The 71,050-nt window shown below is 38.3% G+C and overlaps 5 protein-coding genes and 1 non-coding gene across 9 annotated transcripts; 3 read left to right on the forward strand and 3 right to left on the reverse strand.

The window, feature by feature from the left end:
• Positions 1-26,231: 26,231 nt before the first annotated feature.
• Positions 26,232-31,699, forward strand: LOC131306304 (uncharacterized). 4 transcript variants are annotated; one of them, XM_058332458.1, is made up of 4 exons: positions 26,232-26,476; positions 27,143-28,939; positions 29,172-30,279; positions 31,183-31,699. In XM_058332458.1, the coding sequence occupies exons 2-4, from the start codon at positions 27,200-27,202 to the stop codon at positions 31,416-31,418; spliced, it is 3,084 nt and encodes a 1,027-aa protein (XP_058188441.1). In that variant the 5' UTR covers positions 26,232-26,476; positions 27,143-27,199; the 3' UTR covers positions 31,419-31,699. The 4 variants fall into 4 exon arrangements, with proteins under 4 accessions (XP_058188441.1, XP_058188444.1, XP_058188442.1 ...); XM_058332461.1 differs by having other exon boundaries at positions 29,172-30,194; XM_058332459.1 differs by having other exon boundaries at positions 26,241-26,582.
• A 2,371-nt stretch (positions 31,700-34,070) lies between these two features.
• On the reverse strand, positions 34,071-40,091 carry LOC131308058 (protein DEHYDRATION-INDUCED 19 homolog 3-like). Its single transcript, XM_058334869.1, has 5 exons — positions 39,761-40,091; positions 38,807-38,949; positions 38,047-38,126; positions 37,506-37,754; positions 34,071-34,611 (listed from the first exon to the last, which is right to left on the reverse strand). Exons 1-5 carry the CDS (start codon positions 39,834-39,836, stop codon positions 34,503-34,505), a joined length of 657 nt encoding a protein of 218 aa, XP_058190852.1. The 5' UTR covers positions 39,837-40,091; the 3' UTR covers positions 34,071-34,502.
• Positions 40,092-48,154: 8,063 nt separating this feature from the next.
• LOC131308391 (syntaxin-43-like) lies at positions 48,155-53,011 on the forward strand. Its single transcript, XM_058335317.1, has 8 exons — positions 48,155-48,715; positions 49,657-49,933; positions 50,177-50,266; positions 50,607-50,684; positions 51,881-51,958; positions 52,077-52,142; positions 52,224-52,304; positions 52,465-53,011. The coding sequence occupies exons 1-8, from the start codon at positions 48,528-48,530 to the stop codon at positions 52,570-52,572; spliced, it is 966 nt and encodes a 321-aa protein (XP_058191300.1). The 5' UTR covers positions 48,155-48,527; the 3' UTR covers positions 52,573-53,011.
• An 881-nt stretch (positions 53,012-53,892) lies between these two features.
• TRNAT-AGU (transfer RNA threonine (anticodon AGU)) lies at positions 53,893-53,966 on the forward strand. Its single transcript has one exon. It is a non-coding gene; the product is annotated as a tRNA-Thr (tRNA).
• A 1,834-nt stretch (positions 53,967-55,800) lies between these two features.
• Positions 55,801-60,233, reverse strand: LOC131308659 (exonuclease DPD1, chloroplastic/mitochondrial). The gene is made up of 4 exons (XM_058335613.1): positions 59,964-60,233; positions 58,161-58,795; positions 56,243-56,448; positions 55,801-56,161 (listed from the first exon to the last, which is right to left on the reverse strand). Exons 2-4 carry the CDS (start codon positions 58,730-58,732, stop codon positions 55,941-55,943), a joined length of 999 nt encoding a protein of 332 aa, XP_058191596.1. The 5' UTR covers positions 58,733-58,795; positions 59,964-60,233; the 3' UTR covers positions 55,801-55,940.
• Positions 60,234-65,612: 5,379 nt separating this feature from the next.
• LOC131308658 (importin subunit alpha-1-like) lies at positions 65,613-70,895 on the reverse strand. The gene is made up of 10 exons (XM_058335612.1): positions 70,543-70,895; positions 69,091-69,187; positions 68,903-68,994; positions 68,680-68,811; positions 68,312-68,497; positions 67,510-67,673; positions 67,316-67,394; positions 66,760-66,888; positions 66,407-66,534; positions 65,613-66,311 (listed from the first exon to the last, which is right to left on the reverse strand). Exons 1-10 carry the CDS (start codon positions 70,735-70,737, stop codon positions 65,936-65,938), a joined length of 1,578 nt encoding a protein of 525 aa, XP_058191595.1. The 5' UTR covers positions 70,738-70,895; the 3' UTR covers positions 65,613-65,935.
• Positions 70,896-71,050: the final 155 nt, after the last annotated feature.

A 71,050-nucleotide genomic window follows, 5' to 3' on the forward strand; every position in this document is an offset into this window, starting at 1 on the left:
TGGGCTTGTTTCGCTCCAAATAACCAACCGAAAAAACCGGAAGAAAAGCGGCTTGGGGTGGGACCCATTTCCGCGGCTGAAAAGTCCCGCCAAATACTATATGGTGCTAGCATTTCATACTAAACAAATAAACAATTTTTGTATCATACTCTTTCAAAAATAAAATAAAAAAATTACATATAATAGTTGTACAATTAAAAAAAATTATTATTTTTCATAGGTACTTAATTAGAAAATTTAATGTGCAGCCGAACCAAAGAAAAAAAAGTTAATGGGCTCGTAAAATTACTTACTGCAATTTGGACGAATCCAAAGTTTTAGTTCAACGGTGACAAATCATATATAAACAACAAATCAATTCTTTTTTTAAATTCAGGAAATTCATTTGACCCATCTCACATGGTAGTATGTACAAGTGTCCCTGATTATATAACTCGATTTTTTTTTTTACGACATTTGAAAAATTCAAAGTTCAATAACTAGACTTTTGGAATTATGTACTCCATTTTTCGACACTAGTTCAGCCGTCGTGAATCCTATGCACATGCTAGTAATTTACCAAATTCTCGCTCAAAATATCATACGTATAAAATATTATTGAACATCAAAATTCACCTAATTTGTCACACCCCATCCCATTTGGAAAATATTCCGGGATGGGGCGTGACATAATTAGTCACATTTCTGCCAATGACTAGACCTTTGGAATTATGTATTCTAGTTTTTCAACACTAGTTCCGCCATCGTGAACCTTACGCTCAATATAGCAATTTAGTATATGCTCACTCAAAATATCATATGCCTAAAATAATAAACTGATTAAAAATTGAAATTCGCCTGTTTAGATCACATTTGTTTTTAGAAAATAGGCAGTCTATCTTAAATTTATACTGTCTCCCATTTTGTAATGGTGTTATTTGATTGTATTGTTATTGATGCTGAATCAACTTAATTTATTTACATATGTAATCTTCAGTGAGTCCGCATAAATAAACTATTCAAATCACGTGAGGGAATACGAAGTGGGCCCACAATGTTTCAACAAAACCCATCCAAAATCCTGAATAAGGTGGAAAACAAAATACTTTAGGCTTTTTAACATCCCATATGGCACGCCAGAGAATGCAAAATACTTTTTAAGATTGGAGCTAGTTAGGTTTCGTTCACAGCTTAGGATTCCGAGGGATAAATTCGTAAGGTTTGCTGTAAAGTTAATTTAAAGCAGACAAAAGGAGATCATGGCTACAATTCTTTGACGGTTGCTAGGTATGAAGAGGATTTCACTCTAGTAAATAAAACGGTGGAGGAGGGGTTGACTAGGCGTAGCAGCTTGATCTCTCTTGGGCGTGACCATAGGCACTTTAAATCCGTGGCAGGCCAGCTCGTAAGAGGGCAAAGTTGGAAAAGACTTGCAGAGGATCTGATCCTTTTTGGATCCAATTAATTAACGTCTAAACGCTGGCTTGGCTGTCCTTTTGCTGAACTATTATTGTTGCATTTTTCCATAACTGGTTTGAGGAACACATCTCTCTTTTTGGTAGAGGTTTTCACAAGCAAAATGATGGATTAAATTACTTTACCATACACTTCACACTGACTTTGATTGAGATGTGTGGCCACAAACACCTTGCCCCCAAAAATCCACTTTCCTGTCATGATTAGTCTGGTCAACAACTGACAAAACATATACTCCTATTTAGAACAGAGATGGAAAAGGAAATTAATTTAGAGGCCTGTAAAGCGTGAGGAGTGATCTCAATGTGGGAAAACAAACACTTTGTTTGAGCTTTTGCCACATCCAAAATTATTTCGGAATATTATCAGCTTAAAAAATCTCTTCATTTATTGTAAATTAGTTTGGCTTTAAATGCCTTAAAGTATGATACGCCAACCGCTGAATTCACTCATCCTAAACCTAATTAAATTTCGATCGTTTCAGTGCTCTCCATCCATCATAACCCTTGGCCGGGTAACTAAAATACCAAGCATATATATATACTGACCGCTACTCTAAGAAACGGAATATATCTTTATATATAACAAATCAGAGGAGGACATGCCCTGATAGCTTCAGCCTGCACTTTCGTAGGCTGGTTCTCATCGCCGGTCTCTACATCTGGGAGACGCCGGCTCGGCTTAACGGCGAGGCTGGGCTCCGATGGTTTGTACGGCTGTGGTTGCCGGTGTAGTTAGAGTTTTGTGGGATGGTTTAGGTGGACCGGCCCGTGTTTGGGCTTTTCTTTGTTTAATTTGTGTTGGGTTGAGCTTTAGGCCCCGTTTGATAACAGTAATAGATGGATGAGATTCGTAAGGAGATGGAATTAGGATTGGGATTCGTAATGAGAAGGAATTCGTAATGAGAAAAGATTGGTAATGGGTATGTTTGTTTGGGATGAGATTAGATGATGGGATTATTAAAATCATGTTTGTTTGAGATGAGATTAGATGATGAGATTAGATTGATAGAAGAAATTGGTAATGAGAAGGGATTGGATTCGGACTATGAATACCAAGTCCCACGGAGTATTGCTAATACCCCCTAAAGTCCAACTTCCTCATCCCAACGGACTACGAATCCGAACCAATTTTGGAAACCAAACGCAGAATTGTTAATGCCTTCGGCTTAGTAATCCAATCTCATCTCCTAAGAGCTTTATCAAACGGGGCCTTAGTGTCTTATCTGTTGTGGACCCTGGTAGACTCTTGGGTGGTTTAGGCTATGCCCTTGTAATGTATTATCTAACTTTTTGTTGAATCCTCTTTCCCTTTTCCCGTTTTTAATAAAATTTCATCTTTTGCCGATAAAAAGAAACAAATCAGAGGAGGACGCGACAACTTGTTTCAAGAGATCCCAACCAAAAAACTGCACACTATTTCTTTGCTTGGATGTCCCATATGGAGATGAACTCTGTTCATTCATTTGACTTCTAAAAACCATTTCCCGAATGAGTTTCACTCATTGACTGAAAACTGATTACTCTTAAAAGGGTTATGTTGTTAGAGAAAGGGACTTCTTCCAAACATGCTGAATTTTTTTGTGACCCCTTGATAAAGAAATAGGAGCAACCAACCCCTTGATAAAGTTTCACTTGCTATTTTTCTACTTATAATAGCATTTTAATTCTAAGGGCAAAAGCATTGTGGTCTTAGTTGGCTTGATGGGTATGTTTGAAGCTTGCTTTTAAAGTAAAATAATTAATTAGTTGTAGATTGGGACTTTTTAGCTGGGGTGATGCCGCTTCATCATGGCACATAATTAACCTTTTTTTTCTTGACAATTCATTTAAAATCACTGTGGAAACCCTTAAACTCCATTAACCCCTTAAAATCCAGTGGTTTACCACAGGCAAAAAGCAGAAAAGTAAATATATATATATATATATATATATATATATACACACACAGTAAGCTTCTAATAAGGGCTTTCCCTTTTCTTCTCTTTCCCGACCAAATTTTGATGATCCGTAAGCTTCTAATAAGGGTGCCCTTATCGTATTACTGTAAGGGCTTCCCCTTTTCTTCTCTTTTCCGACCAAATTTTGATAATCCGAGCCACTCAATGTGTTCAGAACGTGATTTTAAGGGTATCCGCGAGAAATCTGCAAAAAAAATGACCGGAAAGGGCTTGATTTGAGCAGTTTTTATTTGAACCGTTCAATAAAATACAAACAAAAACTGCTCGGATCAAGCCCTTTTGGTCTTTTTTTTTTCTAATTTCCTCTGGGTACCCTCAAAATCACGTTCTGAACACATTGAGCGGCTCAGATCGTCGCAAGTTGGTCGGGAAAGGAACGTCCTTACCGTAATACGATAAGGGCGCCTTTATTAGAAGTTTTGTGTGTGTATATATATATATATATATATATATATATATATATATATTTTTTTTTTTTTTTTTTGTGATATAAAAAAAAAAAAAAAGGAGTGCATCAAGAGAAACTCTTATTATTTTTTTATGTAAATAAAAGAGGTAGGCTAGGTACGATCAAGGCAGGGCGACCCATCTTGATGTCATATTTTTGTGGCAAAGAGTGTAGAAACTTTAGAACAAATAAAAAAGCTTAAACTATTGAGTGGAGAGATCACAACCTTATAGTAACTTACTATCAATAATTTTTTCCCCAAACATTGTGAGACTTTTATTATTTATTTTATTCTCCTTCACTTGCAGCTGCTTTTGAGGTCCGTTACTTTGTATTTCTTTCTTCTTCTTTTTTGGCTCTATTATTGTAAAACCTTCTTGTTAAATTTGTCATCATGAGTGTTGATCATTTATTTCTACAAAGAATGGGATAGAATAGGCCACGTCTGGTATCAAGGAGAAACTTGAAGAACATGCATGACAGGTCCTATTCCATTAAAGCTTTTATTTTTTAAGGAAAATAAATTATATACACTGCTGGTGTAAATATTCTTTTCCTTCCAATCAATTAGATTGAACCACATCATCATGTTCTAGTAATTGAGACCATTGTTTTGACATGCGACACACTCTAATTAATTTGGAGGAAAAGAATGTTTACACCGCCAGTGTATATAATTTAATCTCTTTTTTAAGTGCTTATTTTCTGCTTTACGAGACATGTCATTCTCTCACAATACATTACCTTTAATTATTAAATAAATACTTATTAAAAAATAAATATACTTATTTTAGTTATTTTGTCTAATTGACCCTACAGTCTATCTTGAACCATTCTATCTTAGTATTATTTTTGTGGAGCTCTTTTAAAGCATTCTATGTTCTTCTCTTCCTGAAAAAACTTTGTTTCAAGGACATATTATTGTTTTCAATATTCCTAAATACAACCCCGTTTTGAATAAACACTAAAAAAGATGTCTTGGAATGTCTAAAACTGTTTTCCCGAAAAAATAAAACAGGATGAGCATTTTTGAACTATTTATTTTTCCTTTTCAAAAACGTAAAAACATAGATTTGGAAAATGAGAACCATGTCATACATAGAATAATCAACAATAAATATCATGATTTTCAATCCAAATCTTTGTTATCTTTTTTTTTCTTTTTCCCACAGCGATATATATCAGTGGGGGTTAGTGAGAGTATTAGAGTTAGCACAAAGAGATCAGAAGCTATCCATAGCCCTGGTCCCTTAAAGGGCCTGCCCCCTGTGGGGCTCGAACCCAAGACCTTCCACAAAGGGGAGGCAATGACTGACCAACTGCACTAAGCAGTGGTTGTCAAAATCTTTGTTATCTCACAAGTACACTTTTGAGGCATACCATGTGTGGAAGCTGCCCCAGGAATCGATCTATGTCGAAAATGCCTTTCCATGACTTGGATATATCATTAATTATCCACATGGCCGGGTGCCATTTTTCTTTATATCCAAATGCAGAAATCCAAGTACTGTTGGATTACGAAAAATTCTTTCAAAAAGTACCATAATGCATGCATACTCTTTCTTTCTTGATCTATATACGAACCCTTGGGTGGGAAATTCGTCTCAACGAGAAGATTGGAAAACAGGAAGAAATAGATGGACCATACTTGGAAAATGTTCAAAAAATGCAAAAATTGGGTGGGAAATTCGCAATTTTGGTCATAATTTTTACTCATTGAATCTCTCTCGTGAAGAAGAATCGAAAGGGAAAATAATGAAGAACATGCAACTAGGAAAAGTTCAAAAAAAACACAAATAATTAACTTATAGTGCCTGGCATACTAAACCATACAGAGAGAGAGAGAGAGAGAGAGAGAGAGAGAGAGAGAGAGAGAGAGAGAGAGAGATTAACAAATAACAGGGACTTGGTCCTAATTAAAGATTGTGAATGGGAGGGGTGTTTTCCTTTTTAGGGACAAAGTGTTCATTTTGATGATGTGTTGGCCCCTAATTAATTCGGCTTGAAGTGAACCTGGACTGCCAAAAAATGAAAGGCTAAAACATTGCAAATGGTAGTTATAATCAACACTTTATTAAGTCAGTGAATTCGACAACTCAACCCCCCCTGCAAAAGGTCTAGAAAGAGAAAAAAGTGAGCAAATCAATTAGATACCACTCACACTTCAGTATTAATTAGTATATGAGTATTAATTCTATTTATAATATAATAACCATTGGTTTTAAAAGCCTAAAATTAATTATACCACTGCCAGTCCACAAGTTGATCTAAACTTAGCAATTAATCATGAGTTTTTTGAACTGTGTGTACAGAAAAAATTTCAATATCTTCTTTGTACAAGGAAGAAGAAAGGCAAAATAAATGAAAAGAAAATAATTTGGAGAGAGGTTCTAAGGAAAACGAAACGGAAAAGTAGTTAGAGAGAAGTGAGCCGATAGGGTGCTTGAAGCCGCGCGTCCGATGTTTGTACTGCAGATAGGGTGTTTAGTTGGTGTAAACCATAAATTTCATGTCTAATGCTTTTACACCTTGTTTGATTGTCGGTTTTGAAATAAATTTTTGAGATAACGACCTCGTAAATGAGCTCAGACTTTGCTAGAAAAATGTGGTTATGCCTTGATCCTGTTGGATCTTAACCCAATGAGTGAAAGCACATTATTAGGCCCATCCTGGTTCTACTGCACTAAATAGGGTCCAAGGCCGGCCTTTATCCACTTTGGAAACAAACAGAGCCCAGCTTGATCGGCTTATATAATGGATACATGAGGATCACTACTTCTGAGATTTTATAAAATACATATGGCAGAACCAGCGCCTTTCCTACCTTAGCTTCCTCTCAAATTCAAAACCCCTCCATCTTTAATTCTTCGTCAGTTTCAGCTTCGATCGCCTTGCTAGCTCCTCCAACTTAATCACTACTTCTAAGATTAAGCCCACTCGTTCCGCTCTGCTCCGGCATCTGGTCTCTTTCTAGAACTTCTTAGTATCTCTTCATATTAATATATGAGCCACAAGTTCTAACAGCATGTTTTTGGGATATTTTGAGAACCTTTTGGTCTTTCGGATGGCTGATTTTCCAGCCATGTAAATGGGGTTGTATGCTATATATGGCCATAATCTTACTTTTTACTTTTTATCTCTCTCCCTCCTCTCTAGGATTAAAATGCCATTGTTGTTCTAGCTTATTTTCCTTCAACAATTCTTCAAGGTAATTCTAATTTGTTGATTTCTTGTTTGTTAAAGTTGTTTGCACGGACGAAATCTTTCGTAATATCAAGTTTATTTCGTTTTCGTCGGTTAATCATGTTCTCTATTTCTACCTTTATGTTTAAGTTTTCAAATATGTGTGAGCAGTCTTATTGGCTAAGTCTTGGGGTGATTTTTTTCCCATGGTTTAGGTTGTTTATTATCGTTATCGGTTGGATTCGAAGTAGACTAAACTCGTGATTTTCAGTCTAAAACTAGAGTTGTTAACTTCTTTAATGCCCTGTCAACATGGAAACTTGGCACATGGCATGCTTGGAACTCTGTCACTCTAAGTGTTTGATAAATGTATTTAGTATGAGTTTATCTCTATTCTGGAAACCATATCATTTGTTAAAACATAGTTCAAAGCTATATCTTCCGGGTGAGAGCACACCGTTGTGACTCTCACTTGAGTTATCTTTGAGAATTGATAAACAGCCTAAGCCACTGGAAGGATGATCCCTAGACCTCTTTAATCTAGTTCAAATATGTTTCTAGTCTTTTTCAAGAGAGATAATCATATTCCACCCTTTAAAACAAAATCAAGAGTTGGCCGTCTAAACGCCGCAAACCCTACATAAAACCTACTTCCAAATAAGCTATTTTCGAAGTATATTGGATATTATGCTCCAACCGACCTAGTCCTACGTTTGGAATTTTCAATCTTTTCAATGGTTAGGTTGTGACAAAGCATTGGTTTATGTATTTGGGTATGGGTAAGAAAATATCAAGCTCAGTTAATCTGGTATGAGTCACACTAGAAGGAACAAGGGTTCTCTTGCTTAGTATACACGGGTTTAGGGTTAAATATTTCGGGGTTTAGCGTTGTTTCTTCATTTTCACTCAAAATGAGCTCTCTATTGCGAGTTACTCCTAAGCTCAGTTATTGTCTCTCATCCTCGTTTTTAAAAACATATCTTTCTCTATTCCTTGTTGATTCCCCTCTCTAATCAAACTTTTGACTTTCTTTTGTACGTTTTCTTTTGATCCAGGAGATCTGAGTTTGGAATTTCTCCGATGATGAGTATAGTCTAATCTCTTTCCTCATGTTTTTTTCTACAATCCTGTATGTTTATTCTAATTACATTCTACACTAACCATGCTTAATTGTATTTTCCATGATTTTTGTTTTTCCAATTGTGTAAAGAGCTATTATTCTACCATTAGCCCTTGATCATCAGAGGTCAGAGCTCCTAAAAATCCTCTCAAGTGGGATCTTGAAAATACAATTAAACAAGGTTAGTGCATAATGTAATTAGAACAAATATGCAAGATTGTAGAAAAGAAACATTAGAAAAGACATATACCTTATCATTGGAGAAATTGTGAACTCAACTCTCCTAGATAACCTGGATCAAAAAGAAACATACAAAAGAAAGTCAAAAATTTGAGTAGAGAGCAAAATCAACAAAAAATAGAGAAGATATGGTGATTAAAAATGAAGAGAGACAATTTTTTAGCCTAAATGCGGCTCGCAACAGAGAGCTTATTTTGAGTGAAAATGAAGAAACAACCGTAAGCCCCGAAATATTCTAACCCTAAGCCCATGTATACACAGCAGGCGAACCCTTATTTCTCCTAGTGTGACTCATACTAGATTAATTGAGCCTGATATTTTCTTACCCACACCCAAATACACAAACCAACCCACATAAAAAACACATCGAGAGAAAAATCAACAAGAAATAGAGAAGATATGGTGATTAAAAACGAGGAAGAGAGACAAATGAGCCTAGAAGTAGTTCACAACGGAGAGCACATTTTGAGTGAAAAAGGAGAAACAACCCTAAACCCCGAAAAATTCTAACCCTAAACCTCTATGTATACTCGGCAAGAGAACCCTTATTTCTTCTAGTGTGACTCTTACCGTATTAACTGAGCCTAATATTTTCTTACCCATGCCCAAATACAAAACACAACCCAAGTACAAAACACACATAGAGAGGGAAATCAACAAGAAATAGAGGAGACATTGTGATTAAAAATGAGGAAGAGAGACAATACCTGAGCCTAGACGCAACTTGCAACAGAGAGCTCATTTTGAGAGAAAATGAAGAAACAACCCTAAACCCGAAAATATTCTAACCTTATACCCCTGTGTATACTACTCAGCAGGAGAATCTTAGCGTGACTTGTACCAGATTAACAAAGCCTGATATTTTCTTATCTACACCCAAGTACATAACCTAACCCACATACAAAACACACACCACTTTTGACTAGAATACGCGCTGTTTCTTTTTCCGCTACGGTTTTAAACGAAATGAGTCATCCCAAAGCATAGTCCCTGATGAAGCAGTTTCGAGTACCTGCAGAGATGAGGTCCTTCGTTTACCCACCAAGTCTTCCAGCTGGTGAAGCGGTCCTCCGACGTGTTCGACCAATGACCTGCAAAATGGAAACGGTAAACTATGGGCACCGGCGTGGCTGTCGCATCGCCCCTCCGATACCTAAGCCAGTCGATTTACCTTAGCTAAATAGAATTGATTGTGTATTGTTTGTACCTTTGTGATATTATATAGTCATCTTGGGAGGAGTCCCAGTGGGATTGGAACTCTTGGGTCTTATCCGTACGAAACAGGAATAAATGGGTGTTGGAGTGTCCTCTTCACCCAAGACTCCTTTGATCCTTATTAGGTTTAAGAGTCTTCTTGGTGCATGGGTCTTCTGTAGATATCCCTTAGGATTCGCAGCCTCATCCCTTGGGATGAGATAAAGCCTTGGCTATTCTAGAAGGGAATAACAGTCTGGCTGCTCTATGAGTCCCTGGGACTGTACGAACTTCTGCCACACTAGTATAATTGGCTTCTGATTGTCACGTTTGCGAAGCTCACCTGGTGAGCTGAGCTGGGTATTCTTCATGAGCTGAGCTGACCCCTTCCTTCGGCTAATCTGTCGAGGCTAGGCTTGGTTAGGCCTAACCCCTAAGTGTTAGATGTTCATTGGGCCTTTGGTCTATGCCCATTGGGCTGTGCTGGGTTGACTTTGGGAGGTCATTTTATACTTATCATTCACCCATCTTCCCGGAAGGCCACTTCATAGTCACATCCATTAATGCCCACTATACGTGCACATGGATCGAATTGGTTCAAACTACTACTAAACCCTAAACTGAAACAATCAGCCATTGAGCAAATCCAATCCTTGTGATCTTAGGTGGGTTAGGATAAAACACATACACAAGTAGCATATATTAAAGATAGCATAAAGTTTCTCACTTGTACAAGTCTTTGGTAGGCATAGTTTGACATTTAAAGAGCTATTAGACCTCAAGTCATCCAAGATATTGATCACGAATTTCCCTAAGAATACCTTGGAAGCCTTAGGACACCCTGGTAGGGACCCCGTTACAATCCTTGTCAAATAATTGCATTCTATATATCAATAGCACATCCTTTAAGCTCTTTCTGGGTACTCGAGGCACTTTAACCAAATAATCACCGTCTAACTCGTAAAACCCAATAACTCAAGTGTAGAATTGAGCAGCCCGCTGAGCGTCATCTGGCAAATTTTCCTGAGAATACCCCTGAAGCCTTGGGACACCCTGGTAGGGACCCCGTTACAATCCCAATCAAATAATTGCATCCTATACATCAATAGCACCTCCTTCAAGCTCCTTCTAGGTACTCGAGGCACTATAACCAAATAATCACTGTCTGACTTATAAAACCCAATAACTCAAGTGTGGAATTGAGCAGCCTGCTGAGCGTATCTTCTCCCCCAAATAGTAGAAACAAAACCTCTTTGTTGGTAAATCCCGAGACATTGGAGGTGGTCAACTCTCCATCAAACCAATCTTTGGATTGGGATTGGACAATATAACAACAATTTAATTTCAATTTACACAGAATATTCTCAATTTCCTCCATAGCCAAAATCAATGGAAAATTATCAAAGAAGAAAAGTGGAGGGTTTTAGGTTCGAATCTCAAAATGAAAACCCCTGTTAACCCTAATTCTGAGATGGTTAAGTTAGGGATGAACTCTTCTAGGTTGTTATGACTAAGATTGAAGGTTCTTGAGGTACCTACCACTCAAGTCCAAGAGTTACGTACTAAGATTAAGGCTTTAAAGAAGAATCTTGACAGTAACTCTATGGAGAAATTGAAGTAGAATATAATGGTTGCCCAGCCACTTGATGACTCTGTTGTATCATTCTCTTCAGGTGAGTGGTTTGAAAGTGGTGGTTTGCCCTCTGTCTGAAGTGGAGGTGATGACTTTGAACAATGGAGTGAGTTTATTGGCTACTTCTTGACAAGAAATTGCCTTCCCTTGTCGTTGCCTAGTCGTTTGAATCTCATATGACTCTACCTACGATTTGAAGTTAGGTTTAGTTAGATGAATCCAACATACTACGAACAGAAGAATCCCAAATACTAGCTGGAAACTACACGCTAGAAGAATCCTCTTTGCGGTGATGTACTGTCCCTGAACGCCCTCAGCTCAAGTTGATTATGGTGGTGGGTAAAGTATTGAAGTGGATAGTAGCTAGGTTTTGGGGTTTCCATAGTAATCCCCCAAGTTGAGTGGAAGACGATGAACAATAGTAAGCTGAGGTCGTTCAGAGACAGTACAACACCGCAAATAGGATTCTTCTAGCGTGTAGTTTCTGGCCAGTATTTGGGATTCTTTTACTCGTAGTATTTGGGATTCTTCTAACTAAACCCTACTTCAAATCGTAGGTAGAGTCATATGAGATTCAAGTGACTGGGCAACGACAAGAGAGGGCAATTTATTGTCCAGAAGTAGCCAACAAACTCACTCCATTGTTCAAAGCCATCACATCCACTTCAAACGGAAGGCAAACCACCACTTTCATACCACGCACCTAAAGAGAATGATACGACAGACTCATCAAGTGACTGGACAACCACTAGATTCTACTTCGGTTTCTCCACAAAGTTACTGTCAAGATCCTTCTTCAAAGCCCTAATCTCAGTATGTTTCAAAGCCCTAATCTCAGTATGTAACTCCTGGACCTGAGTGGTAGGTACCTCCAGAACCTTCAATCCCAGTCATAACAACCTAGAAGAGTTCATCCCTGACTTAACCGTCTCAGAATTAGGGTTAACAAGGATTTTCATTTTGAGATTCGAACCTAAAATCCTCCACCTTTCTTCTTTGATAATTTTCCATTGATTTTGGCTATGGAAGAAATTGAGAATATTTTGTGTAGATTGAAATTAAATTGTTGTTATAGTGTCCAATCCCAATCCAGCGATTAGTTTGACGGAGAGTTGACCACCTTTAATGTGTCGGGATTTGCCAACAAAGAGGTTTTGTTTCTACTATTTGGAGGAGAAGATGACACTCAGCGGGCTGCTCAATTCTACACTTGAGTTATTGGGTTTTACGAGCCATATAGTGATTATTTGGTTATAGTGCCTCGAGCACCCAGAAAGAGCTTGAAGGAGGTGCTATCGATGTATAGGATGCAATTATTTGACCAGGATTGTAACGGGATCCTTACTAGGGTGTACCAAGGCTTCCAGGGTATTCTCAGGAACATTTGCGATCTGCTACATGTCATGTACGGGAGGACGACTGTGTACTACCATGGGAATATCTTGGATGGCTTGAGGTCTAACAGCTCTTTAAATGTCAAACTATGCCTACCGAAGACTTGTACAAGTGAGAAACTTTATGCTATCTTTAATATTTGCTACTTATGTATGTGTTTTACCCTAACCCACATGAGATCACAAGGATTGGGTTTGTTCAATGGATGATTGCTTGTGGCTATGACTGTGACATGGCCTTCCGGGAAGATGGGTGAATGATAAGTATAAAATGACCTCCCAAATCAGCCCAAACCAAAGAGCCCAGCTCAGCCCAATGGGCATAGACCAGAGGCCCAATAAACATCTAGCACCTAGGGGTTAGGCCCAACCAATCCTAGCCTCGACAAACTAGCCCAAGGAAGGGGTCAGCTCAACTCATGAAGAATATCGAGCTCAGCTCACCAGGTGAGCTCCGCAAACGTGACAACCAGGAGCCAATTATACTATTGTGGCAGGAGTTCGTATTGTCTCAGGAACTCAGAGAGCAGTCGGACTCTTATCCCCTTCTAGAATAGCCAAGGCTTTATCTCATCCCAATAGATGATGCTATGAATCCTAAGGGATAGCTACGGAAGACCCATGCACCAAGAGGACTCTTAAACCTTATAAGGATCAAAAAAATCTTGGGTGAGGAGGACACTCCAACACGCATCTATTCCCATTTCGTACAGATGAGACCCAAGAGTCCCAATCCCACTGGGAACTCTTCCCAAGATGCCACCTCCATATCACAAAGGTATGCAAACAATACACAATTAATTCTATTTATCTAAGTCAAATCGACTAACTTAGGCATCGTAAGGGTGATAGCGACAGCCTTGCTAGTGCCCATAGTTTACCGTTTCCATTTTGTAGGTCGTTGGTCGAACACGCCGGAGGACCGCTTCACCAGCTGGAGATTGGTGGGCAGACGAAGGACCTCATCTCCGCAGGTGCTCGAAACTGCTTCATAGTCCCTAAAAAAATTTCTTTATCTATCTCTCTCTGTCACACCCCGATCTCGCACGGCCCGAGCACGTGAGTTCTAAGAAGAAAAAAAACTCCATATAACAATAGAAGAATATCTTTATGGAAAGGTCCAACTCAAATGCCATAATACCAAATCAGATCGCGCTTAAAGGCGACATGATTTTTATTAAAAAAAAATTTTTGAAAGGGTATGCTTGTTTTAAGGGCTTTTCAGAATTGTCAACACCAATAAATAAATAAATAAAACTTGGAAATTTTACCATAAAGACCAATGAGGCTTCCTATCTCTCCAACAATAGAAAAATTACCTATAAGCGCATTCACGTTTCAAGTTTTTGAGAGATTCAAAATATGTGATTAAATTTATTACAAACCCAAAAGAATACCAAGTCACTGGACTTCCAAAATCTTACTATCAAATTAATGAAATACAAGTATATCAACTAAGCTCTAAAAAAATATAACAAATCCAACACTATCATGTCTTCGGATCCATCGGCTTACCTGAAAAAGGTTGGATTATACAACGTGAGTCGATACTCAATAGGAAACGTGCTAAAGGCGAAGATAAAAGAACATAAGCAAAATGCACAATACACAGAATAATTTGTTCTTGTCTACTTCTTTTTGAATACATCAATTACTAAGTATATGCAATATTGTAAGAAAACTTGCATTTTATTAAGCCTCAAAAGATAACCATTAGATATATCGTAACTTAGACCAAATGAATACATAATAACTTTTACTTCTCAAGCATCCAACCAAAATAATGATAAAAATAACCCGATTAGATAATAATCGAAATCTCCAAATACCAAGTTATAACCAAACCACGTAAGCTCAAGTCATCTCATACATCTAAAATCCTTCAAACATATAACACGTCAAATTATAAGTCAAGTAGGAGAAAATAAGAGCACATAAGACCGATGGTCCAAATTAACAAGTTGTGTACCAATCCTAGGCGACTGATCAGGTCCTTAATCATCCAAATTTATGGGCTACTAACCCAAAGGCCTATGGAACACCTTATCCCGCACGCGTTTACGGATTATACACCGACAGATAAACTTATTATCCATGTGCTTCCGGCCACACAACAAGTATAAAATGGCCTCGTCAACCACCAATACATGGCTCACTAGTCCAAATATCAAGTATCAATTCCAAATCATCCTTTATTTCCTCCTCATCTATAAGAAGAGGGAGTTCGGCCCAATTTTTCGCTTGCCAACTTTTCTAATTTGGACAATTTTCACCTTTGATTTGGAGAACTGTGTTCTGGGGATGTTGGGGTAATTGGTCATTTTACTTGTGCCATTTAGTGGATTACGTGGCAGTAGGAGTTGGACAGGTGAATTTGTGGCGGTACGGGTTGGACATGTGGATTTGTGGAGTGGTTTAGAAAAACAGAGAGAGGCTTTACTCCCTCACTGCTCACGTAATACAGTACTATATCTCTCTCTTGCAATCTCACGACTCCATGGCCACTCTCTCTCTCTCTCTCTCTCTCTCTCTCTCTCTCTCTCTCTCTCTCTCTCTCTCTCCTGCAATTCTTGTTAACGACTCCATGGCAGCTCTGCTCAATCTTCTAACATGTTATAAGCATGTACACTATGGGTCTTAAAGCTACCAATAAAAAAATACGGAGTAATAAACTTAAAGGTTTAAAGCAATCCCGATACGGCGATACCTGGCCCAAGGCACACAAACTCAATCCCGATCAACCAAACACACGTACACATAAAAAATAAAAGTTCTTTCTCACAACATAATTAATTATAATAACATGTAATCGCATTACTAGAAAAAAAAATAGAAATTTGGCACGAGTCTCTACACTCTCTCCATTCATTACTCTTAAAAATCTCCCTCAGAACCCAAACCAAACAAGGCCTAAGGCCACCGACGGTCAGTGCTCAGAGAACGACGGACATACAGAACTCATTCCGGATCTCGCACGGATGATCTGAGCCCTTTTTACGAGACAAGTTATTTTTCGCATAATACATCACCTTTCATTTAAAAATTAATTATGTATTTGAAAAATATGTACTTATTTTAGTGAGCAAAACGGGGCCTGAAAAGAAGATAATTTGGAGAGAAATTGTAAGGAAAACTAAATGGAAAAGAAGTTAGAGAGAAGTGAGCAAATTTATGGCTTCCCTTTTCTTTCCATCACCTCCAAACATGCCACTGTGAAAGAGGAAGAATAAGGGGAAAATTAGCTTGTAGAAAAAGTAAACAAATAGGGTGCTCGATCAGAGCTGTTCGATGTTTGTATTGCAGATAGGGTGCTTTAGTGGGTGTAAACTGTAAATCTCATGCCTAACGCTTTTACACCTTGTTTGATTGTCAGTTTTGAAATAAATTTCTGAGACGACAACGTCGCAGATGAGTTCAGACTTGCTAGAAAAATGCGGGTATGCCTTGGTCCAATTGGTGTAATACAGTAATAGCCCAGACTTGCTAGACAAGCCATGCCTTATCTTGACCCAATAAGCTCAAGTGAGTTCCAGTTGCTCCCTTTGTAATGAAAGCCCATTATTAGGGCCTTTATCTACTTTGAAAACAAACAGAGCTTGATAAGCTTATATTATTAGAGATGCCAAATTACTTGATAAGCTTTTATCTTTTCAAGCTCGTTAAGTTTTTCGAACAAGCTTGAATAACTTTTACCTCAGCTATGGTCAGCCGTAAATTTACGGCCTAAGGTAAACTCGTGAGGGCCAAGATGGAGCGCTTTATACATTTTGCAAATGACAATTCAACAAGCTAGATAATACGACCACTCAGATACTGCTCTATATTTCTAAAGTTACTGACTTACCAGAGTTTTTTTTTTTTTCACACAGTAGGATGTTAGCATGTTAGTTAAGTTAGATGACTACGAGGGGTATCGACGTTGTTCCGTCAGCCCAAACCTAGAACCTCTCAGCACCTAAGTATTGGTACACGACCAACTGAGCAAGAAGCCGTGGTCGATTTACGAGAGTTCAAAGAGTATACTCATATATTACCCTTCGAGCAATTTTGTTTATTACTTATACATCCTTCAACTTTTATAAGCTTGACTGGGATTGAGCTTTTCATGTTAGTGAGCTCTATGAAAATAATTTTTTTTATGCCGAAACCCAAGAATATATCGCAGACCAATTTTGAGTGTAAATTCAGAAATCTAAGGGTTTTTTTTTTTTTTGATAAACAAGTTTAAGGTGATTGAGTCTAAGAAAACTTGATAGTTGACCCAATAACCGTGTGCTGGTATTTTAAGCTATGAGGTTTCAAGTACGAGCAAACGAAAAACATCGGCATACTTAGTAGTAAAGTAGTAATTCAACTCTCAAACCTACTAGTACACTCTAAAAAGCGGAAATAATTAGTGTTGTGATAGAGAGTGAAGAGGTGGTGATTTGTTGACTGTTGTTAGGAAAAGGATACCAAGATTGAGCCATAGGTGATAATCATATTGCATTATGAGGAGAATCCAATTATTATGGCTGTATATATTTATATAGTAAGAAAGAAAACTTCGAAACACCAGTTATGGTGGTCAAGGCTCGAGACTTACGAGCTAGTTTGCTTTCTCCTAAAGTCTCAGTTTTAAAACCTTCTACGTACATGTTATCAACTCTGTTGGGGCCACTAGAGAGTTTTGTCGGTTTTTAACTTCAGAGTCCGGGATTGGTCAAGATGGCAGGCTGGCCTGAACACCTGATTATAAAAGAAAGAAAGAAAAAAAAAGGAAAGAAAGAAAGACAAGTTGGAAAATATTGGCAGAATTGGAGTTGCACAAACACATCTAAATGCACTTGTAAACTTCCTAGTACTTTTGTACACCACCATCTTACACTCTATTTAATGAGCTTAATTAGGTTGGGTAAGGTGCAAATTATAGCCAGCTAATTACACCGGCCACCAATCTTCTTTCTCCCTAATAACTTGGATATCTTTTCTATGGTTTTTTTTTTTGAATTTGACTTTCCGTTAAAATATAGCAGGAAAATATTCACCTAAAATAACATCCCTAAGGCATATCAACGATCTTGTGGCGGGTGGAGTGCAGGCCTCCTTTGTACTCCAACACATTTGGACGTATGATTCCTTTATTCTCCGAACAAAACCTCCTCCGATTCAAACTATGACTCGCCAAGGATATGATCATGTTGATAATTCGAACTCTTCGTTTTGCAGTAATAAAATCTAATATCGGTAGTCATCTTTATCGAATTATTCAAATTACATTTGTCTCAAGGAAAGCTTTTTTGAACTGGTCTCAAGGAAAGTTGACCGTCTACTAGTTGGAAAACAGAGATACTTTTTTCATACGTTTATTTATTTATTACATATGATTAGGGCTGTAAATGAATCGAGTCATTCGCAAACTGTTCGAGGCTCGGTTCGGTAAGAGCTCGTTCGAGTTCGATTCGTCTGCTAAACGAACTGAACCTGAACCTCAATTCTAGGCTCGTTCCGTAAATGAGCCGAACCTGAGCCTAACGGTATTCGGCTCGGTTAGGTTCGCGAACCTATACTTAAATTTAATTAATAATTCAATAGGGGTCTATTTGTAAATGTAAAAAATTTTAAGGTTGTATATATAATTCAATACTTATTTTTCTCCCAAATTCTATACGATCAATGAGAGAGTTTGGGTTCGCTTGAGTTTAATAAACCGAGCCGAATCAAACCTGAGTCTTGACGAGCTCAATTCGAGCTTAGATTCGGCTCGGCTCGATTCATTTGAGTTTAACAAGCCAAACTCGAGCCAAGATGTTCAAGGTCGAATCAAACTCGAGCCGAACTCGAGCCAAACTAGTATCTTAATGAACCCAACCGAGCCGAACTCGAGCCTTGAAAAATTTTAACGAGCCGAACTCGAGCCAAGTTGTTCAGACTCAAATCGAACCCGAGCCGAACTCATACCTTAACGAACCCGAGCCGAACTTAACAGGATTCGGCTCGATTCGGTTCGTTTACAGCCCTACATATGATCACTATGCAATTGGTTTAAATAAATGATTTACATATAAGAGAAAAAGAATTAAGGGTCATCAACATTGGACCAATGATTGGCCCAATTTGTACTGGATGTCAATTGACTTAACTCATTAATCATGCTCATACTTATTTTTTTTCTATACTTTTTTTTTTTGGCACAGATTAATCATGCTTATATGCCAACGAACGGCCAATATCCTCTGTACAGACTTTCAATGACGAACGTCCAAGGTTCGGAAATGAGCCACCGCGACAAAACTATTTAAATTTCGAAAGGACCGTGGTAGATCATTTAGAGTTCGAAGGTCTTTAAAAAAAAAAAAAAAAGCTCCTGGAGGGGCTAAGATTTTAAAATATTTTCAAAACATAGAACGGTAAAAAGACAAATAATAGCACTAATGTGAAGAGGAAAAAAAAAAACAAAACAAAAGTTTGGAGGGAAACTCCAGAAACTTTTATGAGTCAATAGATTATTCTTTCAAGCTACTGTGTTTTTTTCTTTTTTTGGAGAGAAATTAGAAAGTTAAAGAGGGCACGATCGGCCTCCGTCCTGAAAATCTTTGTGCCTCTGTGACGAGAAGTTTTTCGGCCGTTGGATTGTGTGATTTTTCCAACGGCCGAAAAACTTCTCGGCAAAGGAGTTTTCGGCACAGAGGACCTTGCCTCAGTAGTCGTTACGGGGACCATAATAGTTTACCAAAAATATGTACTACAAGTAAATAAAAAATGAGGTGAAGACAAACGGACTGTTTGATTGTCCAACTCATGTCCCGTACTAAGGGGAATCATTAAGCAATATTCCCCACAGTATATAATATCTCCCTTGTCTTATGGCATGATTAAGGGTTTAAAATTGTTACATTTAAATTCAAAAAAATAAAAAAAAAACTGATTCGATAGAGTTTTGAAGTGCGTTCGATTTGAGGCCCGGAATTCATTGGGTCGAACTAGCTAACCATGCTAGGACGGATGGAGAACGACCCGAACAGATTGGTGTCCAGTCGAGATGGATGGACCGTCTCATTTGGCCGTAATAAATCCAATCGGCATAAGGAATATTTCTAAAAGGTGAATAAGGACGGTACAAGAGATCTAGTCAAGATAACATCTCTGGTTAGGACGGCCTTCCATCTTGGATAGATCTCTCTTGTACTGTTCTTAATCACCATCTAGACTATTTCTTACGCCGACCATCAAATAGACTTTAAATAGACTTACAACTGATATACCCATCGAATCATCCAAATTATTTTCTTAAAACTAATTGAAAAATCAGGGTTTCCTAATAATTCGTAAAAAACCCTAACAGTATGAAATGGAATCACTAAGTAAAATTATCGGCAAAAACTACGCAAAGCAATCAATCGCACAACGTAGAGATATACGTGGAAAACCCAAGAATGGGTAAAAACTATGAGAATGAATCAAATCACTATAACCATTTTGCAGTTACAGATATACCTATCCAAACGGTGTAAATCCTTACGAATAGCTCTCAGAAAAATAGCCGCCACTATTTTTACCTCCTTCTGCCGCTATATGCCTTCTTTGTTTAATCTCAATACACGTTGGTGTATGTGGCTGCATGGACTTTCGATGACTGCCCCTTTTCTTTTTATAGTTGTAGTCAAACCCTAGGAGGAAAATAACAAGTCCAACCCTTATCTTTTTTCACGTTCATTTAAATGACAGAAGGAGCCGATTGATAATCCGATTGATCCGTCTTCACCAAAATTCGTTTTGTTGTAGTCGACCTCCTTTTTTATCCAACACGCTCACTCGGAATTACAAATAAAGATTCATTCCACTTTAATTCTATACAAACTCTCTAGCCTATTAAAAATCATAAAATTACAACTCGATAAAAATATATGTTTTGTCATACAGAATTGGCAATACACAAAGACTCTAGAATTTGATCCTTACACTAATATTTTAGCCAAACCAAAGGTTGAGCCTTCAATAATTCAAATCGTAGAGTGGAGTCATTTTAGCCAAACCAAAGGTTGAGCCTTCAATAATTCAAATCGTAGAGTGGAGTCAGGGACGTGGGGTTGGTAGCCGAATCTTGAATTATAGAAGCTTATAGTATTAAGTTTTTAACAGTTCGGTTCAATTATCGGCACACCTTTTTATTAGGGCAACAAATGAACTGAGCAGTTTCAAGGCTCAACTCGGCTTAATCCGTTTAGTCAGTGAGCCGAGCTCGATTAGAATCTTTGAATCGTTTAGTAAATGATCCGAACTCTCCGTAACTTGACTCGTTTAATTCATAATTTTTTATTTTTCTAATTCGTCTCGACGAGACAAACCAGTAATTCTCAAAAGCTTGCCATAAGACTGACAAACGCGAAATTTTTTTGAGTAAAAGACAAAACTGAAAAGTCCAAAAAGCTCCCAAAAAAGCTAAGGACAATGACGCATAATTTTTTCCTTTTTGTTAATGTCATTTCCCTTTGTGTCTTGATTAGATGATTTATTTCGTGAGAGAAGGGGAGCGACATTAACAAAAAGAGGAGTAGTAAAATCAATTACTTTTTTTTTGAAAGACGTAATTTTTTCAAGGAGTTATGGGGTTATATATATATTCAAAGAAAATAACTATTACTCCGTATGAGGTTTAGTGAATTTGATTTGATTAGATGATTGATACTAATACTATTCTGTTATTATAATCTTTGAATTTAGTTCCCGTGCCGTTTAAGGAAAGATGCCCATTTAGGAAAATTATTTTCAAAAGAAAGAAAATGGACTTGCAAATAAGAACTCGGTCTCTCCGACCACTCCGTAGTCCACTATAAAGCAGTGCAATGGGGGCGTTGGGTAACAAAAAAAATGTAAATTTATTACATTCAAAACTTTTCGAAACAACATAAGTCAACTCAATAACTGTCGTAAATAACGTGCATCATTCAATATATATATATATATACACAAACACTCGGGATCCAATGAGGGATCCCGCACGGTCTTACCATGCTGGACTCCCATTTTCCGATCGAATTGCGACGATTCAAGCTGCTCAAAGTGTGCAGAACGTGATTTTAAGGGTACCCGCAAGAAATAGGCAAAAAAAATGATCGGGAAGGGCTTGATCCAAACAGTTTTTTACTGAACCGTTCAATAAAAAACTGTTCGGATGAAACCTTTCCCGATCACTTTTTTTGCTGATTTCTCGCGGATACCCTTAAAATCACGTTCTGATCACTTTGAGCGGCTCGGATCGTCGTAATTCGATCGGAAAAGGAGAGTCCCGCACGGTAAGACCGTGCGGGATCCCTTAGGAGATTCGGACCGTGTATATATATATATATTTTACATACTTCTTTGCAAAACACCGATAGATAAGACGAGTTTGGAGAGGTGAGAATTGATATATACACCATTTTCAAAACTTATGAAATTCCTCCAGGATTCAAAATAGTCTAACAACAGACCATAAATTTGGAACGATACTAAACAAATTCCTCAAATCACGAAACTCATCCCAACAAATCCCTAAAAAGCTGTTCAGTATTATTTATATTAAACATGTATCAAATATATTTGGAGACAAGTCTTGTCTGTGTGAGGCTCTGAATGTTCTTTTGCGAATTTAGACTTCTTTTGTGGTTGCTTTCCTCCTTTCTTGGGTGTGACTGCCCGTTTCCAATGTATGCTTTTCGTATCAATGAAAGTATTTTCTAAAGATTGACAAAAAAAAAAAAATGAAAGATTCATATACATACCACATATACATGTATCATACACTGGGATACATATTGAGGAATGATCTCAGCCCTCCAATCTATCTTGAACAATATTGTATCAAGATCGGACGGTCCAAAATATAGGATTTCAAAAAGAGTGAGCTTCCTTATTATAGAGATATGCACAAATTAAATAACAAGGGTAAAATTGGGGATTAATACAGTTTTAGGATAAGAACTTAATCCGTGTTGATACATGGATGAAAACGCAAGTGGAGACTAGTTCTAGGATTATGATTCTACTTGATAGTCTGGATCGAAATTCATCCATCTCCGAAAAAATAAAATGATCCATTTTTAATTTGAAATTATAACAGCCATTAAATTTGATTTGATCAAACACTTACGGATATTAAAGTACATCGATTTTTATGCGTGCCCTTGGTCTTTCACTTTGAATAGTTCATACTCCGAATTAGGTTACACGTATTTCAAATTAAGAAAATATCGAATTGATTAGTCTATTATCGACAATGAATTAGTCCTTTATGGTTGCTTTACTTTAATACCAAGCACGTCTAATTTTAAAAATAGCTTCGAATAAGCACGCGACTTCAAATATATCAATTTTCATGATTTTATAACAAAACAAACAGGCCCTTGAAAACATTTTCGTTGTACAATACAAAGACTTACTTGATATGATCATTTAGGTTTATGATCATTTAGGTTATCATCACTAGTATAAGTTAGACTAGACCTTTTGACTATGATTATTTTGAATATTATTCACTTCAAGAATTTAAAATAAGTTGTAGATGTGCATTTGGTACAGCTTTTTATAAGAGATAGAATAAAATATTCAAATTTAAAATAGCTTCTTATCAAGTAAATGTCTTCGTTTACCTTATTTATTATTCGATTGAAGCACTCTTGAACTCATTTTTTTTTATAATTTGAGTGTCCGAGTCAACTTATAACGTGTTTTTTCTTCTTCATAAAATGTGTTTTCAAAGCTTCAAATAAGCCCAAAAAAGTACAAATTGAAGCTTAAGATATCTCACTTTTGTTGTCAAATAAGCTAAAAAGTGTGATTATTCGATACGGAACACCATTCATCAAATTGTTTTTAAGCAAATAAACTAAATAGGTTCAATTTGAACCCTTTTTTTTTTTAATAGGAACCCTCAAATTTGGTGTAAAATTATCTATTGAAAAGGACTAAAGAAATTAACAATTCCATCAAATCAGCAACTCCGAATCCGATAGGTCTTGTATTTGATTAGGCTGTCATTTAAAAGCACTTTATAAGGAATGTGGTCTATACATAGTTATATAAAATCAAATACGACTAAGCAGAATTAGTCACATTAAACGTGAAATAGTTGGCGCCATTAGGAACTCCGATCCGTTTGTGTATCGAATTGAGCGACCCCGATCTTACGTTGTTTTTCAAAATTTTACTTTCTTTGTTTGAACGGATATGGGCGTTACAAGGACCATATATGCAAAGGAATCACATATTCGGTGTTTCGTTTAACAACAAAAATAAATCAGATCCCACACTCATTGGATACTTACTCCCACAAAATGTGAAATATACAATACCGGTCCGGAGATGTGGCGTCTTATTGATCAGATCTTCTTTGTTAATTCAATAGAACAAAATACCCTATGGCCTATGGAGCATATATCTTTTTGGTTTTCACTATTAATCCCATCAAACAAGCAATCGATCGGCACCCAGGTCTTATCCTATGAAGGAGAAAAACTTAGTAAAAATAAAACTTTTCAGACATGGATTGCATGATGTTCTATAAAATGGTAACCGTGAAAGAAAGTTAATTTTCTGCAAACGTATTTTTTCTGTTGGGGGTACGGGATGAATGAGAGACATATTAGATCACCAATTTCAACTTATTAGGTTGGGATGAGTCACAAAATGGATGATTGGAGAATTATGGAAGATAGGGTTCAAAAAGTGGGACCCGGAGGTGCTGTAGTGCACCTCCCGCGCACTACACATGTAGTGCGGTCGATTCGGTTGTCCACCTCGGCAATGGATCGCTCCGGTTTTAATAGGAACAATGGATGACTCGGATTTGTAGGAGTTCGGATTAAATCCGATCTGTCCATACGAAGATGAACCGTCGGATCAGCCACACCAGCAGCAGGTGCACTACAGCCCCATCCCAAAAAAAGTGAGCTAATAGCGACTGCACCAGGGCTCCAAAATGCCAAGATTTCGTGCCCCATTGCCACTGTCGTAAGATTTGAACAAAATTTGGCAAAACGAGTACCACCCCCACAAACTCATTTTCCTCCCAAATTGGCAAATGCAAAAATCCTCTGTCAGACTCATACATGGAAGAAGAAGAAGAAAAATGCCAAATCAGCCATTTGAGAGAGAGAGCCATTGAACACAACCCCACAACTGTTGAACACCCCCGATAACTACACTATGCAAAATTTGGATGGTTGGTGGGCCCACCTCTGGGTTCTCCCATAAATGATCCAATATCTTCATTTTTTCAAAATATTTTTTAAGGGATCTTTAAAAAAAACCAACTCAATCAAATATTGAAAACGGCCTTGTGGCATCTCTTATGGAGATCAAAAATCAAATAAATAAATCAAGCTCTTACAGATATTTTTCATTTTTTTTTTTTTTTGGAAAATCTTTAAAAATATGTTTTGGGAAAACTAGGGGAGTGATTTTACTACTCCCTTTTTTGTTAATGTCACTCCCCTTTGTTTCTATATAAGATGATTGTGAGAGAAGGAAAGTGGCATTAACAAAAGTGGAGTGGCAAAATCAATTCCCGAAAACTAACGCCACAAATCGTAGTGCTATGTGCACCGACCAAAACCATACCGACGGCCGTGCCGGGCCCACTTCGGCCACCGGACGGCGGATCCGAGCCGTCCAAAAATTCTTTAAAAAAAACGAGGGCCCTTTGCGATAATTAACGGCATCCGATGTGTGTAGGTGTTCGATCCAAACACGCCATTTTTTCGTATATATATATGTATGTGTTTGGATATATATGTATATATACGAAAAAATGGGGTGTTTGGATCGAGCACATACACACATCGAATGCTGTTAATTCTCGCGTAGGGCCCCTCATTTTTTTTATAGAATTTTTGGACTGTTCGGATCGGCCGTCCGGTGGCCGGAGTGGGCCCGGCATGGCCGTCGGTACACCGTCGATATGTTTTGGTCGATACCAATATCATTTTCGAATCGTTTATGTGGCATACTCAAAATTTGCCACAGTGAGTGTAGATTCTATAGAATGTTCAACGACTTCGTTATTTGGAAAGAAAAAACGTGGTACGAAAGTTTGTTAAAAAATGATAATAATAAAAAATTGTCAAAAGTAGTAAAAATTCAAATTTTACCACAAAAATGGCAAAATATCGGTACAGCACTCTTGCCATTTTTTACATCGGCGGATTAGTGAGTTACAGTAGTTGTTAATAGGAAGGGGAGGCCACCATATGAGTAGGGCAGGCGTGGGAATCAAACTAAAGCCAAACGAATGGGACAAATGGTGCTCGACCAACTGAGACACCACCCGCATTCTAACTGATTATATCTTTTAATTTATAATATTTATGTAATTTTAAAAACATTGTATTATAGAATTAATCGATATTTATCAATCAAAATTCATAAATAAATAAATAAAACTCGGCAAGGTGTGAATGCTCAACCCCCTAGTCCCATCGCATGCTATCACAACCCACGAGTCAAAAAAACATTTCGGTTTTTTTTTTTTTTTTTCCAAAAAAAACATTTCGGTTGAACTGCTCTTTGACACTGCCCAGGGGGCAGGGGCATTCTCGGCATTTCGCTCAAAGGAAACCTCCAACGACGAGGCGTAGTTGCGTATGGTGATGGCTTTGTGCATCTCCCCTTCTCCTTCCTCTCTCTCTCTCTCTCTCTCTCTAGAGATTCTTCGGTAAGATTTGCACCGCGTATGCGTACAACTATATCAAATCTTTCCATTCATCTGTACTCATAACAAAAACCACGATACGCAAATCAACCGAATCCAAAGCTACTATATATTTTTTGATTTTTTTTCCCCCACTAAATTGCTGCTTCGCATTTTCAAGGCGGTTCTTCCTCCTCTCGGGTAAACCCCCCCGCTCTCTATCTACGACTTTCTCTCTCTAAATATTACTCTGAAAATTTTCCCTTCGCAATTTCGAATGGAACTTTGAATCGAATTATTGTCAAAGGTAAAAATTTCAGGCTGATTTCTAGCTTGTAATATATTGGGTATTGATGGTTATGGGCACCTTGAATCTGTTGATTTAGATAATTAGGTCTCGCTTTTTTTGCGTGGTGCTTTTCTATTGCTTGAAATTAACAACAAAGATCGATGCTTTGGACTGATTGCCCCTGTATAGTTGCCGTTTCTAGATTAGTTTTCCGGATCATTTTGCAGAATTTTTTTTTTTAATAACTAGGGGTCCGGGCCAGTTTACAGCACATGGACTGATCCTAGGGACCATAAACCCACCCTCCACTGGTGAGGGCCCTTTTGAAGCGGGAGCAAATGCTCCGTATGGATTGGCCCCAGGCCAAGCCCTTGAGGTTGTTCAGAAAATTGTTTTGAACCCGTGTCTAAAAAATGAATCCAAAGAGTAAATTTTGAAAATTGCAACCAATCTCTTTTGTTAATTTTGGATTGTTATTTTGAACCTACCTTGTTTTAGTAGAGCTTGGACAAGAAATGAACTACTTGTGGAATCTCGACTTTTATTTGCTTTGCTTTAATAGTTTTGTTTCTCTACAGGTTATCAAGTCAGTCTGATTGAGTGTTGGCTTTGTGTCTGCTTGGGTGTAAGAATAGATGGGAAAGGGAGGAAAGGTTGGGAGCAAGCAACATCGTAATAGAAGAGGTCGGTCTAAAGAGGGATCAGACGAATCAGATGAGGATTATACAGTGGGGGAAGATGAAGAATTCCATGATTCAGAGGAGTATTGCTCGTTGGCCGGAGAGGAATCAGAAGAGAGTCTAGGTGATTTTGAAGAAGAAGAAGAGGAGGAGGAGGAGGAGGAGGAAGAGGAACAAAAGGTGAGCAAAATTGGTAGGTCAAAAGGGCAGAAGGTCTTTCCAGATCGGAGGAAAATTGAGGTTGGCAAGTCTAGCAAGAAAACAAGGACTAAAGTAGAAGATGATGAGGATTTTGAAGTTGAGGAATATGACGATGATGAGGCACACAAGAAAAGATGGCCCAAAATAGAAGATGATGAGGATTTTGAAGTTGAGGAATGTGACGATGATTGGGCACGCAAAAAAAGAAGGCCTAAATTAGAAGACGATGAGGATTTTGAAGTTGAAGACTATGAGATTGGTAGGTCAAAAGGACAGAAGGTCTTTCCAGATCAAAATGAGGTTGGAAAGGCACGCAAGAAAAGAAGGGCTATAGTAGAAGATGAGGAGGATTTTGAAGTTGGGGAATATGACGATGATGAGGCACGCAAGAGAAGAAGGCCTAAAGTAGAAGATGGTGAGGATTTTGAAGTTGAGGAATATGAGGATAGTGGGGCACGCAAGAAAAGAAGGCCTAAAGCCGTAGATGATGAGGATTTTGAAGTTGAGGAATATGAAGATAATGGGGCACGCAAGAATAAAAGGCCTAAATTAGAGGACGATGAGGATTTTGAAGTTAAGGATTATGATGATGTCGATGATGATGATGAGGAGGAGGAGGAGGAAGAAGAAGAAGAAGAAGAAGAAGGGCAATTTGCACAAAAAAGAAGGGCTTCATATAGAGTAAAAGATGATGAGGATTTGGAAGATGAGGATTTTGATGATGATGACGACGATGATGATGAGGAGTTTGCACCAGATGATATTGACTTAGATAATGAAGATGAGTTGAAAGTAAGGAAGAAGAATAAGAAGGTAGGGAAGAGGCCTTTGTGGGAAAACGGTCATGTCAAAAAGCGAAAGAGGAAGAGGAGTTCTAGGTTAATGGAAAAGCCTATTAGAAAGAATCGAACGAAGAATCTTGGGTTGCAGAGGAAATCAGCTGCTACTAATGGTGGGACATTCACAGGGAAGAACCCAGTTGTGAAAGAAAAGAGTAAAAAAAGTTCTGGTCGGAGAAGGAGGAAGTTCATGGCAGATCCTGATTCAGATTTCACGTGTTCAGGATCATCTGATTATGAATATTCTGTTTCTGAGGAAGAGAGAGAACAGGTGAGAGAGGCGAGCACATTTTGCAGAGATTTGACTATTAGTTTGAGGAATCCATCTTCAACAAAGAGATTACAAGAAGGGGTTTTGGGTCAGCAACGAAAACGTTCGGCCAGAAAGGGCAAGGAGAAGGTAGAAGAATTGAAGATTGAAGCAGGGAAGCAGGTTTGTGGCATCTGTTTGTCTGAAGAAGGGAAAACTACTGTTAGAGGAACATTAAACTGTTGCACTCATTACTTTTGTTTTGGATGTATTATGGAGTGGTCAAAGGTGGAATCTCGTTGCCCTTTGTGCAAGCAAAGGTTCGTGACTATAAGTAAGCCCGCCAGATCAAATGCAGCATTTGATTTGAGGACCGTGGTGGTCCAAGTCCCAGAACGTGATCAGGTACTTTTTCTTGGAACCATATTTTCAAAATCTTGATAACAAGAAACAGGCTGAACAGGTCTTTCATTCTCTTCTTTTGTGTTTGTGTTTGTGTTTTCGTGTTGTCTGTGTCTGTGTCTGTGTCTGTGTCTGTGTGTGTGTGTGTGAGAGAGAGAGAGAAAGAGAAAGAGAGAGAGAGACTATTGTTTTTCCTTTTTATTGTACTGATTTCAATCCGTGTTGTGATGTTCAGGTTTATCAGCCATCTGAAGAAGAACTTAGAGGTTATCTAGACCCATATGAAAGTGTGATTTGTACTGAATGTCATCAAGGTGGTGAAGATGCTTTTATGTTACTTTGCGATATCTGTGATTCACCAGCACACACATTTTGCATTGGTCTTGGACGCGAAGTACCAGAAGGTAATTGGTATTGCGAAGGCTGCAGACCAATTGCTCTCAGTTACTCAAATCCACAAGCTCCAAATCTTACTCCAGATCAAAGAACATACAACAACCCCCCCAACAGATCCATTCCTGATTTGAATGTTAGGGAAGCTATAGACCTAAACTCAGAGTATGTGCCCGAATCACCATCGACTCAGAGTACTGGGGTTTTCTTGTCTCCTAGACATCCTGTTGGGGATTCTCAAGCTGGTTCTCCAGTTTCTGGAGTGGGGGTTTCAACTTTGTCGCAAAGGCGTAGATTTCTTCAGCTACACCATGTGCTAAATAACAGATTTGTTAGTAGGACTAATTGGGCGTCCGCTGCATCCTCTGGAAGTAACATTTTGGGCTCTCAAATAGAACCAGAAAGGTTGCCATCACATCAAACCATTTCCCAGCGGATATTACCGGGCAATTTCACCCCTTCAGCCCAGAGGTTCCCTCTTTCATGGGCAACTTCAAGCCGCTCAAGGGATCAACAATTTCGGGGTCGAACTTCTACATCTGGTGGTGGTTCTGTCAATAGGATGATCCAAGCTGGACTTTCTGGGATGAGTAGTGGTATAAATTCAAGATCGGGTTATGAGCAACTCCATCCGTGTAGTACCAGCAGATCAAGCATAGCTGAGGATAGCATGGCTCCATATGGATATAGAGAGGTGAGCCACTTTACATCTGGTGGTGGTTCTGTCAATAGGATGATCCAAGCTGGACTTTCTGGGATGAGTAGTGGTATAAATTCAAGATCGGGTTACGAGCAACTCCATCCGTGTAGTACCAGCAGATCAAGCATAGTTGAGGATAGCATGGCTCCATATGGATATAGAGAGGTGAGCCACTTTAATGCGGAAAAGGAACAAGTGAGATCAATGGTTAGAAGTCATTTAAAAAGCTTATCCATTGAAATGGGTTTAGGTAAGTCGAGTTAGCATTCTTACATCATTTTGGTCAAGCGTATTGCTGTCCAGATTTTTAGAATAAATGATGTGAATATGATCCAGTACAAGTCACAAATCTAGTTATATGGGTGAGCGAAATGGTGTGTAATCTTGGAAGTTCAACTACATATTTTCAGTTGGTTGAAACAAGTCATGCCAATGTATGCCTTAGTAGTTGATATGTGTAGGTTGCTTTTGGCTAATATACTTCGATGTTTAGAATATATTCTCGGGGTCATGTTTGATTAGTTGGAGACTGATGAAGGGATTTGTGATCCTTTGAACAGTTTATCCAACCGGAAATGCAGCGGAGGTAACACTAAAAGTCTAAACCATACTGCCATCCCATGTTTTGTGGGATGAGTTGTCCATAGGATAAGTAATCCCTCCTTTAATTCTAACGTTCAAATGCCAAAAATACGATCCTCGTGGATTTGTAAAGCAATCACATGTTCAATGCTGCCAATTAAATATGCCCCTAGTTCGTTTAATTCTCAAAAACACTACCACCGTATCCCTTGCATATAAGAAAGGTGTGTTTGTGTCCTATCTTTATTATGCCTGCTGTACAGCCTGTACTCCAGTGGCTGCTGTTGCCTGTGTCTTCCTTGTTTAGACAACTACCAGCCACCTTGCAAGCGCATTGTAATTGCCTTTAAGTTAATATCTCTTTTTTGGATATAGACCCTGAAATGATATTTTGGTATCTGCAATTTCTTGATGATAATCTAGAATTCACCGCTTATCCTTTAGAAACTGAAAGATGCACTTTATTATGATTGAGGTACACATACATTCTGCCGTGTGTGAATAATATTATTTTTTTGCACTGTATTAATCTGCTGGAAATGCTTAAATTGCCCCAATTCTTTTGGTGTAGGCGACAGTACCTTCAAGGACATTGCCAGGTACTCTACGCACACCATTTTAGCTGCTTGTGGCCTTCAGCACCGAGGGAGCCACGTATATCTGGTGCAGCCGCCGTCAATATGTGACCATGTTGATGAAATTGCAAGAGGAGAGATTAGCCTTATGAAAGGTTTTTGCTCATCTTGCTTCGATTCTTTTGTGATGTATGTAGTGAGGGAGATCACAAACACATCGGTTAGAGATTGATGTTTGTGAGATAGCTCTCAATTCTTTGTCCATTGACTACTCCTTCATACGTCATTTTGCTTCATATTTTTTTCCCTTTCTTATTTATGCTTAGAATTAAGACAGCAATTTGTGGTTGAATTGTCTATATGATTACGGGATATTGATTAGGCATTGCTGTTATTTAATCATTCAGATGTTAGTCATGATTAGGCATTGAAGTTGAAATCTATGTTACTGGTGGCAATTCCTTCACTTGTTATCATGAATTGCTTTTGATTTTGAACTGGGTGAGTTTAGGCTGGCTTGGTACACAAGTTAAATGAATATTATCATCCTGTCTATTCGTTGTTAACTTCCGCTATGAATCACTTGAAGTTTTGCTTCTTTCATCAAAGCCTTTTCCTCTTAATTGTAAATGGAGTTTCGACTTTTAACTATTGGCGATGCCCTTAATCTGAGGTAAATGATTCTGAGAAGAAAATTAGAACGAAAAACTATGCAGTCATTTTGGGGCACCGTCACGTGGAGCCGGACTATTTATTTAAAGTTGTTAAAGTTACTGCTTCTTTGCCTTCGCCAGGGCCCAAACTCTTATACGTAATTAATCTTTTGAGGTTGTGCATTCTGATCTTGTAACGGTGATATATATATATATATATATATATATATATATATATATAGTTTCAATCAGGTAAGGGCGCCCTTACCTTGTTAAGGTAAGGACCTCCCATTTTCCGATCGAATTTAGATGATCCGAGCCGCTCAATGTCTTCAGAACGTGATTTTAAGGGTACTCACGAGAAATCGGCAAAAAAAATGATCGGGAAGGGCTTGATCCGAGCAGTTTTTGTTTGTTTTTTATCGAACGGTTCAAATAAAAACTGCTCGAATGAAGCCCTTCCCGGTCTTTTTTTTTGTTGATTTCTCACGGGTACCCTTAAAATCACGTTCTGAACACATTGAGCGGCTCGGATCATCGAAATTTGGTCGGGAAAATGGAGAAAAGGGGAAGCCCTTACTGTAATACGGTAAGGGCGCCCTTATCTTCTCTCAATTCTCACTGTAATGCAATCTGGAATTGAATTATCGAGGCCGCATAGAGCAAGTCTACCCTTGTGTCAAAACCAAAATTTGACATCGAGAATGACAAAAACTCTTTCTATCCTTGTACCAAATTTAAGGCCAAAATTTGATAGTGTCTTCATAGGTGCTAAATTTGGCTTCAAATTTGACCATTAAGATACTCTCATGATTTATCGTGTGAAGGATCTGCCACAATTCTCATTTGACGATCTTAACCATTCATCCGATAGGTCTCAATGTGTTTAACATCCATACAAAACATCGGATATTGTTAAAAGCTTAGTCGAATCATATTTTCATAAGAGAAACAAATTGTTGAAGGGAAGTGATTTTCACACTCCTCTTTTTACAATCCACTCTCCCTTTTTATCTATATCCACACGAATTTACTACTATCTTGATTCTTGACCTACTTTCAATACATTTTTGCACACATTGAAGGGTAACAATGTAAATTCATATGGATAAAGACAAAAAAAAAAAAAAAAAAGACATGAATTGTAAAACAGAGTGTGAAAATCATTTTTCTTGCTAAATTATGTTTCGTTTGGATGGATAATGATTTCGGACGAACTTTTTTTTTTTTTTTTTTGGGCTTGGATGAGAAACATGTCAAGGCTTGGAGAAAGAATGGTTTGGATTATCACAAGGGTCTCATTTTGCATCACATGAGAGATCGTCACATGAGAAGATTCTTATGATCGTGAGAAAAGTGGTTGCATATATAGAGAGAGTAAAAATATGAGTTTGTCAAAACGAAATTATACTGGTGAAGCAACTATGCCATAACCTGTGATTTAATGGATCGTGGCCGTACGTACCATGTCCTCGGTTTACTGTACTGGAGCGTGCTGTTTGAAATCATGGATCGCAATTTTATGTTCTCTCTTTTTGTTACTCGTCTTAAAAAAGCAAAGTCCGTGATGTGTCTAGAACTGTTTGATGTGTAAGCGTCTCTCGTTATTTCGTTGAGTTCATACGTATTGACCGAGCTATACAGAAAGGAGATTGAAACTTGAAATTTCACATACTATTAATATGGTTGTTGAAATTCTTTGAAATCAAGAAACTTTTCCGGGACCCTAGCAATGCTCATTCCCGAAATTATGTACTTTGCCCGCCGGTAAGAAACTTCCGGTCGGAAGGAAATCCTGGAAATCAAATCATGTGGCTGCGATTAGTTTGATCAATCTGGTATTTTTCTCTAGACAGAACACACGCAGCCCAACTGAGAAGAAGCTTGATATGCGGGGTTGAGCTCCCTTTCAGGATCTTCAACGGTAACGCCAAAAACAACTTTCGTATAGAAGTCTATGCAATGAACAATTAGGATGATCCGTGTGGATTCCGGTTGTATCTGCAACGATCCAAAACTGGACCAAAGTGGACAGTTTAAGACTGAATGAATGGGTCCAGTCGATGGTCGTGTTCAATAACCACCGGTGTGAAGTGAAATCTGCTAAGTAGATTAGTAATGCATGAGAAAATCTGATGGTCTGTCAAAATCGTAGATAGCAATCTACTATCATTCAGACAAATGCACAACCAATGTCGACCTCAGAGCACACAAAAAGAAGACTGCCAAAATTACGAAAGCTTTAAGACCAGCAAACCCAACTGTGATAGCTTTCTTCCAAAGATTTCTAGAATTTACGGATCAAACACGATAGATTTAACGATGAAAGTATTAGCGCCGCCTTCCCACATACGGGAATATGCCTGGAGCAGAAAAATGTTCAACACGGACAGAAGTTAATGGAAAGCAAGACACGGGAATAGGTTTTCTTCTTCCTTTCTTTTTCTTTTCTGAAATGAAGCATGAACTACAAGATTAGGGCAGAAACGCACAAGGTCCTGCCTTAACTACTAGATACGACATGCAATATAAATTACACTGATTACTACTACATCTTATTCCACTTGTTTAATATAGCAACATACAAACAACACTATGCTCATGCAAATGCTCTCGGCCGTGAATTTTGGAAGTCAACATCCACAGCAGCCGCAGCAAAGCCTTCATAAATTGTCATCAAGAATGGTCGAGAGCAACAGACCCTGAACAAACTCAGATCTTTTTGCCTTCTCCTTCTGATCCTTAATAGATAGAGGAGGAGATTGGACAATCCTGTCACCAGAGAGCAGTATCAGCTTCAGGACGGCTAAGGGGGAAAAAAACCAGCATGTGAAAATGTGCCAGACCATAGTTTATTACAGTTGAATACACAGGCCAATTAGAAATATTGTAACAGAAAGGGTAATAGGCCCTCATTTACGTCCTCAAAACTTAATGCATTCACTGGTTTCCCACTTCAGTGCGTTTTGATAAAGCAGGATAGCCAATCGATACAAGATATTCTGAAGATGATTGTCAAATGTAAGTCAGATAGACTACTTGACCTAATACAGAATACTGGATATAACTCAAGCAACGAAAATTAGTCCCAGTTACTTGGTGTTGGTTGTATGAATTCATTTCCTCACCTTGATTCTATTTGTAGTGAGCCAAACATTCAAGATGGTTCGGTCCAAGCCTAGTGGGCTGACCCTGAGGTCCCCGACGCTAAGAAAAACCTGGAAGTCTTGTGTACGAGGGCAAGTCTTGTGTACACACACAAAGAGAAGGCTGACAGACAAATGTGACAGGATGGAGCTATGTTGTTACCAAGTGGCAAGGCTCGGCCACATGGCATCCGTTCACGAGTCACCCGTCATTTGTGAGAACGGATAGAAGTGACGTCACGGTGGACACGAGCTTACTAGAAACCCAACTACAGTCTCTTCACAAAAGGTACAAATTATAAACGACGGAAAGCTACACCATTTATTCTGACCCAAGTCTTGAGCATTGGAGTTCCCTCCTGCTAGAATAATGCCAGACGGCACTAACTGTTGGTTCCTTTTGCAGTTCTGACTCTTGGAAAGTACAAAAACTTTGCTGTGCACCACCAGAGAAACGAGAGAAATATTTGTACGCCCCACAGGCCCACACCATTCAATGTCAAATCCACTTAATGAAGTAATTTTCTCTTTCCTTATCAACTAAGATATTTGTGCTAAAACTATCAACGGTAAAAACTCATGACTCTACTCGTCAACACTATAACCTCAGCACTAAAAGTTAGCCACACTTAACTTTTGGGTATAGTCAGACAGTGCATGGTGAGAGTCCTTGCACCCATTCCATCATAACTTCCCTTAAATTCTGCTTAATTTATTTAAGAATAATTAAAACTTTGCGGACCATTCAAAAATTAATTGTAGCCCCAGAAAATGACGAGCACAAAAACTAAATTTGAGATTCTTGTTTCATTGGTACATACATTCCTATTCCCATACACACGCTCTTCACTATGCAACTGTACAGGACAATAAGGCAGAGGATAACAACGTTGAGAAAAGTTCCTTTTTGGAAAATTTTGTCCAATTAGATTGATATAGAGTCGAACGTCAGGGCATTGTCAATAAACACCTTTCCCAAGATTGTTATGATCCCATACGTGTGGACAGAGCAACCCACCAACACACAAAAGAACTCGAAGGGCCAATTTCAAATATGGTTACATAAAGACTTCTAGTCAAATGCCGAATTCAACTGACTCAACTCTCATCAACCCATGGAGTTGGTTGGCCTGTTACTTGTTAAAATGGTTAAGCTGCCAATACATCTACATAGAACTCCAAAAATGTAAGTTGGCGAAGCCTTAAAATCATTTTCCCACTAATTCTCTCGTATTTTCCTAGGTCAACTATAACCAAATGACAATTCTCTCGGATTTTGCTTCAAAAATCAAAACATTGGAACACTCAATCTGATGTTCCAAAGGCCACGCCCTAGGTTTATAGTCTGTAAAAATACTGGCTAAAGTCCAGTAACTTCAGCCTTGGGCAAATGATGGATCGAACGTCTACCCATCACGTCAACCGCTGACTGCTTTGACTATGGCTATATCTTGACAGAGAAATCTGGAGAAAGAAACAACAGGTTGGTTTTCAATTCTTTCTCTCTTGCTCAGTGGATAAAGAGTTCAGATCTCATGCTTCAACTCGGGGTTCATTTCTTTCAAGTATCCCAAATGCATGATGTATATTCCTTTCATCTTCATCCAAACAATAACATATCCCTCCATCCAAGCTCAGATCAAGATTCCTGTCAAATGAACACTTCACTCTCTCCTTTGGGAGCATTGATTAGTATGATGCCCTCATGAATTTCTTACTGTCCTGAGTCCGACTGCTTTGTTTCATAAGGGAGAAGCAGGGCCCTACTACAAAGACTTTCTGGTAAATAGTTGGGCTAACTGAATGAGCAAATTAAAAGTACTGAGATAACAACAATGAAGCAGTTGGGGGGAAATATGGAATGAAATTAAGTTCCCAACTCACACAATAACATGCGGGATAGGAACAATAATCCTCAGAAGTTTCCAAGCTTCTTCATAAGGTACACATTTTTTTCGGACTTGGTACCGGACAGGAAGAGATTGAAATACCATTTCAAATTGATTCTCACTGGTTACACCTCCTAAGCAATGACCAAATACTTAAGAAAGTTTGGAACTAGTGGTCAATAGATCTAGTTTGTTTCAGGTTCATAACAAGACTGAAGGTTGTTGAACAGCTCCTAAGATCTGGATTCTGGAGCAAGTTACACGGGCTTTATAGCTGCTTAGCAATCAGAAATTCACAACCTTATGGAACAATCAGAAATTCACAACCTTATGCAACAAGAAACTGAGATCTAGAAAAGATGGTTGTGTTGGCAGACAACTTGTATAAAGCACGGAATCAAAAGGACAATGTATAGTAGCAAAACAATGGTAAGTTAACCAATGCTACTACAAGATAAGTAACAATACCTACAGAATATTATGCATCAGACAATGCTAAGATAATGTGTCAAAAAGAGCATTGGCATATACTGAAATCTGTGAATGTTGATTGATATCTATCAAATGTCTATAGCAAAACCATATGTATTTAGCCAAGAAAGGGAAAGCAGGTAAGAACGCAGTCCCATACCTTTCTGAAACATTCTCATTTGTGCTTTTCTTGACGGAGACTGTTTCAGATGCAGAGTGTGGCATAATACTTTCATCAGCCATAGGCAATATAAATGATGACAACAACGGATCCGGTGCTGCATTGGTCGAAGTAACTATACAGGAAGATCCTCCAAAAAGGGACTGCAGATTTCCATCTCGCAGTTCCCTCCTCAACAAAGAAAGTGTTGAAAGGGATCCACCCTTGCGGGATTTCCTCTTGCGTTGCATGTAACATCTAGTCAAGGAATCCAGAGTACATAACTGTAGCTTCAATAAAACTAATCATCTACCATTAAAGACTACTCCCTGATTTACAAAACAAACAGCCATACTTTTGAGAGAGAGAGAGAGAGAGATTCGAATTATCTCCACAAGAATGGCTGAAACACCAAACAAGAGATGTGAACACGCATCGCCACTACATATTCAGTAGCAAAATGAACTGTTCTAAGGACAATGGAAGGAAGGATTCCAAAGCCAATATATATATAGAAGAAAACAAAAACAAGTACAAGGATATCTTAAATATGTTTCCATGTTGCAAGGTTATATGCGCAACCATGTCAACCCCCACCCTCATTGCACATACAGGACACACCTGCAAAGTATGAACTCCTCTTGTTATATTCAACATAAGCTTCAAAAAAGGAGAATAAGAGGGAGAAGGAAAAGGGCAAAAAAAAAAAAGAAAACACCTGCAAGATGTAAAAGTCTTTTCATTAAAACATATATCAACTTGTTACCACCAAATCTATAAACAAACAATAATCTGCATCATGCAAGATGTGGTATCACCTCAAGAATCTCGTTTGGGCTGAGATTCCTAATGGATTGGATTCTGACAAATCCTCATGGAATTTGTAAAATAAAAATCAAATTCAATACTATAGCACATGGGGTTTATAATCCCACAGTTGAAAATTCTTTGTCAATTGTCAGGGAACATAACTCCATTAGTCTGAGGAAGCCATATAACAACAAAAAGTACTTAAGATTTCATGGCTGAAAAAGCGCATTGAGTTCCATTAGGAGGAATAAAACCAAATAAACACTACAAGTCATGCAAAAGAAATATACAAAACTCAACCTTAGACCCATTAAGCATTAGATAATGAACCTATGAATTGAACCAGCAAGTCAAAAATGTAAGACAGAGAAAACCTAAACAGCAAAGAGTGACCTGGAATTAAAATGAACTTCCAAATGTGAAAATTGCGTTTTCAACTCTTATATAATATGTGAACACTGACAATCAAAAGAAAGAAATGAGAGTAATACCCCATTCCTCGCATCTACAGAATGCTCATCATCAATATGACAGCACAATCCAAGGATATCGAAATACTCCGAACAGAACGGGCACGGAAATTCTTCCCTTATATCATCATCTCCCTCGAATTCTTCAAAATCCATGAACATATCTACGAAGAAACCAATCCCCTCTCAATAAGGTCCAAAACATGAAACATAACCAGACTATCAGGCTGTGTCAGAAATGTCTTAAAAACCCGGCCTTTTCCCCCTTTTTGATAGAAAACTAAGCTGTTTGTTAGTCAAGCTTTCTGGTCTCGTGGGTTTTTGAGATAAAAGTTGGGCTATATTAGGTGGGTTTTTGCTAAAACGGAGAAGGCATACGCTAAGCTTTTTCAGTGCTATTTTACTGAAAAAAGCTTGCTTTTTTAGCCATCCCAAACACAGACTTAAAGTAGCAAATAGCCTTAAATCCACATACATGTAGAAAGGTGCATACGTATGCATAGTTTTTTTTCCTTTGTGTTAGAAAACTAAGCTGTTGCCTGTTTGTTAGTCAAGCTTTTTGGTATTAAAAGAAACAGGTTGGGCTATATTAGGTGGGTTTTTGCTACAATAGAGAAGGCATAAATCTAAGCATTTTCGATACCATTTTAGTCAAAAAGATTGTTTTTTAAGCCATCCAAGACACAATCTTTATAAAGCAGCAAATACCATAAAACCCATATGCATATGTAAAGGTACATATTAATAAATCTAAGCTTTTTTGGGTGGGTTTTTGCTAAAATTCAGAAGACGTAAATCTAAACTTTTTTGGGTGCTATTTTAGTCAAAAAGCTTGTTTTTTTAGCCATCCCAAACATAGTCTAAAAGTAGCAAATATCATAAAATCCATATACTTATAGAAAGGTACTACATACTGATGCATACATAGGTATATATGTCAAGAACAGAGATTAGATTGAAGAATTGGGAGCTCACCAGGTCGCGATTGGAGGACGGATTGATAGTGCTTTGAGACAGAAGACAGGCGAGCATTCCAAGAATCAGAATCCATAGCTGAGTAGATGATTTTGAGAGTTGATTATGATTGTGAAGTTATGAATTGATTGCCCACTTGATTAGGTAGGATGCTCTGATCGGTTTCAGAAGATATAGGTCAGGAACCCTAAAAATGGTACGCGGAGAGAGAGGGAGAGAGAGAGAGGTGGGTAGTTTCTGTTGGATGGAGAGAGAGAGAGAGAGAGAGACAGACAGATGAGGTGTGAGATGGGTGGGTGTTTCGCAGGTGAAAAAATCACCGAAAGGAAAGTGCACGTCGTAAGTCACAACACTGGCGAGCGTGTCTATCAAAAGGGCGAGCGTGATAGCGTGGTCGAAATCAGTAATGATGTCTACATAGATTTTGTGTGAAGTCCACTGCAGATTCCACGTAAACCATCTGAGTTATTCATTAAATGTAAAACATTTTTTAAAGGCTCCTGCAAAAAAATTAACTCAATTTGAAATTTATAAGTGCTCGATCCAATCATTTAATTTTTCATTCATCTTCAATCTAAATGAAAAATTATATGATTGGATCGAACACCTAGAACTATTGGATTGAACTCATTTTTTGAGGAGGCCCTGAAAAAAATTCTTTACATTTAATGAACGGATTGGATCATTTGTGTGAGACTCTTAGTGGACCCCACACAAAATCTGTTTGCAAATTTTGTGTAATCCGTCTATGTGAATAGCACTACTGGTTCGAAACACATCTCAACTTACTTAGCTATGTGTAGATGAGTTTTTTAAATAATAAAAAATTGGGTTTGATTTTTGGGGAATAAGTGGGAAAAAATTTATGGTAATAATTAGAGATATAGATAATAAGTACAAAGAAATGAGAGTAATGATTGAAAGTATAGATAAGAGTATCCAAATGCTATAATCAAACGTAAAATGTTTTTAAAATTAATAATATTTGTGCAAAATATGGCTCACAATGCAATAATCAAACTTAACAACCTCCTTAGAAATAATCAAATTTTGGGTTTTGAAAAATCAAAACTAGCAACATTTTTACAATAACCAAATTTAATAGATTCTACATATTCTCAATCAAATACACCAATTATTATACAAAAAGGTTCTATATCTCTTCTCTTTTTCTCGCTCTCTTTCTTTTCAAACAATATTTTTGAAAAAAAATATTACTAAAAAAGTCTTTTACTTTAGAAAACAATTTTTTAAAAATATTTTTTCTCAAAAAAAAGTTTCAAAAACTATTTTCTATTTATAGTAAATAGTTTTTATTAGTTTCCCAAACTATTTTCTACTGTTCACAATTTTTAGTTTTTTGTAGTTTGAAAAAATTATGTGACAAGTTTGATTATGTCATTGTAGACATCTACATTGCTAACATTAACAATCTCTTAAATGAATAATCAAAAGCTGATGTGATAACTATTAATTATCAATTTTTGATTATAGTATTTGTGGATATCCTAATGAGTGTTTTTTGAGTTGAATTATTTTTTTCAAAACTTGATCAAAACAAGGCATTAAAATTGCCAGAGCTTTGCGAGAGCGATGAATAAGAGCACAAGTGCAATGAGAAAATTAAAAATGATAGCGTGGAGTATTTTGAAAGATTATGTGACTCAGTGTATTGCTTGGGCCTTACCCAAATTTTATTTATTTTGCATTTTCTTATCTTTTCTCATACACAAATGCAAAAACTAAGAGCGAGAGCATAGAGTATTTTGGAGGAATAGGTGACTGACTCAATGTAATATGTTAGCGAAAATAAAGATAGATACAATACAAACGTTGAAGAGAAAAGAAATAATACCTCTTGAGTAAAACTATTTTGTAGCATTTTGTGTTTGTTTTTCTGAAATTAATACGTAATTATAAAATTGGAGATTTTTGTGTGTTATGCGGAAGGATACGGTCTTCCAGATCTATTTTTACTTTCGCGAGTTTTTACTTTGAAGCTTTGAGATAGTACTAACTCTTATGAATAATATAGTATATTGGCAAATTGCCCGTGCCTAAAACACCTTCAACATGAGTTTTATTTTTCTTAGTAATTCCCGAACACATTTGCTTTGTAACGACCCTGATTTTCGGTAAATAAAAATTTCGTTAAATATTTAAATTTTATTTTAATTACTTGGATTTGCTACTAAAAATTTCTTTTTAAATTTAATAATTCGTCATAATTAGATTTGAGACTTATAAAATTATATCTTTTCGCACCGAACAATCTAGTCATTTTCTAAAGACAAGTATGCTTGTAGAAGCACTTGTATTTTTTTCTAGTGAGTTAAATAAAATCTTTAAATTATATTTCTTGGCTAGAAATCCTACTTGGCAAGTAGAATTAGTTTCCAACCAATTAGTTAGAAAACCCTAATTACCGTTTCAATCTAGCTACAATATCCTAACCTTAGATGGGTCTTTTAGACCATCTTTGAGCCTTATGAACCCCTCCCAACCCTAGTTAAACCTGGTGGGCCTTATGAACTTTCCTAGAAACCTCGTTAAACCTTTTGAACCCATGTTTATATCCATTGGATAATAGAAGCTAGGAAAACTATTGTCCATTGGATAATAGCATGACTTGACTACCCATCATTGTACTTTAGACTTGTCATGTCATGAATAGTGTGACATGATTACATATCCAATGGATAATAAAACCTAGGGAAGTTAGTGACCATTAGTTAAAACCATGACATCATAATACTTTTGACTTGTCATATCATGAATAGTATGACATGATTGTTTATCCATTGGGTAATAAAAAATAGGGAAACTATTACCCATTAGTTCATAAGGTAATCAAAAGTATATGTATCACTGTACTTATCCCAACCCGTGTGTCAGTGTACTTTCCCCAACTTATAGGACAGTATGCTTTCCCAAATCTATGTGTTTTCTTATCTAGAATAATCTTGACGTCACCATCATCGTTTACCCATTGGTTAATAATTTGGAGGGTAGTTATTGCCCGTTGGTCCATAGAATTACTTTTGGAAGCTTACCTTCATCATTACCTCTCCCTAGCCTTAAAAGCCTATTTGGACCTAACCATGTTTAGTCATTTCGAACCCTAATCATACCCAATATCCCTTTGACCATTGGTCAATAAAAGTTAGGGAGGATATTATCCATTGGACAATAGATATTAGGCATGCCAATGAATGGATGTACTTGACAAGACTAGTCATACCATAGGAGTAATCATTTTTATTCCTATGTTTAGTCATTTCAAACCCTAATTATGACCAATATTCCTTTACCCCTTGGACCATAATTGTTAGGGGAATTTTTATTCCTTGGATATTAGACCTTTGACTTGCCAATAAGCATGATAAGACAAGTCATACAAAGAATCCCATCATTTTGCTTCCAAAAGAAGCAAGACTAGCCATGCATGCATGCACACCTATGTCCTAACCTTAAGCCTAACTATCTAGGTTTTACTTTCCTAGATGAATATATACATGTACTTATATACCTATATATGTCTATACATAGAACAAGAGATAGAGATAGAGAGAGAGAGAGAGAGAGAGAGAGAGGCCGAATGGGAGAGGGAGGTGAAGTGTGTGATTGTGTTTTGGACACTTACACAAGCAACCTTAATAGCCCTAAGCCTATTTACTACATGCCAACCCATTCTAGTCTTCCAAATACAAAGCTATCCCATGATTTTATTCTTTCTTGCAAGCAACCTTCCTATAGACTTGACAAGTCAAAAACCCTTCATGATGACCTAAGATTTGGTCTACAAATGGAAGTGACAAGTCATGGAAGGCATGGCATGATTGAAAGGCATGAAATGACAACTCAATGGAGCAAAATTCATGGGAAAAGGGAGAGGGAGGGGGGCCGGCCATATGGAGGGAGAGGGAGCCAAGACTTTTGCCTATAAATAGCAAGCTCACTTCAAGTTTCAACTCACACCTTCACTCCTTTGCTCTCACCTCTCTCTAGAAACCATTTCCATTTCCAGACAGCCTACTGCCCTTCACAAATCTCCATTTTTCTCCTGCTTAAAGTAGTTTTTAGAACCAACTCCCTTCGGGAAAGTTGTAGAGCACTTCGAGACCTTCAAGTTAGACCCAAGAACCACCCCAATCGGTGAAGAAATGACAAAGATATTGGCATTCGAAATTCAGTAAAAATCTCGAATTTCTATTTCCAGACAACCTACTGTCTCCTCCTTTATCACCATTTTTCTCCTATCTAAAGTAGTTTTTAGGATCAACTTCCTTCACGAAAGTTGTAGAGCACTTCAAGAGCTTCAATTTCAACCCAAGAACGATCATATTCGGCCAAATATTGACCGAGTTACTGCCATCCAAAGTTTGGTCCAGATTTGCAAGTTTCACCGCCCGTAGAAAACTTCCAACTAGCTTATTCGGCCCCGACTAGTTTCGGATCAAGGTAGATTTTCTCTACTCACTTCCCTAAGTATAAGTAGAATGCTCTTATCCTCTATCTTCAAGTATTTTGTATGATGCTTGTACGTTAGAAATACATGAGAACTAGAAAGGTGTTTTCCCTTAAAGATGAAAAGGATGGGGAATATGTTGAACATATTAACTTTATTTTCCGGAAAAACATATGTCGTTTAGAACTTTCCAAAAAGAAAGAAAGAACGGCTTTCGAAAGATAAGACTCTATCGATGGTAGAAGTATTCGTATTTTGATCTTTAGGATGGTTATGAGCATGATTATTAATATAGAATTGGATGATCTTGCTAGTTTAGTTTCAAGATTTTAATGAATGATTTATGTTTGTAAAAAGTCTTACCGCGGAGTCTATGCATGAAAACGTGACACGAAAATCGAGAAAGTTAGAAACATGACACCTAGGGTGTGGTTAACGAAAAGGCGTGTTTTGAAAGGGTGAAATATTTTAGAAACCGCAATGTGGCTGGACATGGTAGCCCATTGTGTGGTGTGTGTTTTGTGTGCCAATGAAAACCCGGTGCGGCGAAACCATTGTAAGGATACGCGGGAACCCGGAACGGCGGAACCGAGGTTGGGTGTGTGGCTTGGTTATCCGTGGAGAGGAGCCAATGTAAGTTTTGTGTGCCAATGGGAACCCGGTGCAGCGGAACCATTGTGAGGATACTCGGGAACCCGGAACGGCGGAACCGAGGTTGGGTGTGTTAAAAACGGATTTTGAAAATGTTGATTTGGTTATGAAAAGTGAAAATGGAGACACAGTCTACGATGAGTCGCATAGGAGAAACACAGAAAAATATGGACACCAACGATACTTGAATAGTGAATATGGATGTGCTATCGTTAATCGTTTTTGTTAAACCTGCTTGTACTCTGTTGATTTTATAATCTATTGTTTGTAAGTTAAGGGTTAGTGGGTTTGGATATCCTATTGAGCTTTTGTAAGCTCACGGTGTTACCTTTGGTGACCCTGACATATTATATTAGTGACGACGCCGGTATAATGTGTCAGACCTTATAGATGAACAGGGTGAATTCTACACCTTGAAGGCTTTCAGAGCCGAAGAGCTGGCTGGAATGAAGGAGCATGCAGAGCTGTAGTTAGGGACCATAGTTTCCCTCCCTTATGTAATAAAAGTACTCTTGTGAGAGTTATGATGTAATAAAGAACCAGACTCTATTTAGATTTTCAATGACATTGCCTTCTTTAACGTACCCAAAATTCGGGGCGTTACATGCTTCACATCAACTTTTCTATTTTCACAAAGTACCAAAACCAATTTAAGAGAGAGAGAGAGATTGAGAGTTGGTAGAAAAATGAGTGATTAAGTATTCCTTTTTTGTTCCGTCCTCGCGGTGGAAGCTCAGATCTGGTAGCTGCGGTGGTAGGGTTAAATAAGGTGAGGTTTGTGGAGTTAGATTTTGTTTCCGGCGGTCTTCCGTCTCTTTTACTGACTGGTTCTTCCAGTCTGGTCTTGTACTGATTCGGGTCTCCCCCGGATTTGGTGAGGTTGTGGTGGTGGGTAAATAATTTATCTGTTTTAGTTCTTGTTCTGGTGCGTGTTTTGGATGGGCTAGATTTCGGTGTTTGGTCGGATTTGAGGGCTGCTGTGGTCGACGGCTGATATGGTGGTGTTATGGGGGTTTCCGGCGGCAGCATTAGTGGTGCCTGCGTTGGGGGTTCTCGTTTCGGCTCCGGTTTGATTGTCTCGCCCGAGTTGCTCCTTATTTTGAGCCGTCAATGGCAGATCGAGGGTGAAGGGGGTCTCAGCTGCCGTGGTCGTTTGAGCCTGTCGAAGTCTGGCAGGCGGTCGTTGTGGACTATCCGTGGGAGCAATTTTTTCCTTTACGCTTGTTTTTTGTTTGTTGTTTTCGACTACATTTGTCCTTATTGTGTAATGGTTTGCACTGAGATCTCTTTTGAGATCTTTCTATCTTGTCCCGGACCGGATTCTCATATCGGCACCTAGTGTTGATTTGCTTTTGCAGGGTGTCCTAGGGTTCCGGATTAGGTAGTTTGGTGCACTCCTGTGTTTAGCAATGTAATCTTCGCCTTCGAGCGTAATGAAATTGACTGATTCAAAAAAAAAAAAAAAGTATTCCTTTTATGTTTTTTTCTTTTAATCGTACGATCATAAATTTTAAAGTAAGTAATCTAACGGTTGAAGAGGTTGGTTTCATTTATATCCTTAGACATTTTTTTTTTTTTTACAGAAACCCGCTCTATTTTATAATATAGAATGAGAAAATTTCAAAATAATACATGATTTTTCACTCCAATGTCACCAAAATACCTAGGCTTCATTATATTTCAATTAAACACCTAGACTTACAAAAATCTCAAAATGAGGCACCTGCCGTTAGCCTCCATCCATTCCGTCAACAAAATTGTTGATGTAGCACACATCACCTGTTAACTGGCCCCACTTTACATGTTAGGAAGTAAAATACATGCACACAATCAAAAGCCCACCCTTTCACTGCGCTAGATCCATCGTTGTTTCTACTTCTTGAACCCTCCTAATTTCCTCTGCTTTCCCATCAACCGAATCCATAATTTCTTCCAAATTCGGTTCGATTTCTTCAACAATCCTTGATTCTGAAACTAAATCTTTAGAATCAGGCTTGACCTCAGATGTGGGTCCCTCCTCTGTCTCTCGCTACTCCCCAACCTCTCAGCTCCATTGCCATCTCTATTTCTCGATCCTCTCCGACCTTCTCAGCTATGGCCATCCTCTATTTCTCGCTCCTCTTCATCTCTAACTTTGACTTTTTCGCACCATCCAAACCGGGAAGACCCGACCCATTTGTTGAAACCGGAGCAAAACGCTTTGGGTTTGATTTGTTTAAGGAAATGGGGGCAAAACAAACTTTAGGGCAAAATAAACTAGTCAAACCCACAGGTAAGGGCAACGGTGCATTTGGAGGAAATGGGTCAGTGGGCTCCAACTTGATCGATGCCAGTGACTTTAGGAGATGATGGTTCGTGGCTCTCGATTACGAGTGTTCTTCTTGTGGATGAACATTGGGCTGGAACGCGATTTGCCTCTGCTTTGACCATCAAAATTGCTCCTAAGAAACCTCATCAATGGCGGTGGGAACTTCTTTGATTGGTCTAGTGAAGGGAACTAGATTAGAGGTTTGTCGGGTTTTGATTATTATATTTTTGATCCATGGAGTTTTAATTGTGCGCACAATTAAAAGGTGAAGAAAAATGAAGTAGGGTAGTGTTGGGTTGTGATTGTGTGCATTTCATTTGCTTCCTAACATGTGAAATGGGCCCACTTAATAGGTGAAGTGTGCTACATCAGCAATTTTGTGGATGAAATGGATGGAGGCTAATGGCAGATGCCTCATTTTGGGGATTTTGTAAATCCATGTGTTTAATTAAAATAAAGTAAAATTTAGATATTTTTGTGACATTACAGTGAAAATTCAGATGCCATTCTGAAATTTTTCCTTACAGAATACTTTCATTTTGTACCAAGATGTGAACAGTTCAACTCTCCCCTCGTTTGTCCTAAGTAAAACGTGTGATTCGTTTTTTCGTTTGCTTACATAATTAAAGTTTCGACACTTCAAAGACCACACATCTTTTTACTCTATTTTTAATCTTCTTAAACGTAAATTAACAAATTGCCTTTATTTTTCTTCTTGAATAAGAAACCAAAAGGCACAAAAATCAATTTTAACGTTGCTCGGCTTGATAAGGCTCAATTCGACTCATTTCAAGAGATTCGTTAAGTAAATTATCTAAGTTCAGTTCATGCGTAACAAACGAGTTCAAACTTGAATTTTAGGCTCATTAAATACATGAGCAGAGTTTGAACACTACGAAACTCAGCTCGACCGCCTGTTCGCACCCCAACTCAAGTGGTTTGACTCTTCTGATTTTCCTCTCAACCTGTCTTCACAATTCAGTTATTTTCCTCTCAACCCCCTTCTATTTTCCCATCAACCAAACAACTCTTTAAAAACCGTAATAAATTTTCCCTCGCCGATCTCAACCTCCACCACCACCAGTCCACCACCCTCCCTCGCCGATCTCCTATCAACCACAGCCCCACCCAATAACTCCCCTCGCCATCACCATCCTCACTGGCTTCTAACCAAACCCTAGCTCTCATCAATTCGGCTGCTGAACAAATTACGACCCAACCATGAATGAATGAGTTTTCAGTTATTTGACCAGACCCATTTTTCAGATCTAATAAACTTCGCATAAAAGTCCTGCCTTTGGGTATTGAATTGAATTTGTGGGTTTTCAGATTTAACGGAAATGGCGACGAGGAATAGGACCATACTGTTTAGGAAGTACAGAGACGCACTGAAGAGCGTTCGTGCTCCGTCGAGTTCTTCGCCGTCGAATTCAGGCGGCGGCCCCGTCATCGAATTGTCTACGACGTCGTTTCTGAACCCCAATCGCTCTTATGCTCCCTTGAGTACCGAGGATCCCGGCAGCTCCAGGTACATATATGTGTGTGTGTGTGTTGAATTTGAATGTTGGAATATTTAGCAAATACTCAGAATAAATAAGAATGCAAATACATTCTATGTGTCGTTTTGTTTTTAGAACTTAGGTGTCCAGACCAACTTAAACGCATCTCAATTAATGTTGGATCAATCCCACCGTCCACCAGTCGCCCCAATGTATTTCGTTCTTTCTTGTTGCAATTGCGCGTGTGCGTGCGCGCTTTGTCCCTAACACCCTAATCTGTAATAGGGTCGTGACAATGAGTATCGTAGTAATGATGAGTTATATAATGTCCCGTTCAGTTAGACAGGAAAGGATGGAATAAGACGGGAAACTTTCCCGCAACTTTCTTAGCGTTCAGATACCAAGAAAGTTGTGGGAAGTCTAGTTTTCCTGCGAAATTCTTTGTCAACATTACCCACACTGGAGTACAAAGTTTCATTTTTCTTTACTTCACTTCTACTGAGAATTCAATTTCACACACAATTCCCCACTACTGAATGGAGTTCAAGCTCAATTACATCAATGGGAAAGTGGTGCTCATGGTTAATGGACCTTGCCTTAGAGTTATGCCTTTTTGTATGTCAAATTTCTCCTTGGGAACTGGAGATACAGATGCTTGGATCAACTTTATTAGTGTTCATAAGTCTTGGAACAGACAAATATTATAGGACAAGAGGCCTACTTGAGGGTGCCATGCCCTTGGGGGCACCACAACTTCTAATGGTTTTACCTTCTCCTGCATACACACTGGTTCTGGTAGTAGGTCTAAAGTTTTGAAGAATGGATGTGTAGTGGTAATCAGTTTGTGAGAGCATGCAACTTGATCACTCATGGGAATGGGAACCCAAAGAGTTTTGAAACTCTGTTTCTGGTAGTAGGTCTAAAGTCAGTGGATTTCTACTTGGAATAATAAACTTGTTCTGCGCTGCAGTAATGGTGCAGTAACAGTGGGACTACCTCCAGCTTGGGTGGATGTATCTGAAGAAATAGCAGTGAATGTGCAAGGTGTGCGGACGAAAATGGCTGAGCTAGCCAAGGCTCACGCCAAGGCTTTAATGCCCTCATTTGGAGATGGTAAAGAAGATCAACGCAGGATTGAGGCTCTTTCTCAAGAGATAACTGATCTTTTAAAAAAATCAGAGAAGAGATTACAGAGACTCTCTGCCGGTGGCCCTTCCGAGGACTCTAATGTTAGGAAAAATGTGCAGGTATGACTTGATGGCTGCTTATAATGTGTTGCCTGCTGTACAAAATTGTAAATCATGACCGAAACTTGGATGACTTTATTTAAGATTTCATTTTTGTGCCTGAGGTTTGTCATGTGCAGTTGTTTCCAAAGTAGATGTTAATTATGTTATATGGTGACGGGTTATTATGAAGTTATATTAGCTTTCATCTTCACACTACAGCATTCTGATAAGCTGATTCATTGTTTTGTTTGCACTTTGCAGCGCTCTCTTGCCACTGACCTTCAGAACCTCTCAATGGAACTTCGCAAGAAACAGTCAACATACTTGAAGCGCCTCCGGCTGCAGAAAGAGGTCTGGAGAACTTTCCTTTATCATCACTCTCTGAATAAATGCTTATCAGGAATCAGGATGATGATTTTTTGGCAATATTTCGGAAACTTTGGTTTTTCACTTCACAAGTCGTCGGTGATTCATTCATGTTTATGCTGGCCCTTGACATCGCTTTGTCTTCCTTGATTTCCTGAGGCTGCTCAACCATGCAATGCTTTTCTTAATGTATCAGAAGCTAATAATTAGCATCTGTTCTTGTAGTTTGTTTGTTTCTTTGTTTCCACTTTACCATTGGAGAGTACATGGTAGTCCAAGAAGTTGATGGTTTCAATATTTTACTGAGTATTGCTTTGTGATCTAGGGTCCAGATGGGATTGACTTAGAAATGAACTTGAATGGAAATAATTCCAGAACAGCAGAAGATGACTTGGATGACTTGGTAAGCCGGCCTTTTACTTCAGATTGTCATTCTTCACTTTTTTGTGGACATGTATGCACTATCCATACCTATGGATACATATAAGGATTATTATTGTGCATGTATTGTTAATGTACAGGTCAATGTTGCCACAAGTGGTATGTACTCCATAAGAAGGGGTTTTAACTTATACCATGAATGTGGGTTGCCAATGGGTGATAATTCTGTTTCACTGGGTTTCTCTAACTTAAGCCACGATTCGGTTATAGCATCACGTGTGGGTGCATGTCCAAGTATCAGACGTTCCTAAATATTGCAATTATGGTACAGTGGTGCGTCCACTAGTAAGGTATGGGCACGAGGACATTGCCTGAACATTTATGTTAATCCCCAGACAAGAAGTTGTAGCCATCCTATTCTTGGAGAGTTGGTGGCTTGTTGGTTTTCTAACCCACAGACATCCCACATAAAACAAAAGTCTTGGGTTGGTTGAACTCTATGATGGCTTCAAACCAGCGTCTTGGGCCACACTATGATCACTTCAGATTCCGTTTTTTTTTTTTTTGCTTTCATCGGTCACATGATAGATTTTCGTGAGACTACTTTGGGTTAGTGCTATACTCGTGAAGAAAATAGTTGGGTTTCTCTTTTAGCCGTTTACGAATTTGTCTTGACGCTTCAGGAAAGAAAATACTTCCCATCTTAAACAGCCTTTAATTGCGGATTCACTCTTGAGATTGAAGTCATACTCGACAAACTGAGAGCTATGTGTGTGGAGATATATACTTGTCACTGAAGAAATAGGTGCAGGAGACGGCAGAGAAGAGCATTTGTGTATTTTCTTTTTCGTTTTTAAATTAGCAGCAATAGTAGGATGTTGGCATCAGAAAATTTGGGAGGTTTCTACTCCCTTTCATCGTGATGAACTTTTGAATACATAATTTTATGCTACATTTGGACAGACAAGAGGGAGAATGAGTGAAGCATTGTATGGCCTAAAATTTTCTACCAGCGTTCTCACAAACTGAGGGGTACCGTTTGTATACAAATGTCTTCATTACAAGCACTGAACTCTCCATCCTTTCCTCCCAATTTTGGAGGGAAGAAAGTGTTAAATTTGTGGACAATCCCTCCCCACAAAAGCACTCCATGCACTACTTCTTCCTCTCTCTTTGCCCTAGCAAAGGTCTGAAACTGTCATACAAATAATTTTCCAGGGGTTTAGTGAGCATCAGATGACCAAACTAAGAAAAAGTGAGGCATTCACAGCAGAAAGGGAGAGAGAGATCCAGCAGGTTAGTGAAAACTCTTTTGCAACTATTACACTTCATTTACAATCAACCCAAGTGAATTTATGTTTTATTTGTGACTTATAAAAAAAAAAACTATGTTTTATTTGTGGGGTTTTGGTAGGTTGTGGTATCAGTTAATGATCTTGCTCAGATAATGAAGGATCTGTCGGTGCTTGTCATTGACCAGGTGTGAAGCTATGTCTCCTTTACTAGGTCAGATACTTCCTCAATGATTTAACCTGATAAACTAAATTTATTCTCCAAACAGGGGACCATTGTCGATAGGATAGACTACAACATTCAGAACGTCGCAGCAACAGTTGAGGAGGGCTTTAAACAGCTGCAGAAGGTCCTCTTGCTCTGCTTGCTTCTTTAAATCTTCTCTCTCACTTTTTCCGCCATCGCATAAAGTTTGGGTTAAAACTTCTGCTAAGCCCTTGTTCGTGCTTCAGTCTCTCGGATTTTCCTCAAATAGTTATATCATGTCGGGGTTTTTTTGGACTTGACAGGCAGAAAAAACACAAAAACAAGGGGGGATGGTGAAGTGTGCTACATTTCTCATCATCATGTGCTTTATCATGTTGATACTCCTCATTCTCAAGGAAATACTTTTTTGAGGAGTGTAGGGTTTTTAGACTGTTGCTATGGACCTGGCTTCGAGTATTTCAACTTTTACATACTGAGTTCTGATTTTTTGGAAGATGGAGGGATTCTGAATTTGCTGAGGTAGATGCACCAGCTCAGTGCTATTCTTCGAGACGGTTGATATTGATCCATCCCATTTTTTGGTGTATTACATGTGAGTTGGGACTACTACAGGCACGTCATAGAGCGTATCTACTGTAATTTGTTGAGGGTTTTTTCTTTTTGGCAAAAAAGACCTGCCTGGTGTTGATTCTTCTGATTACCCCGAAAATTTTGTAACTTCGGCACGGATATTCGTTGGTTTGGGGACGAAGAACTTACTCAATGTACCAATTCTTTCTTCTTTAAAGTAAACATGTACCTATTCTTTCTTGATATGGAATGGAATGCATCCTATTTCAGTAGCTCAAATTCATTGGTGCATTTAAGAGAAATTCCTATCAAACCAGTATTTTAGCAATTCTGGGAATATGTGATTGGTTATGGGAAATGTTTGCTGGTTGGATGTATGTTTAAATAGAAGGATATAATTGATAATTTTGTTGTGGTAAACAGTACTAATTGCAGTCACTATGTTCTCAACCTTCGAAAACTTCAATGCTAGCTATTAAGGAAGGCAATTTTGTTGCTGCAACAATGTCTCGAAAAGGGATTTTTTTTCGACACAAGAGATAACTGTTCTATGCTTAGCAGCTTCGTTTATGCTTTCTTGCTGATTTTGTCAAAACTGTTTCCAAATAATGCCTTGCGTTCAACTCACTGAAAACTCATTTGATATTGACTCGTCATATTTAGTGTGGCTAAATAATTCAAGTTACTCAGGATCAACATTATTATTTGACTTTATTCCAGTCACCTTTGTTAAAGTCGAGTTGACTCGTATCATTGAGAAACAATGTGGGAATTATTGAGTCAGCTAGACGTGTGAGTTTACTCGTAAAACTAATAGCAAGTCCACCCATGAGCCATTTAGACTGTCGAAGTCTTAACAGATTATTTTGGCGTAATTTAGATTCACCCATTCTTAAGATGGCTTTGTCAAAAACCGACACTCACGCCAAAATATGCACCATTTCTAGTTTTGCCAAATATCTCGACATCATTCTAGTTTGCATCGAAAAATGAAAATGTCTTTAATTAAATAGTTTGAATTTGAGAGTCTGCTAGCATGACAATAAACTAGTGTTTTATCTTTAAAAAATTAATCCGAACACAAAGCTAAAATCACATAAGCATACAGGTATGAAAAAATCATTTAATAAATAAAATGTCAAACAAATAAGCACTAAGCTGCTTTCGTAGCTCAGTTGGTTAGAGCACCCGTTTAGTAAGCGGGAGGTCTAGAGTTCAACTCTCAACGAAAGCATTGGGCTCAAACATCTTTTCTTACCATTTTGTCTCTCAGAAGGAGAACTGGTCTCTATAATAATTCACTTCAATCAGAACCCTTCAGACTGCCCAGTCCTCTTTCCATTTCTCTCTGTCTTGTATGGGACCCAGCAATCGAATTTCGACCATTTTTTGATAGCTTCAATTACATTTGCACGTGTATATTTGGAGAAAGGTTCCCTCGATATCGTGTTATTAGTGTCTAGCTATGAGGATGAAAATTTGTTGTTAATTTATGAATACATACGATTTGGTCCCCCACATCAGGAAACTTGCGTCTGCCACTAGCCAAGTAATGCTCCACCGGCCTTTCCTCACTGTGGAACACAACGTGGCTGTGCTCCAGGGGCAAATAATAATTTTCTGGAGTTCATACATGCAGGGAATAGAAATTTGACTTCCACCTTGTTCTTTGCCTTTTCTTTTCCGCACTTCTATGCCACATTGCCGAACAACGTCCGCTTTGGCCGCCACGGGCAATGCACCGTGTCCGCTTTGGCCTGTGGTGCCACGGGCGCACGGGCGATGCACCGTATGCACTATCCCATGCTCTTATTACTCATACATCCAATCTTGCACTGCAAAAATTATTCAATGTCTCTAAGACATTGTCGAGTGGTGACCCAACTCTCTCCTCACCACATATTTGAGGGGGCTAGCTCTACACAATTTGTGGCGAAAACCACACAAATCTGCGGTGATGAATAAGTTGGTGGATTACAACAACTTACACTATGATCTGTGTCTTTCTTGAAACTTCTCAAGTAAGAACCTCAACCAAAGCTAATAAGAATTTGTATGTAGGCTTTACAAGGATAAAATTGTTTTTGTTCTGTTTTGCTGTCTGTGCAGTGTTTGGCCAAGAAGGCCCCAGTAGTTGTTTGTGTTCTGACTTTATTTGGAAGGAAAAAAAAACCTATTTACTTAAAAACGATTAATGTAGGATCAGTCCCCCCATTAGACTTTCGTGCGACCAACCATACTGCTACTTTTGTAAGTATGGATATGTACATCACGTTCGTCACCCATACAAAAAATAAGATTGATCAGATATCGATTGGAACAAACAATTTTTTTCTTTAAGAGTAATGGTCGCACCCATAGATGATGAATTTGAGCCTTAACCAGTGTCCAATCGATTTGATATTTTTGCGTTCGCGATTTAGGTATTGAGATTTACAACAAAAATGACTTGTTTAATGTGAATGTGGTGAGTTCTGTCATATAAAGATTACTTGAGGGATCATCCGGAGAGTATTCTCTCTCCTTTTTGCTAGCATTCGGATACTTTTTTTTTTTTATCTGCCATAAATTACAAAAGAAAAAACTAAAGGGGAAACGACCCCGAGATCTAAAAGAACAAAGTTTTGAAGATCACTCAATAGATTGGAGACCCAACTATCATGGAGGAAAGCAGCTTTCTTGGATGCCAACCAGTGAGCAGCTTGATTTCCTTCTGTCGGAGTCCAGACCAGCGACAAGTTCACATCCTTAGCGAGCTCGCGAATATCCAGAATCAGAGCAGAAGCATTCCATGGTGGAACCAGTTCAGAGACACTTAGGGTGATCAGAGCAGCATTCAGATACTGATATTCTTGAAATTACACGTAAAATTAGGAGGAAAAGTATAGGACAGAAATGTGAACTGTGTTTAAATGGTCCACCTGACCCATTCACAATCACCAAGCCAAAGTTTTCCTGATATATGGTGACCTCTATGCCACCATACGCATACTGGGGATCATTGGAGAAAGTATTCTTCCAAAAATACCCGGTACCATTGAAGATTTCAACATTGTCAATACCAACGGTTGCAAAACTCATGCTTTATTGGGTACTTCTATCCTTAAGATCTGGTTACTGAATGAATAATTGGCATGGATTTCATTGATTAGAATGAGTTACATATTGCAACGATCAACAATTACACGAGCAATAACATGCTCTGAAACTAGCCTGAACTCTTTTTCTTCTTCGCACTACTCAAATCCGATGCAGTGAAAGATCTTTCAACAAGGCCAGAAACCGGCAATTTGAGATCAAAAGTCAACCTCTGAAGAATCAATGATAGCGTGTTCACGTCTGACATGGCTCTATGAGCCGATCCAATGAGCGGAACTTCATAATACTCACGAAGGGCTTGAAGTGATACTTTTGAAGAAACCTTTGATCCTATTTTCACAAAACCAGAACCAAGTTAGAACAAGTACGCACAAGCAAGCACACGCATACACACAGATAGGAGAGAGAGACCTCCTGACTTCATGGCTTCACGTGCAAGAGGAAGTGTGTCCACAAAAAGCCAATCTGGAGGAATCTCAAAGGAACATCGACTAAATTCATTAACCAAAAAGGGTACATCAAAAGTGCGAGCATTGTGAGCAACCAATATTACATGTCCCCCAGGTTTCTGGCGGCTTTTGATGTACTGCAGCAAGATTGGAATAAGCTCCTTCATCCTACATCAACCTCATTGAAGTAAGATTAAACGGAAGAGAAAATGAAAATAAATTTTAATCGCTAAAACATAATTATGGCACATGCTGTGGAGCAAACAATCCAAATTTTTAACCAACTTTGACAAATGAATGTAATTCAATTGCTACAATGTAAAGTCCTAGCAAAACATACTCAGGAGAATTAAGGTACTTAATTCCATTTTTCTTGTGCTCAAATCTCACTGAACTCCTTAGTTAACAAAAACAGATTGAGTCAACTCCTTCCGTTGCGATCCTCGTAAGTCTGTTCTGGAGCCAAAGAGTTTAGGGCAACCGTAGTATGTGCGCCCCATACGAGCAGCATGTCAGAGTCCCTGGCTGTCTGACGTGCATACGAGGAAACTTAAACTTAGGAGCGTTAGTGCTTAAATTTCAATGTGTCCCCCTGCCTTAGATGAGAATTAGATGAACTCGACACCTAAACATATATTCATACCTGAGTCCATGTAACATAGGTTAATGGTTGACTTGAACATCTAACCTGCTAAACATTAAAACCCACTTACATACTGGTCTCTGCAAACATAATCACACAAAATCTGTCACAAGTTTCTATGTGCTAATTAACTTACTAAAACATGACGATTTTATGTTGTTAACTTGTTGTCCGCCTTCATTGTGGAAGCACTCTCTCCCTCCCTCCCTCTCTCTCCCTCCCTGCGTCGGCGTTTGAGGGGTCCAGTGGTGGCAGTTGTGGTAAGGTGTAACTAGGGCAACAGTGGTGAGGCGTGAATGGGCGGTGGCACTGGTAGATAGGCGTGGCATACGGCGATGGAAAGCGGCGAAGAAACAGGGGTTTCGGTGTCAGGTTTGGCGATATTTTGGTGTTTTAGAGGAGTTGAGGGGTTTGGTGTTTCAGGGTGCTCTGGGGGTTTTAGGGACTGCTGTGGGAGGATTTAGGGTGCTGGTGTAGGAGGCTAAGGAGATCTTGGGGTGGCCCAGGGGTTGTGGTGAAGCTTTGTGACAGCCATCTGTTTTTCCGGCAGATGGGTGTTAGGATGACAGTGATGCTGAACATCATATCAGATAAGGGTTTTTTCAGGTGGGGCATTGTGCTGATTGGGATGACAGAAATTGTTTCCGGTGTTTTGCTCGCAACTTAAGGGGATATGGCTTTTTTGGGTTAGCCAAGGTGCTTTGGGCAGGGTGAAGGTGTATTGGGCAGTGTGTTCTTTGTTGGGAACATCTGGCATCTTTTATGTTTGGTGTTTTTTTTTTTTATAAGTCTTTTATGTTTGGTGTATTCAGCTAACATCCTTGTTAGCTCTTTGTTTTGGTGTATTTAAAAAATTTGAGAGGCGGAGGGGTAGGTTGAGATCTTGTGAGTTGCAGCACTAGGAGAGTCATGTGTACTCTTTGAAGCTCTATCCATGCTTTTCTACTCCTATTGTACCAATTTCATAGTTGGCCCTTCATGGTAATGAAATTTTCTATTGCCGATCAAAACAAAAGCCTATGCCTTAAATATTCTCCATTGAAGAGGTCATGTAAATCTAACAAGAGTACAAGACAAGCCCTCCTTTCAGCACAGATATGGACTTAATCAAAAGTACCAGACAAAATTCAAGTGCATCCTGCCACAAACTTGAGAAAAGTAAGGAGTCTTCGTTTGTGGGGCAAAGTACTTAACAACATGAACGCAGAAAAGATTAGCAGCAGTGCAGAAAATTTACCTTGGAATATTGGGTTTGCTCACCATATAGGTTGAAATACCATGGACATGATGATTTGGCACATAGCGTTCAGGATTTACTAATGTTTGGAAAGTGCTGTTTTTACCACCCAGTAGATCCTGCATTGCAATCTCAATGATCCTTTCATTCTCTCTGCTAAACCCAGTGGTTTCAATATCAAACACAATGAGAGTTGTAAGGCCAACCGAATCTTGTGATACACCAATATTTCGTTGAGTATCAGGGTACTGAATGCTTTGGAATTCACTAACTTTTGATTTCTTGATACCTATATTGGTACTTGATTTGATTGATCCATCAGATATTTCTTGTCTGAGATTGCTTGTTTTGCTATTCAAGGTGTCTTTGTTTACTCCCACTGTCTTAGTAGTTATAGTTTTTCCTGTCGATCTCCTACTGTATCCGCCTTCAAGCTCATGGGTACTGGACCCGAGAACCCTAAATTGTGGACTGCTTCCACTAGCCCTGCTTGAAGAGTGGAAACTTTCGAACCATGAACTAGCTAAAACGTGGATTCGGCATCTGGGGACTGGCAAGATTGAAAAGCACATGGCAACTGATGTATTCCACTGATGAAGAATTCTGCCTCACATAACCAAAAATAGGCTTTTGACCTGCATAAGATGATGAGTCAAAAGGTGAAACACGAGAGTTAGAATACATTTCCTGATAACTAAGATAACACTACCAGATTGAATCAAGCTTCAATGCACCACAATAAAATGAAGACATCGCATATCAGCAAGCAATATCTACATATAGTTGAGAAACCTTAGGCTTTATACCTCACATTTTTAAAATTTGTCATGGGAAATTGGTAATTCCACATCAGATTTGAAACAATCGACAACCTGATCTTTCACATGGTGGACTCACTTGTGCATGCAGAAGGTTATCCATCCTAAGTGATGGTTTTAACAAGTCCCTTTTTTTTTGGTAAAAAAAAAGAAGTCCCTTTACTATGTCTTCCGAATTAGTAAACCCAAATCTAAAACCAGTGCTCAGAGCCTGCACTCTGACATGGGTCGTAAGACAACAGAAGCCCATTTGACCAAATAACTGTACAGTGCGGCTATCACATCACACCAAGGCTTGTAACTGGGTTATACTTCTTAAAGCTTGTAAACACTTGTAATTGTTACTCAAACAAAGGCAAATGAAAGAAGTGACTATTACGCGAAACCAGTGCAATTTGCACAATCAAGGATAGGGCCGTAATAAAATGTGTTCAGATGAGTGATCAGGTTGTTTATCATGGTTTGAAAACTCGATTGGAATGGGTTCAATCTTGGCATGTTTATATCTCAAATGAGCTTCCGAGCTTCAATATCTTGGGTTTCTTATTCATCATAAGCTTGTGGCAAACATGACATATAATTTCCATAAGACAATATCAAACAAGCTTTTTAGCAAGAGGAACAAGAGTTGAGCTAGCTTGGCTCCTTGCCCTAAACTTTTTTGTGAAACTAGTCCAATCAAACAACCTCACCAACAACATTTGCAAACAAACCCAAAATGAGCAGAGGTACTAAATCAATAAAGCGCCAAAGTTAACTCAACCCAAAACCAGCAATCAAGGAATAAACTTTAATATGATCAAAAAAACAAAGGAATAAACTTTGATACCCACCAAATTATAAATCAAACCCACCAAGGAATCAGGACTTCAAACCCAAAACAGAAATAAACACAGGTTAAATCAGTCATTCGATAGCTAAAATAACACTCAAAAGAACCCAAATGTTGGTTTTCGATTTGAAGATAAGGTGGGCAGAGAAGTACCTGGAACAGATTCGAAAATCTACGCATTCGCACAAAGTATCCTGCGAGTACGCATGCAGATATATATTGACCGATGTAGAGAGAGAGAGGAGGAGGAAAGGTATGTGGAGCGAGAGACGACTGCGGAGAGAGAGAGGGCGGGGGGGGGGGGGGGGGTGTATTTGGAGACGTGAAGAAACCCACTGAAAGGAGAGAGAAGAGTGAAGCAATGAAGCTCCGGAAAGTGGGGATCGAGAGCCCCGGCTCATCCCTTTCTGCCCCACGAAGCAAGCTCTAATCTTTTTCTTTCTTTCTTTTTCTACTAATTCTGGGCCCCCAACCCCGCTTCCCGCAAGTGGAGTGGAGTGCAATTTAGTCCCTCTTTTATATTTTCATGTACAAAGCTAAGGTTTGATTTCAGTAAGTATTCATCCCCTCCCCAAATCCCTTAGGATAAAGTAGATTAGATTTAACGAATGATATTATATATATATATATATATATATATATATATATATATATATGTCACTACCCAGTTTCAGGTAGCCAAATAAGATGTTAGGCAGTTTAAAAGTGTCGCTATTGCGTTAGGGCATGTCTGGGTTAGGATGAAAGATATCGATTACCTTGTGATTTACTTGTTTTGTAGTATTTGTTAGACGATTAGTTTGACTTTGTCTAAGGTCTTTGTAATGATATCCGTTTTGTAAGTGCCGCTAAACGTTTATCAATACAATCTTCACACTATTGACACAAAAAAAAAAAGTAAAGCCAAAGCAGAATTCCGTATAGACTGACCCAAAAAAATTAATAACACGGTTACAAATCTGAGACCTAAGGTGAGAATCAACTCCTAAGCCCTAGGTCTTAAGAGAAAATTAACCTTCAAATCTCAGGCCTTAACCACCACTGATTCTTAAGGATAATATAGATCCCTAAGGATAATATAGATTAGGCCCATGTGTTCAAGCCTTGAGATTAAAACAATCTCAATTGTTTATTGTTTAAATCACAGTGTGGGATTAATCTAAAAAAATAGATTTACTTGTGATATTGGTAACTGGTAAGTACATACTGTACTACTCCCTCAGTCCCTTTTTTTGTGTCCAGTATTTCATTTTGGGTTGTCCCTTAATAAGTGTCCATTTTGTAAAGTTAAGGGGGTAAAAGTTGGTGTATTGTCTATTTTGTCCCTAAAAGTAAATTTTATTTTGAAAAGTTAGTGAGTAAAAGTGTAATGATGATGGGTAAGTAGGGAAAGTGGAGAAAAAAGTTGATGTGAAAGGTGTAATGATGATGTCTTTTTAATAAGTTGGAGTTACGAAGCAGGACACTTAAAAAGGGACGGAGGGAGTAATTTTTGTTACTAGTTTTTTTCTTAAAGAATTAATTACTCGTCTCAGGCACACATATTTGTCGTACGTTATTCGTCTAGAACAACTTATAAAATAGATGGCCATGATGATCGGATCAAGTTGGATGTGTTCATTCTAGTTTATGCACCAGGCCTCGCAAAATTAAAGAATCAATAGGATGAGACTCGTGATGAATTAACAGGTCGAGATCAAGAGGGTTAGGTCATTTTACAAACGCGGAGACAATTTTTTTCTTGCTGACGCAGGAAAACATCAGGAACAAAGGTATTGTATACTTCTTAATAAAAAATTTAATTTGGGAAACAATTTTCAATATCTTTTTTGGCGCTGCTATTCGCAGCCCTTTATTTTCTCTCATAGCCCATTACATTTCGGTAAATGGTTGTTGAAAATCATACATAACATTTCGGTAAATAGATGTTGAAAATAAGATTATATTTCGGTAACTACATATCGAAAATATGTTAAACTTTTGGTAAACAACTACCGAACATACATTTTTGATAAATAGCTGTTGAAAAAAATATTATATTTCGGTAATTGGATGCTGAAAATATATTTCAATTTCGGTAACTAACTGTCGAGTATAATTGAAAATTTTTAACGGACTATGAGAGAAAATAAAGGGTTGCGAATAACAGCGCCCTCTTTTTTTAGGTCTTTTAACTTATCGCAACACATACTAGCATATGTATATGTTACTAGTACCATGACTAATGGTTTGACTTTGAACTTGAAGACTATTTCCCTAAATTTCATGTAAAGTTGACATTACAAGATAGACACATTTACTTCCTTATTAAAAATTGAACCGATATTCATTGAAAAAAACCAATAGCTAACAAAGGCTTTGCTTACATAATACTCGAACTCCATTATGTTAAGCTATTTTTCTGGTCTTCGAACTCAAACGTAAGGAATATGATTTTGGGTTTTTCTCCCAAACAAAGTAAGAAATTCGTCACTGAAAATGAAGAGCACGGTAATTATTCAATGGTCTCGGGCACTACGTGGTGGTGCCTCAATACTCTTCTTCACCTTCACTTTCGTTGGCATTTTAATTCCATTGTTTTGGAGGGTTTTTCTGTTTTGTTGTTTTGGTTGTTTTGGGGGGTTTGGTTGCTGATTGTTTTGGGGGCTTTGGTAGCTGGTTGTTTCGGGTTTTTGGCTCTTTTTTGTGGTGTTTTTAGTTGGCATCTTGCCTTCTTCGGGTTTTGGTTCTCGGGTGGCGTTTTTTCGCCAGTGTGCCCGTGATCCGTTTAATCTTTGTAATCTTTTCAAAGATTAATAAAGTCATTTTTGCTCAGCAAAAAAAAATACTCTTCAACATTTATTTTTGGGTAAATTTCATTGACCTCCCCTGAGGTTTCTGACAAATGCAGGAACCTCCCCTGAGGTTCTAATAATTGCACTGACCTCCCTTACTTTACAAACTATTGTTCAGATTCCCCCATTCCGTTAAATCAACAATAACGCCGTTAGTATTTGCTACTAAATGACTAAAATGCCCTCGAATAATTGTAAACTAAAAATCAATTCCTCTTGTTCTATTTTTTCTAATTGGTAATTTTAATGTTAAATTATAACTAACTAAATATATTTGGTCAAATTTCAATAACTACTAATACATCTTATATTTCAATGATCATTATTTTCATATAGTTAATTTTTTTCATGTATCTCTTTTGATTTATAAAGTTAATATTTTGTATTTTTCTAACTCATCACATCCCGAAACAAAAACTAAAAAAAAAAACTTGATTTCGACCTATTTGTTATGAGCGAAGTCAATGTATCTTTTCTCTCAATTTTTTTTTTCATGTTTGTATGCTACTTTTTTCTTTGACTTGGGATTTAATACTATTTAACAAAATTAGACTTGAGTTATACATACTTTGGTCAAACTTGTATCGTGAGTTATGCATTTTACAGTTTGATAATCATGGTCTATTTTTTCCTCTCTGACGTGAATTTTGAAAATAAGAGACGCATGCAAATGCCTAATCCAACATACAAAAAAAACTATCTTGTATTTTTTAACGAAATGAAGTTGGTGTAAAAAGTTCTTTAACCTTTTTTTTTTTCCTTCTTATTTCATTAGTGATAATTATGTTTCATCAGAAATGTACTAGTAGAAAAAAATAGATGAAATCTTTAAAGAATGATCAATGAGTAAACCAAATTGAGTTTATTTCTTAAAAAAATTGAAAAGAGCCATGTTTTTTTCCCCCTCTAGTATGATGGATTAGATATCTCTTTGAGTCCTCTATTTGGAAAATTACACCTTGAAGAGAAGGAAAAACAATGACTATGATAATGTAAAATGCTTGATTAATTATTCAAATTTAACAAAAGTTTGTATAATTGAGTCTAATTTGATGTTAAAATTATATTATATAAACAGTGTAATGTTACTTTTAATATTTGAGAAACTCCAATTAAAGTACAAAAAAGAAGAAAAGGACTTGATTGTTTAGTTTAGTAATATTCAAGGGCATTTTAGTCAATTAATAACAAAAACTAGCGGTGTTAGTGTGGATTTAACGGAATGGGGGAATCTGAACAATAGTTTGTAAAGTAAGGGAGGTCAGTGCAATTATTAGAACCTCAGGGGAGGTTTCTGCATTTGTCAGAAACCTCAGGGGAGGTCAGTGAAATTTACCCTTTATTTTTTGGAGTCCATACACTTAGTACTAGCTCCGTATGAATGTACGGTGAAGAAAGGTGGTGCCGTATTGGAACCACCCAATAATTTTTTTCCCCAAAAATAGAGATTACAGACAGGCAGAAAAGGCACACTAAAATCTTCCTAATTTTTGCTTTTTAAAATGTCTCTCTCTCTCTCTCTCTCTCTCATGGGCATGTCGGTGGGTTTTTTTTTTTTTAATGTGGATTTCTTATTTTGGGAATTGGCGCAGTCAGTGATAAAGTGTTGGATGATGCTATGGTATCCCCGGTCATTTTGGGGACACTGTAATTTTTGGTATAACCGACCTTTACAAGCATAACAAAAACCAGTGACATGTATAACCAAGGTCTTACAAAGGCATAACCCCTAAAATCCCCAAAATTTTTGGGGATTTTAGGAGTTATGCCTTTGTAAGGTTTTGGTTATACACATCACTGGTTTTGGTTATGCGGTCAGTTATTTCAAAAATTACGGTGTTCCCAAACGACTGGTGGACATTTCCCGTAAGGGATTTGTAAGGCTTGTTGGGATTTTCTGTGGACTTGTGAGAACCACGGCATTCCAATTCCATTGCTGCTGCGGGGAATATGGGATATTCGAATATCCACGCAACTCCTCACATGACGAATTCTTGTCCTAAACCATCTCTATTATAAAACAGAAGAGGGTGGGGACAAGTTGTTGGAACGGTTTAGATTCATTTGATTCAAAGGCTGTAGTGCATCATCCAACTTTTCGGTTAAATGCCCATGATTTTCACCTAAATTACACAACTGTCATTCCCTTCCAACCGGGATGCATAGTGCCGTAAGCACGGACTAACACTAGTACTCTAATGACGCACATTCGATGGGGGATTAGCAGCGATGAACGGGCGGATTTTGTCGTACCTTAAACCGGATTCTAAAAATTACGAGATAGTCCCGATCATGCCCAAGTAACACGTGGGTACTTCTGTGCTCGTCTCGGTCGGAAGATGAGTTTGCCCACTCCGTCCCGCCCAGTGAAAAGGAAGAAAATTTGTTTAACGTGAAAGCAAAATCGGAATGATTGTTAATATACAAGGTAGTATCTTAGTAATATGGGTGAAAATACGAGGGTACAATTATATTTGCACACGTTAAAAAATTCCGGGGCAGAGTATTATCTTTTCGAATTTCTGATTTTCCTCAGAACCCGACCGATGCCCAAAAACTTAATGGGAACCTGCCCCAATCGGGTCGGGTACAAAGGCAATTGCCTACACTGACTGAGAAGCAACAGAACACAATCTTAAAAATATATAATACCGGACAGAACTACATCCAGAGTTGGTCAATACATATGGACACACCTACATTAAACGAATTCAAACACAATTGTGTCCGAAAGTTGTGTTTCTAGAATTTTTGCTCACCGAGAATCTGAATACTTTACGGCCCGCTTGTTAAGGGACTAGAGTGTCCTGAAAATAAAGAAACTGGGGGATGGGATTTTCGCACGAGGCAACGATATAATTGCATTTGACATGATTCCAACATGTCAACTACATCAAACTGAATAAGAAGCCAGAAATGGAAATAAGTAATTGCAATAGCCATTTTTTCTTTGGAAAGAATTTGGCAGTTTCTTTTAACCAAGAAAGAAAACCATACTGACATTAAGGAAATGAAAGTCATCTTGTCTGCCTTAACTACAAAGTTGCAAAAGCAAGGTTTTGAAGTGCCAAAACCACCCAGCAACTAACTCAATATAGGGACAAATTTATCCATTACTACAATGGTAATGACAACTACATAGCTCTGCGAACAAGTGGTTGAATGAGGCCCCCAAAAACTGACAAACAAAACAGGGACAGAGGGATTACATAGGAAAGGATCCAGAAGAAGAGGGGATTCCAGCAGATTGCAGAGTCAACTAATGAAATTCGAGACGAAGCGAGCACACCTTCAGTTGAAAGAAAATCCACCAGCAGGAACAGTGAGCTCGCTCCCTCCAAATTGGAATCCCGGGTGGGACGGTGCACCACCAGGGGGCAGTGGCTCATCATCTTCCTCCAACCAATATGTCTCCAGAAGCTTCACCGCCTTCTCATAAATCTCAGTGTTGTCGTGGCTCTGCAGGTTCTCAATTTTCTCTAACCCATCCGCATCTTCGATCATTTGAGCATAGAGATTCGCATCTCCACTACGGCCCAATAACTTCTCAGATTCCCCAACTTTCAAGATGTTTTCAAGTCCTTCTAAACAGACTGTGACGATCCTTGGATCGGGACATACAAGAAGATCACATAACGGCTTTATACATGCTTGGCTAACAAGGTACCTGTGACCAAAATTTATATCAAACTTGTACATTGATATTTCAAAAACAAAATGAAAAATAAATAGAGCAACAAAATACTGTAATTGATAGCATACTTGATTTGTTCATGAGTACCACCAGATGTGGCATTTGAGATTGCCCATGAAGCCTCTTTCTTGATCTCGAACTCAGCATTTTGAAGCAGGTGAACAAGAGGGCCAAAAATATTGGCCTCAATCACAGCCTGCAGAAGTTCAAAATCATGTCTTTACCCTAATAATGGCTACAATACCACTGGTTGATTTTCTCACGAGCATCCAATAGTAATTAGATACACCAAGATGGCCATAAACTAAATGCAACATTTGTCCCTCGTTAGGCACACAGGAGGCCAGGGGTACGATAAGACAATCTATCTTTTCACATTTCAAAACAAACATAGGGAAAGACGTGTGGTTTTACCACTTACCTGAATCTGTTCATTGTTGCCAGCAGTGATGTTTGAGATTGTCCAACAAGCTTCCTTCTTGATACTCTTCTTGTGATTACTTGCCAACAGGTTCGCTAGACAAGGTAATGCTTGGTGATTGATAATACACTGCAGGAATAGCAGTAAAATTCTGTTAGAGTAGAACGAAAGTCGAATAAAATAATTCAGAACTTGAAGCGGTGAATTTCTGAGCGGACTAAGCCTTCTTTAGACCCTGCCCAATGACCAACGAAAATCACCATCCATATTTTTATTTTTCATTCCAGTAACAGGTATCAAACCAGCACCCCAAAAACCAAGTTCTAGCCATTTCCCATATATATTAGACCCAAAATATTAGAATACTCATTACTCTAACGAAAACACAGTATTAAACAGTACCATCCAATTAACTTATCCACGCGATCTCATTTAAAGAGCAAGAATGATACAAAACCTATAACCAATATGAAATTAAACAGAACATAGATAAACATAAAGTGCACGTAAAATATAGCTAAAGACGAGAACTAAACATGATCCCAATTGATAATACCTGAGTTTGCATGTCATCTCCAGTGACAATGTTACCAACCGTACGAAGAGCGGGAATTAGCACAGAAGGGGATGGATGACTGAAATTCCAAGATAAAACTTCAGTTTTAGCCAGAAACCAAATGAAAGAGAAGACAAAAGAAAACCACCAGTAAATGAATCCACAAAGTACATGAGATAATATTCAACACTCACAGTAAAAGCTCAACCAGTCGAGGGCATACACCTGCATCAATAACAGCTTGAATTTTATCATTTGTACCATCCGAAAGATATGAGAGGGCCCAGCATGCATCTGTCAAGACTTCATCATCATTCGAGTGAATAAGACGCTGAAGAGCTGGGAGTGCAGGCTTTGTCTGGGCAATTAGATTGTGTTTTGGAGAGAGAGAGAGAGAGAGGGTATCAAATTTAGCATATCAAAAAACATCACCAAAACATGATGCAAACACAGGCACACATTGCCAATTGTTGATGACATGATTCTTCCCATCCCAATTGTTAATGACTTGAATCTTCCATACAACTTTTGAGGAATAATAGTTGGTACCTATTGTCAATGCTTGGGCAAAACGAAAATGCAGGGGTATAGCCACAAATTCGTGTAATTCCACTGAAATATGATACAAGAAGTTTCTGATTCAATATTCGTTTCTAGCAAAGCATAATTTCAAATCTGATTACCGCAACCATGAAATATATTGCCTAGTTCCAAGTAACCTCTTCTTGAATTACCAACTCAACTGCTAAGTTCTTTCATGCCATCTCAACGACTAAAAAGAGCCTGAATTTTGTTTACCCAACAAGAAAGTCCAAATTTTAAATCAAGCGTTTTGCCTACAGATACAATTAAAATAAAAAAATTCTTCTAGATGATGTAGACTCAAACTATAAACCAAAGGATCCAGAAAATGGGGGGGCCCAATCACTGCTCATCCAATTTACATGTCCCCCAAAAGTAAGATAAACAGAAAAGCAACATGTCCAATAGATATACCTGATCAAAAGCAGCCTGTGGCTTGCCCCTACAGAAATTTGAAAGTGTCCAGGTAGCATTTCTGAGCATTGAAAGCTTTGCATGCTCATTCAACTGCAACAGTAAAGGAAGCAAAGCTCCATGGCCAAGGACAAGATCACGGCATTTGGCAGAATCACCAGCAACATTTCCCAATGCCCAGACTGCCTGTGGTTCCAAAGGGCCAAAGGACCAATCAGCTATTGCAAATGGAAATTCAAATTTTCTGTAAATACTTTGATCCATTGTTCAAAAGATAAAAGTTGTAGCAACCAAAACGTCAAGTGAACAAGAAAAAGTGATGATCTGAAACAACTAAGTAAAGATATAAAAGAGCAACAAGAATGTACCTGCTCCCTAACATCATCACTAGGAGAACCAAGAAGCTTCACAAAGATTGGAACAGCGCCATGGTCAATTACCACATTAGTGTGCTCAGATGTCCCAGAAGCAATATTTGTGAGAGCCCAAGCAGCCTCAAACTAAACAAAATTAAAGCAAAATTTATTGTAGACATGATTTCTTTCAATGTATAAAAAAAATAAAAGACCAAAAGATGAACAGGATCTAGACCTGAAGTTGTGGAAAGTCCTCCCTCATAAGAAACTCAACAAATCGTGGAATAACCCCTGTTTGAATAACTTCCTCGATTGGAGGACTCCGCTCTGATAAGAACATAGAATTCCATATTTTAAAAATCTTCTAGACCGCGAAATAGGTATAATTATTACATAATTTGTTTGAAAGAGTCCAATAATCACCTATGGATAGCAGCTTCCGAAATTGAGCAGTCGCCTCTAGCTGCAAAATCCCATCGTCAGCCCAAACACCCGCGACCATTGCAGGTAGATGCTCTAACTGCAACAACCACAACAACTAAATAAGCGCATGGCAGCTGCAATAACAAGGAAGTACCTCCATTTAGGAAAAACAAACAAGCAAGCCCAGTTAGCAAATATCCATCCCTTACTCAAACTAAGATTTGAGCTAAAAGCACCTGAAACTCCATCCACTGAGTCCACTCGTATACTGAAATCGTTATTACTCAACTCAAGGGAGACATGAATCATTACTCCAATTCTGAAGGCCATTTAATCTCTCCCAAATATACAAATATTGACTATTCCATATGAATGAAGCTGTGTGCCTAGATTTGAGTTTGACTATTATAGGAAGCAAGGTGATAAGCATGGAAATTGAATCAAGTCTCTATTCCTGCCCTTTGTGATGCCTTCCAGCTTTGATTTAGGGACATGGCTTCTTGGCTTGTCTATTGAGTTCTTCGATATTTAGAGGTTCATGGGGGGTCGTTATTTCAGTGGTAAAACTTCGTAAGAGCATCCACTTAAAGCATAAAATTGCCAAAGATTAGGCCTGTCTCCCATCCTCCCTATCCATACCCCATCAATTGGGAATTACGCACTGCCACTGTTTTATTATAATGAAGTGTTTACATCAAATGAATTTTTTACTCCTACTCGTACTCAAATTTTGATTAGAACTGTTGGACATATCCTTGCAATCAATAACAGCAATCATTAACTTACTAAACCCTCAGCCCGACGGAAACTCAAGAGCAACATAAAAAAAAACGTAAGACCTAAACAAATGACGAGGTTTTACAGCAAAATTTCCAATATGTCATTGCTCACCACATGACAATACTTTACTTCACATACAGCATACCACTGGAACTACCAAATTTGGCAATCATTAACTTACTAACCCCTCAGCACGACGGAAACTCAAGAGCAACATAAAAAAACATAACACCTAAACAAACAACGAGGTTTTACAGCAGAATTTCCAATATGCCATTGCTCACCACATGACAACACTTTACTTCACATACAGCATACCAATGGCACTGCCAATATTTAATTGGATGAGCCTCAAATTCGTTCACAACCTAAGTCACATAATCTTTCAGTAGAACGCTTCGATCCAACTCTCAATCCATGCTCTCGCAAATTATACTACTTCGTAATGTTTTCGGAGGGCGCTTTCCCCCTTTCGCGCGCGCTCACACACACGTTATACTACTTTGTAATGTTTTCGGAGGACGCTTTCCCCCTTTCGCTCGCGCTTACACGCATTCTGTAACTAAGGTCAGCACAACTTATCGAGCAACATAAACACCAACTTCGATCAAATGAACGCAGATTAGATTGCAAATTGGGACTAGAAATGAAGATTTGGGGCGTGTCTGCTACCTTGGAAGCAGGTTGAACAGTAGCGGTTTGGACGCTGCCGCCTTCCCGTCGCTTCTTCATCAAGCTCTCTTCTCTTCGGTTCTTCCGGATCTCGACCATGTTGTCCTCCCTCCTCCTCCTTCCTTCTTCCGCGTCGACGGCGACCTTGTACCTGTTGCGGCGGACCTCGGTTCTCGCGCTCGGTCTGAGAGACATGGTTGCTCGATCGGAGAAATGGAAAACCTAGAGAGAGATGTAGACGAGCGTGCACAATGTGTACGTGTTTTGTGTAGAGAGAGAGAGAGAGAGAGTGGGCGGAGAGAATGGGGGTTTTGATTTCACAGAGTGGAAGAGGGAAAGTTTTGTATAGGGTTTTGAAGGATGGGGTGGGAGGTGGGAGGGGAAATGGGCATGGATCAATTCTTATTTACGGGAATACCGTTAAATTTGAATTTCAATATGAGGGAACGACATTTTTGGAAATTGGAACGGATTTCAACTCTTTTTTTTTTAATGAGCAATAATATTA

This window comes from Rhododendron vialii, chromosome 11a, assembly GCF_030253575.1.
Source record: "Rhododendron vialii isolate Sample 1 chromosome 11a, ASM3025357v1".
Lineage (NCBI taxonomy): Eukaryota > Viridiplantae > Streptophyta > Magnoliopsida > Ericales > Ericaceae > Rhododendron > Rhododendron vialii.

Coding starts and splice junctions, on each gene's coding strand:
- LOC131308058 (XM_058334869.1), bottom strand. CDS start 39,836: ATGGATTCTGATTCTTGGAATGCTCGCCTGTCTTCTGTCTCAAAGCAC. Junction 38,950..39,760: donor CGTCCTCCAATCGCGACCTG/GTGAGCTCCCAA, acceptor GTTTCTTCGTAG/ATATGTTCATGGATTTTGAA. Junction 38,127..38,806: donor CTGTAGATGCGAGGAATGGG/GTATTACTCTCA, acceptor CATACTTTGCAG/GTGTGTCCTGTATGTGCAAT.
- LOC131308659 (XM_058335613.1), bottom strand. CDS start 58,732: ATGTGCTTTTCAATCTTGCCAGTCCCCAGATGCCGAATCCACGTTTTA. Junction 56,449..58,160: donor AGCAAACCCAATATTCCAAG/GTAAATTTTCTG, acceptor AGGTTGATGTAG/GATGAAGGAGCTTATTCCAA. Junction 56,162..56,242: donor TGAAGCCATGAAGTCAGGAG/GTCTCTCTCTCC, acceptor TTGTGAAAATAG/GATCAAAGGTTTCTTCAAAA.
- LOC131306304 (XM_058332458.1), top strand. CDS start 27,200: ATGGGAAAGGGAGGAAAGGTTGGGAGCAAGCAACATCGTAATAGAAGA. Junction 28,940..29,171: donor AAGTCCCAGAACGTGATCAG/GTACTTTTTCTT, acceptor TGTGATGTTCAG/GTTTATCAGCCATCTGAAGA. Junction 30,280..31,182: donor ATCCATTGAAATGGGTTTAG/GTAAGTCGAGTT, acceptor CTTTTGGTGTAG/GCGACAGTACCTTCAAGGAC.
- LOC131308391 (XM_058335317.1), top strand. CDS start 48,528: ATGGCGACGAGGAATAGGACCATACTGTTTAGGAAGTACAGAGACGCA. Junction 51,959..52,076: donor GGGAGAGAGAGATCCAGCAG/GTTAGTGAAAAC, acceptor GGGTTTTGGTAG/GTTGTGGTATCAGTTAATGA. Junction 52,305..52,464: donor GCTTTAAACAGCTGCAGAAG/GTCCTCTTGCTC, acceptor TGGACTTGACAG/GCAGAAAAAACACAAAAACA.
- LOC131308658 (XM_058335612.1), bottom strand. CDS start 70,737: ATGTCTCTCAGACCGAGCGCGAGAACCGAGGTCCGCCGCAACAGGTAC. Junction 68,812..68,902: donor AGGACTTTCCACAACTTCAG/GTCTAGATCCTG, acceptor AATTTTGTTTAG/TTTGAGGCTGCTTGGGCTCT. Junction 67,395..67,509: donor CGACTGGTTGAGCTTTTACT/GTGAGTGTTGAA, acceptor TTGGAATTTCAG/TCATCCATCCCCTTCTGTGC.